Here is a 68,379-nt window from a genome sequence, read left to right as displayed (position 1 = left end):
TTCACAATGATCCATATGTGATTTATTATGTAGGATGGGGGGGGGGGGGGTCTCAGGAATTCACAGTACTCTGTTTAAAACATATTCAAGATGACTGACAAAGCATCATCAGTACAATGACAGTTTTTGCTTTTATATGAATGCTATGTGTAATTGAATGGGACATATTAACAGTATCAACAGATGAGTGGTGATGAACATGGTGAGAAGCAGAAAAGAGTTTGAAGAAGCTTCTTTACGTGCATCAAGAACCCCCTGCTTTCACACCTGTTGCATGATTATAATGTCATCATCTCTATCCAGTTCATTTTCCTGAATATTTCCTGCTGCGTTCACGCCTTGGCTTAGTCTGACTTCTTTTTGAAATGTTACTAAGATGCTTGTAGAGAAAAAGTACAGATAAGGTCAGGGTGAAAAAATATCCGCTGTTTGCTTTCAGACGTGCAGCTCACACTCACAATTTGTCTACAGTTTTAGAAGTGCGTGGAAGAAGTGTGTTATGCTAAAAATGCAAGTGCTTCCAACAAGAGGCCACAAGTTATCACCAGTATGTTGTCCCAATTAATGATAAAAACTGGCTACACAGACAGTTATTTAAAAACAAGTAAAAAGTAAAAAAAAGTTTTGAAAATTGTAAATTCTTACTGAAGCTCAAATAATATTCAGCAACACAACACTTCTAAATAAAACTATGTTTAATTCATGTTGATGAAGCAGATTAATCATACACCACAAACATCATTTTAATTTTTCACTCCAAATTTAGACAGTCACCGGCTCTTTACTTGGAGAAAAAAGCTGTTGCTATGTGACAGCACTGAGTGGAAATGTCATGCTATCTCCAGATAGTTATTAAAGGAGGGAGCAGATTACTCGCTGTGGCCCTACTGAGCATCATAACTTTGTGCGTGCCATTGTTGTTTGACATCATCTCAGAAATGATGCCCGTTAAGGCAGTCTCTATGACACACTTTGGCATGAGGCGGGTAACAGGAGAGCAACATATCTGGTGATGTGAGGAGTCAGTTAACACAGTTGGAACTCTGATGAGTTGGAATAAACCCAGTTTAAGGTGGAATTGGCTCGAAAGGGAGTCACTGTGTCAAAGGTACAAGATGACAGGATGCCAGCTGTCAGGTTCAACACAATTAGTGTGTGTGTGTGTGTGTGTTTGTGTGTGTGTGTGTGTGCTGTAGGTTACTCTGCTGTGTGTTTTGTATGTTGTTTTAGAAGCCTCTGTTGCCTCATCATGTTGCCCTCCAGTGGAACTGACAGCTGGCAAAAGTACTAATATGTGTACATATATAGCACTATTTCAGTAAACTATAAGCATTTTAAAGTTCTACATTAAAGATCTATGGTCAGTCATTTGCAGAGACTTGAAAACACAAGAATGTTAATTGCAGTTTCAGTATGAATAACAAGGGGTGCAGTTAATGAGGATTTCTCATTTCATTAGTTTAATGATTATTCATATGCTAATAAACGAGAACATTGTGGGGGAAACACATCACATTAAGATGATGCATTTAAAATGCTTTTTGGATCCGACAAAAAATTAAAAATAAAAACGTTCATTGATAGATAAGTGGGTCTGGAACTGGTCAGACATTTCTCCTTAATGAATAACTGAATGAAGAAGCGGTTCTTGTTGAAGTAACGCAGGATGTAATCTTAAGTAAAAATTAGCTCACAGAGCAAAATAATGTTATAGCAGAGCTTAAAGAACCAGTGGGAAAAAAAAGTTAAGTCAATGCTGAACTGCAGTTCCTCGAGTGTCCACTTGGGGCTGCCTCTAAATATCAAGTAATCCACATTAGGTTCCATGTTAAAATACTTGTTTTTACTGCAGAAATGAACGCGTACAGCCTGGTTAACATGTTAGTGTCTAAAACGTTAAGATCACATTTGTTCTGATTATATTCAAGATAAGGGTTATGCATACATTTACATAAAATGGTTTGTCAGGTTGCTTATGGCCCGCCTCAGCTCCACCTCTTTGCCAGTTATTAAATTGATCGAAAGTTAGGTGGAGACAGGGTCAGAGGCAAATTCGACTTGAAACTTTCCACTCCAGAAACTGCTTTTTCTAGCGTTATTTTGCCCTTTGTGGTTAATTATTGTTACAGTGCAGCACCAATGAACATACAAGTCTGCTGACTTAAAAGTGAATAATAAGGACAATCCGTTTATTCAAAGTCCTTTTGTAAGATTATTCTGCGCGCTCTTGTAAGAAATATGTAGGATCATTATTTCTTCTTTTTGTAGCAACAGAAAAAAAGATAACCTTGGCTCTTCCTACATCAACATAAAATTATTTGAAAAACATACAAAAACTCTGATTTCATTTATTCATTGAACAGTTCGTTTGTATAGATTAAGGAGACATTTGACCTCTACTTTGCAGATATATTATTAAACATTAATAGGCCTGGTTAAATAAAATAGGGAGGAAAATAGTCCAACAAGCCCCTTTTTTTAAGGCTTTGGTTTACAGAACTCTCACACTATGCCGTCTGACTTTCTGTCATTTATTAACTTTAAAAAGTGATTACAATTAAATTAAAGGATAAATCTAGAATAAAGGTAAAAATCAGCCTCAAAGAAATACTGAATGTTGCAGCGAGATTGTGAACATGTTTTATGCTTCAGCATCACTGGTCTCGTTTCTTTTCTGTCGTTCCCTCTGCCGTCACCTTGTCAATAACAAAACAGCAGAAACCTGAATAAACGCTGGCTGGAGACACTCTGCAGAAAATGAACATCAGAGCGCTCTGGGAGAGATAAGGACACAACTGTCATTCAGTACAAGTGCCTCCTCCTTTCCTTCATCACAACAGTTTTATGGGATCTAAATGTCACTCAGAAACAAACAAACAAACATGAAAACACACTGACAGTAAGCACAGCAGGGACCCCGTCCGCCCCTGAATGACACACACCTCTCCATAACATGCACACCTCCACTCTTACCCCACTTTCTTAAAAATGTTAGGACCTCTATTTTTCTTAAGTATCTTAAGGCTTCTTGGCAAAAACCACAAGTCAGCTTGATATCGGAGGTAAAAAAAAAAAATGGCATGAAAAAGTCTTACTCTGTCTCCAAAGGAAAACTACAAGGTGCAGAAAGCGTTTGAAAACTCCAGCAAGTGTGCCTTGAGAGAAGGTAGACAGTCACAGGTGAATTTCCATGCTAAACAATGAAACCAGCAATAAGTCATTTTCTCATATGCACTCCTGAAAGTCTAGAAATCAAACAGGTAACCCCTGAACTCTTCCTGAGTTGGATACTTTTCCCTTCTGGTTGGGGGGGGGGGACATATACAACACATATACAAACATTACAGATGTTAGCTCGAGGTGCAAGTTCACAGTCTGATAAAAGTGAAATAAATGTTGTCTAAAAAGAAGACGGCTGCAGAGAATGAAGGCAGGTTTGTTATAGCGTATCTTTTAGAGTACAATCTGTCAAAGTGAGGGGACATAAAAAGAATGACGCGTGAATGGCAAATGAAGCAACAGAATCTGAAACTATGATGACAATTTTTGCCTTTCTATGCTCCGTGTAGTTCGACCTCTTCACGGTGTCGACGAGAGAGCAGATAAGAACACACTGACGAGAGAAAACATACTGAAGCAGTTTCACTACATGCATGGAGATCGCACCGTCGCAGGATATAAACCTCGTTATCCCCTCCTACTTGCTCACACTGAATTTTCCTGAATAATTTCTGCTGTGTTCTCACACAGGCCCAACTTGACCTCAGTCTGGGTGAATAATTCAGCAGTTTGCGTTCCCACATGCAACTCAACTTATTATTTGTGCACGTGTAAAAACACTGCTTGTGACAAGATTACAGAAAAGAAATCTCCAAATCTTTTTTTTATCATTCAGAATGTCCATTTGCAAGAACAACTATAGCTGCAGGACATTTTGAACACGAGCTAGTGATATTTTTTGTTCCCCCTCATTTCTTATTGTTATTATGTTAAAGCAAAGTAAAGTAGCTCTGACGCTGTGCAGTGTAGCGACAGACGTTTACAACCAGGCTAGCTGCTCTGTGAAGCTGTTAACATTTACAGAGGTGCTTTGGGCCAAATGCTTATGTCAACATGCTAACATCATCACATTGACGATGCTTACATACTAATGTTTAGGTAGTCTAATTTTTTTTAGTTTAGTGTGTTAGAATGCTAAATAAATACTTACTAGAAGGCCATCAGAAGAGAGTGGACCTATGTACTGTATAGTGATATACTGTATGTCTGGATATATAGTGGTAGTTCAACTATCAATAGCTTATTTAAGCTGAAAATGGATCCGATTCTAAAAGGGTCCTTCTTGGTCCATGTTAAACCCTTTCACAAAGTTTCATGAAAATCAGGTCACAAGTTCTGCAAAAAAAAACCAACAACAAAACAAAAAGTAAAACACGAGAGTCATGTCAGCATAACAAAGTTGACATGAATGATGCTTGATACACTTGAGTCTTTTAGTCAATAAGTATACCCTAAGGTCACTAAAAAGAGGAGTGTCAATATTATTACAGCCTCATAACAGTGAGTAACAATGTGGACAGTGCTTTTGTAAGTTTAGTTTTTTTCTAGGTTGCTTTCAAATATTTCACTGACTTCTTCAGAGATGTAGTTATCATGGTCCTCTTCCTCTAAAGAGAGCATGAGATTAAGTTTATATACACTCAAAAAGCAAGTGACCTTCCCTTTAACATTTGTTCTATCTATCGTTCTGTCTTTTTATATGCTGTAGTGTTTTAAATGGACCTTGAGTCTGTATAAATAATCAAAAAATACTTCTTGGACATCCAACAGAAATGTTCTGACTTTAGCTTCCATTCTTTTAAAATGTGAATAACTACTTATTGTCCATTCACTCCAATGAGTTGTACTTAAAATACAATGCATAAACCACACAGTAAAGCCCAGTGGAAGGTTTAGATAATTAGCTGCAGAATGATGCTATAGCACAACACACACTGAGGTGCACACAGGTCAGGACAAAATGAATCAGAGCCACTGTATAAGAGCAGCTCCCACACTGTGAATGAGCCCACTGCGCGGCACCTCCACAAAGGGACCTACAGTATAGCAACGCAAAAACAAAACCACACACACAAACACACATACGCAAACAGGCACGCACAGACAAGGAGAAATCCGACAAAGCAAAGGATGATGGTGATTATGACACATAGCTATGCCACCCACAGAGGTGCCTGTGCGAGGGCAGAGCACATCAAACTGAGCAAGTGTAACACATGCTCTGTGTCAGTCCTCCTCCCCTGCACTGGCATGTAATGTATGACACATAGCTGAACCACCTACAGGCCTGCTGTCTCCATGCCCAGCTGATGATGAGGATGAGGATGCTGATGATGATGGGGGGATTCGGGGTGCAGGCCAAGGAGAAGGAATCTACTGGGTTTTGTCAGATTGTCTTCTGGGAGAAAGAAAGGGCACTGTGTGTATGTTTGGGAACTGCACAGGAGGGTGTGAGGATCCCTTGTTTTTAATAAAGATTAGAGATGTTAGAAAACCTTTTCTTACTAAATACCTAGAATTTAGTGGTACCAACATAATCTATATAGCACAAGAGTCTTCAGAGTGCTTTCAAAAACGAGCACATCACAAAACTCAGTGGGCAAAAAAAAAAAAAACGAACGACACAGCCATTCACAAAAGATGTAAAAACATTCAAATGCAGCAAAGAGGAAACAGTAAAACAATGCAAAGCAATACAAAACTATACAAGAAAAAAACAACACAACATAGGAAGAAATAAAGCAATAAAAGCAATAAAAATTAGATAAAGGCAATGATAAAAATGATAAATAAATAAAAATATATATATCAATCAGAATCAAGAGGGCCCCATCTGAGGATCCAAGCCCTGCTCATCAAGTATCTGATACTGAGGACCCCTTCAGTTATGGTGCATGTTAAAAAAAAAACACACAATATTAAGAAAAACTGACAACTGGCATTTGTGGGCCAAATTGGTAATGGTATTGGAATGATACAATGATGACTGGCATGTTGCTGATAACTGATATCACATTTAAGTAGCAGATACTGATACTGATACATGATATCTAAAAGAAGTGTTGCTTTTCAAAAGTACTCTCAAATGTTACTGAATAGAGCGCATGAATGCACAAAATCGCTGTTACGTTTCACCTCGAGCTAAATATGATGCACCAACCCCAGTCCCTCAAAACAAAGCTGGAGAAGTTTCCTATAAGGAACAAGTCAGGTACCAGGTACTAGATGCCTGTTTGAAGTGGACTGAGAAATCTGTATGAAAATGTAAATGTGCATGTTTTATCTGTGTGTTTCTTTAATTCCTTATGAGAGGAAATGCTGTAAGTTTGTGTGATTTTGTGCTTTTAAGCTGCTCGGGAGTGTGTAAGGATTACTCATTTAAGTTAAAGTCTTAATACCTGTAAATGTCACCTGGAGAAAAATGAATGAAGTCATCAATGTGGCTGTGTTTCAAACACTTTTTTTTCATTCATTTTTCAGTCATTTTTTCAACAACTCTCAGGTGTTGTGTAGATGCAGGGGCATCTCTGCAGGGCTCAGGGCTATTCTCCGTATGTGATGAGCGTGTGGTATTGAGTATGGTGGGGGTATGTCGGTGGCGGGTGGCCAGGCACCGCTGGGTGATCCAATCTGAAGAGGGGGAGAGTTACCCAGACTTAGCCCGGTGTGAGGATGACTAATTAGGGGGGGGGGGGTATCTGTTACTGGATCTGACCTCTTCCGCACATACAGTACATGCCTCACACACACACACACACACACACACACACACACACACACACACACACACACACACACACACACACACACACACACACACACAAACACACACATGCGACGGGGAGTAATCTAGTAACCTGATCTATTTCTGGACTTGCTGTGACATGAATGACAGCAGGAAACAGAGTAAAGCCAATTAGTTCTATTTGTTTTGAACACTTTCCTTCTGCGTTCTCATCCTTTGCTGGTGGTTATTGCCACAATTAATCATAACATTTTCTCCACGAAGCACTCAAGGTTGCGATCACCTCTCTCCATCTGTTTCTGACTGACATAGCTTACCTTGAAACTGACAGAGAAACTTGCATGACATTTGCCACAGAGGAAACTATTTATTTATGACTCTCGGACCTTCAGTCTGCAAATTCTCAAATGGATACAAAAAATGAGAGATCAACTGGTTTTGGTGGAACTATCGCCTTCATTTAGGCCAAAATTAGGCCACATTTAGGCCAAATCATGGACAATAACTCCAATCCTTGATAAGAGGAAACACAGATCTTCAGTTCTGATCCTGGGCTTAACGCCTGAAACTGTTAGGCTATAAATAGCCATCACTCTTACTTTTAAAATGTTATGTTAAGTATTGCATTACTTCATGGGGATTGCAAACTGCCTCTCATTAGTTTACTTGACACAGAAGAGGAGGATAAGAGAAATGTTAAGTGAGTAAGTAATTCAAAGGCAAAAAACAGGAGTATCACAAAAAATGTCAATATTTACAAATCAAGGATATGAAAGAAAAAAAAAAAGGAGATGGGATGGGAGGAAGAGAACGAGCACTCGGGTCACTGAGCGGTACAGAGCAGTACAGAGGGGAAGAGGAAGCTCTGTTCTGTGCCAAAAGGAAGAGTTTGTTCCTCAGTGAGATACAGGAGACAGTGTCAACACACACGCTGGGCTCAATATAGCTATTGTCACAAGGCCAGGCATACCTCTCTCTCTCCTCTACAGCCTGACACTTGCACCTTCCTGAACAGCCCCCCTGCTTCACTCACGTTCTTCTATCTCCCCCCGACTCATCTGAACAGGTTACATTCTTCCTTCTCCGTTCTCCCCCAGTCCATCAATGTCACGTCCCCAGAGCTAAATTAACTGATCTCCCTTCCTTTGCTCTTCCCCCCCCACCTTGCTCTCTGTATATATTACAAGCTTGACACCCTGCCAGACATTGGTTTAATATAACACACATTCTCTGTGCCTTCCACCCTGCTCTCACATTACCCTCTCTTTCCAGCTCCCACCACTGCGCTTTCATATGGGCACTGGCCTCTTGCTTCTTTCCATACTTTACCCACCGCAAAAGGAGCTTTTTGTTCTTGAATAGCTGCCTCATTGCCATGGTAATCCAACAGAAAGCGAGTGTGTTTTTTCTGTCTAGGGGCCTTGTGGATGAAAATAGTAAGTCATGATGGGTTTCTTTCAGTGGCCCTGAATTGGAGAAATCAGTCTTTGAGAGTTTCAGTTTTGAGAGGTTGAAAGTTTATCACCATTGATCCTTTTTCCCCACGTATATCCTCTTCTACATTTCCAGGTAGATCTTCTTCTTTTTTTACCATCTCTGACTTCTCATTGATCCCCCTCTTCCTCCGTCTCACTTGTCCTCCAACGTCACCCTCCGCACTCCCCCTTCCTTCCCTCCTCTACCACCTCGCCACTCGCTGTGGTAATCCCATTACTCATGTGTGAATACCAGCTGGGAAAGAGAGGGAGGGGAGGGGAAGGAGGATCTGGACAGAGGATAACTGTGTAGAGGCCACGGGTCTCAACTGGACGGTTGGACACTCAACACTTTTGTTTCAAACTCTGGAGAAGAGAGAAAAATATTTACTGATGTCCAAACAAATGCAATTTGAAACATTTCAAATTGACACCCCTAATGATCCTATTGGGCATAAAAGGGAAGAAAAAGAGAGATGGATTATTGAATGGATGTCAAAACAAGACATTGCTTATTTTTATATTTAGACCCCATTAAGACCCAATTTTGGGTACGTAAGGAGAAAAACAAAGCTGCAGGAACAGAGACAGGAATATCTGGCTGTGTATCCTGACGGTTGGACTGGCAAGCTTGAAAATAAACAAGTTCTTTGGTGACAAAGAACCCATTGACTCTCGTCCTCTCTTTCTCTCTCTCTCTCTTTCTTTCTCTCTCTCTCTTCCTCTCTGTCTCTCTCTCTCTCTCTCTCTCTCTCTATTCCACTCCTTATTCTCTGCAGCTTTGGTCTCTTTTCCACTCTCTCACTCTGTCCTTTTTTGCTCTTGCCATTTCGTAGGGGTGAGGTACGAGGGTGAGGATAGTGTGTGTGTGCGTGTGTGTGTGTGTGAGTGTGAGTGTGTGTGTGCGTGCGTGTGTGTGTGTGTGCGCGCATGTGTGTGTGGGTGAGGGTTTGCAGGGGGAAGGCATTAACCGCCACCCTGCTGCACTTGTTGTACCCTCAGCTGCCGGCTCTTCCTTTCATCCGGGGCCGCTCTCACCCTGCATGCTTTTAACGACTAGCGACCCATCTTCCCGTCTCCTTTCACCGTCACAGAAGAAGTTAAACCTTTTTTCTTCTCAGTCAAGGTTCTCCATGTGAAGAATCAAAGCTGAATCAGAAACCGTCTGAAGTTGATTGTGTAAAATCACTTGCTGGAAATCAAGTAAAAGATTGCAGCACTTAAAAAGAAGGTGAAAAGAAAGCCAACAAGAAGGAAAAGAGTGTGTGCACATGCATATTTGCATGTGTGTGTGTGTGTGTGTGTGTGTGTGTGTGTGTGTGTGTGAACGTGCGTTAGTGCTTTTGTGCATGTCAGTGGTATGAATCATCACATACCCTATGTACATATTACACCTCTGTTGGTTGTTTAACGCCCCGTCCAGGAATTATTATCCTGCCTGGCTTCCACTCTTTGCAGAAATCAGGTTCTGCATGAACATGTGTTTTTTTTGTGCGTGCGTGCGTGTGTGCCTGTGTGTGTATATTTCCTGCCTGTGGTGGCACAGGTAAGTGGGCTACCACACCCATTAACCACAGTAATGACCTGAGCCATCTGTAGTTTAGAGGCACAGGGCAGCAGAAACCAGTGTGTGTTTCAGTGCTGATTATGATGCAGGATATGTAGTTGCAACCATTAAAATCCATTTAAAACTTTTTTTTTAATCCACTGCACACTAACCTGCTTCAGGATTTTCAGTCTCAACTCTCACTCATGTCGTCCACTCTCACTTGGGTTGGCACAATCCCATAAGCACGCATGGGATAAATAGAAGTAAAGATGGGGGATGGGTAAGGGTCTCAATCTAAATGAAAGATATCTGGGGATGTTCACACCCTCACCCACCCAACTCTGAGCATTCACATAAACACTCCAGTGACAAACTCTCCGCTCTCCCTTTCATTCTCTCTGTCTTTCTCTGCTGAGCGTCTGTCTGTCACTCTGATTAGAGACGGGCAGAGTCGCATAAAGCGCTGAGGGGATGAAAAAGGGCGGGATAGGAGATAGAGGGAGTTACAGATGATGTGGAACCAATAGGACAAGGCTCGTCTGTGAAACACCCTGTTTGTCAAACCCATCAACAAGATCACTTGCCAAAGTTCCAGCCAGGTCTGATTTAATGGCCAACATGTGATAATTTAACATAATAGATGTGAGGATATGAACAGATGGGTAATTATCATTCTCTACCCTGATTTCCAAATACATCTGAAATATCAATTTTTTAAAAATATAATTAATAGTGAGTGCGCTTACTCGTGCTCCAATTTTTAGGACAAATGTGTCGTTTTCTACTTAAAGTGTCCTTATTATGGGGTTGAGAATTTAGGATTTAATAAAAAATTTGAAACTTTTATTTATGTGTGGTATTTAACAGACCACTTGTTGGAGTGAGGTCGAATACACAGTGTTTTAGCTTTTAAGCCTCAAACCAATCTGTTAGGTCTGAAGCTAAAAAAAAAACCTCTATCTAAATTCAATCCTGTTAGTAAAATAACTTATTAGAATGACTGAGATGTTTCTACATTCCTGTAATCTTAAACCACTTGATTAATTAGGCCAGTGGCCCCCCCCCCCCCCCCCCCCCCCCCCCCCCACTGAAAAACTGATGCCCCTCAGGACCCACACTAAAAAAAGGGCTACATTGCAGTCAAAAATGAACATAAATTGTAGTTGTTTTTTTTGCTAAACTCCCAATAGAATAGGACTACACACACTTTCTCTTTCCAAAAGACCTTTGTATGAACTATCCATTAAGTGTTTTATCATGATGTTTGTGAATATCTGCAAATCTAATTTTGGCACCCCAAGAGCTGACCTTGAGATCTTTGTTGCCCCCAAGGGGTCCAGAATCTCAGGTTGGAAATGAATGAATTAGGCTGAACAAGCACTCAAAAACAGATGAAAATAACTCTTATGTTGCTGTCCAGCACTTAAAAAAAATTAGATTTCAAGTTGGAATGATGTGAAAAAACAACAAACAAACTCCTGCTTGGTATGAATTCACCCATGACTTGGCTCCAACACCACTAGTAGCCACTACAAAAGGAGAACCAATACTAATTTATCATGAGGGGACCGATAAGAGGAGATTGCATTATTTTGTGCAGAAAAGATTAGCCTTAGCCTTCAGTCCGAGCTTCAAAGACAAGTATATTTTAAATCACATACGAAAACTAAACATAAGACATTTTCAGGCATACTTTTTTAACACATGTAATTGTTCATTGCACATTTCATTTTTTTTTTAAAAGAAAGCCAAACAATGTTGGAAAATGGGAAATCTGATTCTTTTACTTTGATTCTGAGTGAAAGAATATGAATATACAAAGCAGCCGATCGGAATAAATTGAAGAAAATCTTTAACATATTCTATTCATGCATCCATCAACCCTGAGCTTACGATGAACTGAAGAGGCAAAGTGTGTGGTGACTGTGAGGGCAGGAAAGAGACGGAGGTGTGGAGAGGTGGCAGAGGATGGACCAGGAGGAGAAAGAGAGGAGGTGTGAGCATACAGGGAAGAGGGTGGACAGACATATGGATGAATGGCTGTTGACAGATGATGGGATTGCAATGAATAGAGTAAAGAAAAAAGTATAGAGGAAAAAGGGGGAGTAAAAACAGTAGAGGTGGATGAACAGCCAGAATGAGAGAGGAAGACAAGGAGGAGGAGGAGGACGACATGGGTAGGAGAGACTGAGGGTATCGAGTGAGGCACTGTGTTTATCAGTGTTCAGAATGTACTGTGCCGTTCATTTGTCTGTAAATGTCATCTCCTGTGCTAAGAGAGTGCTCTTGCAAGTCAAACACACACACACACACACACACACACACACACACACACACACACACACACACACACACTCGCACACACACGCGCACACAAATGCGTTTCAAAAGAGGAGAAACCATTTGTCCAACCTGCACTTGATCGCTTAATCACTCTCTAGTCCTCTCTTTGATTTCCTCTCTCTCGTCTTTTCATGTGTGTGAAGAGGACAGGGCTCTGTACAGCCCTACATATGAAAATGGGAAAAATGGTAATACATGTTATGTAATGGACACATGTCAGGAAAGATGGCAACACATGAGAGACCGAAACAAAGAGAGAAATATAGTGAAATATAAGTGAAACTCTCTTGTTCTCAGCTTGTTGACTTATTGTCAATGTTCACCATTTTCCTGTGACTTCCCTCTCATACTTGGAACCTCATCAAAGTGTTGCGACTGCTGTGTTCTGCATTGTTAGTATTTAAAATGTATCGATATTATCATTGTAGATTGATCAGTAAAAAAAAAAAAAGGACATTAGGTCATATTTCAAGTTCAATTTTTTTGTGACACATAACTGCAATCAGAAATAAGTTAATGTTAGCATTCAGTGAGTTGTTATCTTATAATCCATTACGCTAAGCTAGAGTGGCTAAATGCTAACATCAGCATTTTATAGGAACACGTGGTGTAAAGTTCTAGCTAATAGTCATGTTAGGATGTAGATGAATGATATTAGCTGTTGTCTTTTGGTAGCTAATGGGTTATCAAACATGTTTATCTTTAAAATATGGCTCTGTGTCTCTCAGGATTTTCACTATTTACTATTCTGTTGGGATTTAAGCAAAAGGAAAATGGCCGCCAAGTTAATATGTTGAATTGTTGGCCTCTGTGTGAGAAAATGCAAGGCGGCTCTAAAGAAGAAGTCAGTACAGGATTACTGTTTCCTGAACGTGAAGGTTCATCGTGCACTATGGATGCTCCTTTTGGTCTAGCTTCTTATCAGTCAGAGCAGAATGGGTTTCCTGATTCTCTCAGAGAATGGCCAGCGAAGAGAGGAGAAATCCTGTTTGTAAATCAAACTGAGAGGACACTATGGCTGTCAGGGGACTTTGTTTACTTTGTTTTACTACCCCTGTCTTATCCTGTTGACAAGGCAGGTCAGTGGTGTGTATTTCTGATGTAACAACATGTTCAAGAAATGGACAAAAACACACAGAGTCTACATCCCCTGTGCCAGGTGCCAGTGTGCAAGAAGGCAAAAGAGGAGATGCACATCATCTCCCATGTATGACGCCTCACCCACTCATATGCACTTATTGATAACATCTGACAACCTCATACAAATGGCACGTGAGGAAGCGGAAGGTCAGTGTTTGAGGTGACAGGAAACAAGCCTGTGCATGACACCGCTACTCACAATCAAACAAGTCAGGCTGAACATAAAGTGAGAGAGTTACAGTATGACCGGATGTGTCTTTATGCTTTGACACACTCAAAATGCACCTTTACATGCATCATATGCACTCTGAGTGTTCGTAAATATGTGTATGATACTAGGGTAAAGGGCAGATATAGTTGGCTGCACCTGTCATTTCTAGGCTACATGAGAGACATAACAGAACAGGATGCAGCTTCATGTTTCCTATTAACATTTTGTTTTGTTTTGTTCAAATGTGAGAAAGTTTTTGGGCTCTTTCAAGGCTCACTTATTTTGCATTGCAAAATGTGGTTGCTGTTGGGTGCAGTTTAGTATTGTTGTATTCTATAACTTCAAAACGACTTTTCTAGCTTGGACCTTCATACAATTACAATCAAAGGTAATTTCCTCCACTGTTTTATACATTTTTGATAGCATTCCAATACTCGGCATTTTGGTAACAATTGTTAAGCAGAGAAGTATATACAGTCAACAAGAGATAACATTTGTTCAGTTGATTTAATTAGGCTATAAATTAATTGTATGTTTGTATTTTCTTGTAGAATCTGCAAGATGGAAGAGAAGTTTCAAATCACATTTATTTGAAACTGGTTGCAAAACGCATAGGCCTACGTTTGTTATTCATCAAAACAGATCAATGTAGCCCAGCGTGTCATAAAAGGTTGCTGGATTGATCAAATACGCAGTGACACTGACATAGAATTAGCTGTTTTTACTGTTAGTTAGGCCCCACATACTGACGCTTTTAATAAGTGTAATTATCTTGATATGAAAGCGGCTAATTAGAACTAATAACCCCGATTGACGTACATGGACACGGAGAGCCGAGCTGATCTCGCGCCTCTCGAATCGTAGGATGTGATGTCACCACGGCAGCGCGCTGTGACGGTCTCCCAGGCAACGCCGCGTGCTGCAGTGACGCCAGCCCAGTCTCCGGCTCGTGGTGAGTGGGCGTGACTCGCCACGTTAGCCCCCCCCCCCCTCCCTTCTCCTCCGTCAGTGTGGGCGGGCCCCGCTCAGAAGAGAGCGAGCGAAACACGACACCCCGAGGACGGCGAGAGGCACGGGGGGAGGAGAGACTCGCGCTGAATGGTGTGAGAGTGAGTGGAGGACTTAAAAAGTCTGTAAAGAAAGAGAGCTTCCTCTCCGACGTTTTATTTCTGTCAAAGAAGTAACAAAGCTTTGCGGTAGAGAGATGTCAAACAGCGACGAGGATGCGGTTGCGACGGAGTAAACAACCCCTGAACAGTTAGCAAAATAAGTTGTTAAAACAGAGTGAAAGGCTGTTTGGCTGCATCGAGACGGGACGGTTGGCAGTTTTCCGCCGCGACTTGAGCGGAATTCAGCGCCGCTTGTTACAGAGAAGTGAGGACCGACAGCGAAGTCTTGACCGCTCGTATCGCCCGGGAAGGGAACCTCTCGGTCGGTTGCTCGGTTGGCAGAGAGCCGGGGGGGGAAGCGGAGCGCGGCGGCGGCGGCGGCAGCGGCGGCAGCAGCGCGAAGAAGGAGAGCCGCTGAAGTTGTAGCTCCAAAAGTTTGCCGTGTATCTTTCACCTAGTGTTCCAGATTAGGAACCACAGGGGGAGAGGAAGAGGCCGAGGGACTGACTTTCCTTTTTCCACGAGCAACTTTGTGGGAGAACATCCTGCTCTGTAAAACTTCAGCAGCCTGCTAAGAAGCTGAAAGAACAAAGAATGAAAACACCTGGAGAAAGTGGTAAGTTTTCGCGTGGCTCCTGCTCTGATTTTTATTTTAAATCCACCATTGTCTTCTTGTTTACTTACAGTCTACAAAAGCTCAGAGTAACTACATTGCTGATTAAAGACCGAGCCAGATAGTAATCAACATCCGCTTCCATACCAGAAAACCTGTTGATTTTAGCGATTCAGGGTCAATGCATGAGTGCGTGTATTGTTGCTTCAGTAGATATGAGCCTAAAAATCTGGTGCAGGTAAAGTACTGTACTCCTTCAAGAGGAAGTGGTTAAACTACTGTACAGTTGTTACGGCGACATCCTCTGTCACCCTGACAACCTGATTTCACCATCCAGCACCTTTAGGAGAACACGCTGAAATCATGGAAACACTGTATGGGTCATTTTTAATTGCTGAGTGAGAGAAAAAGGGAGATATGGGGGACGTGTTAATAAGTTAGCTGATGATTTCCCCTCTTGGTGGGGGTGTTGAGGTGATCGGATCTGGCTAGGTGTACATGAAGCAAGCTGATATTAACACTGAGCATACAATTGTCAGGTACTTGACTTGTCAGCATAATGAAGTGGGAGCAGGGGTGGAGTGAGGGGGGGGGGGGGGATTTCCAGTAGTCAGCTGATATCTCTGTGTGTCATTTTGTCTAATTCCTGAAATGCTTGCATAAGTTTGTTCTTGCTCCCTTCACTGGAAGTCATTTTTTTTATCTTCAAAGGAGGAAGTGGAAGTGCGATCATTGGTTCTGGCTAAACACACACTAATAGTTGGTGATCTGCCTGACTTGACCCTTTCTTTAATGAGACACCACAGGAGATCAGTTTGATATCATTTGTTCATATGGTCGTGCAGAATTTGTGCAGCATGAAGATAACACATGAAAGTGAAGATTCCTACTGAATATTTTCTTCTGTACAAATTTAAGTATACATATTTGAAACATTTTAACTTCCAACAACTACCTAAGTAGTTACTGGTAGGCATTTGGCATAAATACGTGCATGTGTGTGTAACTAACAAATTGTGTCGGACCCTTTTCCACTTGGGACATTCCCCTCCCCCACACTGTCCCCTCCTGACTCCCGCTGCACCCAGCCTCAGCCCCTCAGCCCTTCACATTCCTGCACACACACACCCTCTCCCTGCAGCAGCCCTGAGGAGGCTACCATGACATCACACCACATCACACCACAAATAGCCTTTTATTATAAGGAACTCAGTGTTTGTGTGGCAGCAAATAGCTTAAGTCCTTCTGGGAAGGTACTTAAAAATTAATTGTACTCAGGTTATTGGATTGGTGTATGCAGTGCGTGTTGAAGTCGGTTGTGATCAAGGCAAAGCACATTGTTTGTTCCGTGTATAGTTGTGTGCTGCCATCCATGTGGTCTTTTTAATTTGGTACTATGGCAGCTTTGTAATATCTTTTTCAGTTTAGATTTTTTTTTACAATTGATTTTGACTGTGTAGAATAATGAAGCCCAAAAGTGAGACTTGGCAATGTTCACTTACTTTGGCTCACAGTCTCAATACCCAAAGTTCTCTATCTTTAAAGATAGGGGGCAACAAACACTTCCTTTTTTAAAAGGAATTAGTTTTTGACCCATTTTAAACTGCTCAGTTATTAGTGCTGGCAGCATATTGTGATATTTTGTGTGGCCACAACATAAAATAACTAGTATCAATGTTATGTTATATATTAATTATGCTCTTATTATGACTACAAATGATATTTTTTTTGGTACTAGAATGATAAATAAAATGTTTTTATAATTTGTTAATGAAGGCAGAAGTTGTTTGAACAAAGAAAGTGATATCATTATTTAATTTCTGTTTAGCTGTGTTTTACTTTCAGTTGCTTAAAGGGAGCATTGAATTGTTCAAACTAAACCACAATATTAGTTTTTGGAAAATTCTTAAACTTGTGGTAATAGATTATCAATACAAAATCTTATCAGCTGGCCTCTCTAATACTTTAGCCATTATTTACTCACCATTTCAGTATTATCTATTTGAAATGTTCAAAGAGAACTGATCACATAAAGCTACAATTCATCAAGTTACATGTCATTTATCAAAATGAAATGTGATCACTTCTCACTTGATCATCTAATTGATTAATCCTTTCAGCTTTAGTGGGTAAACATAGCATCTCTGTCTCAAGAGCATTATCTTACATCACATCTGATCTCATAACATCACTTTTAAATAGTTGAGTTATTGAAGTGGTTTATCATCGCTGCAGTCCTGATCTCTCAATCTCCTGCTGTTGCTGCCTCTGCAATCAGGACACAAGTTTTAACCCTTAACCTGTGTATATCCCATCATTTAGAGCAAACACTTTTCTTGAATGTGGAAGGATATAACAGTGCCAGGATAAGTGTAGGATAAAAAAATGCAATCATCCCTTCCCAGGATGTTTGCTGATGTAGGATTATGTCCCATACGGTAAGCTGCTGCCTCTGTTGAGCTTACCTCCTCTCCCTCCATCAGCGGATGCTTCCCCTTGCACTCCTGTTTTCCACAGTCACTTCATTAGCCTGAATAGATAGATGATAGGATTTCTGCTGAGATAGAGCATTGATGTGATGAGACAGGAAATGGCAGGGCTATGCATCTGTTGTTAATATCAGTGTTGGTTTTGCAGAGTTTTAAATGATCCAGATTTATTTATGTGTATGTCTAATCGCTGCTGTTTAACTAGTCTTTGTTTTGGAAAAGGGTTAGATGCAAATTATTCTACAGGTTGCATTAGTCAGCAGCAGACAGGCAGTTGGGGGCTTGTCTGATCTTACACAGTCTCTGATATCTACCTTTTTGTTTACCTAAAAGGCTGTGCTAATGATCGATTAAACTAAGATAAGGGCACACACACCCTCCATAATAACATGCAGGCTGTGTCTCTACACCACCGCCACACACGCTTTGTAGTTTGCGTTTCACCCATTTTCCTTCATCCTTCCCCAATTTTTCATCCTTTTCTTCCAATCTTTCTCTGTCACTCTTTTCTCTCTCTGACGGGATAAGGACTGGTGTGTGTCTTTGTGTGGTGGAATTGCATAGTGGGACCCCTGGCTCTAGAGTGGCCTTTGTGTGTGTGTGTGTGTGTGGAGTGCGGGACAATGGTGGGAGTGGGGCAGGCCCTGGGGCTGATTGTGTGCAGACTTGTGGGGCCAGGGACCTCTCATTGTACTCATAATGGTGCGGAGTAGCTCATAGTTTGGTGGTGCTTTTGACAAGTGAAGAGACCGCACTTCTGCCTCCGTGTGAAATGTGTGTGTGTTTGTGTGAGAGAGAGAAGGAGAGAGAAAGAATGAGGTAAATTTGGCTTCCTAGTTTATTTTTCATCAGTCATTCAACTACCTGGCTTAATGATTATTGTTTTGTGCCGCTGCTCTAGAGTGATTGATGTGCATTAATTCCATACATAGTACAGTCCTGCCTCATGTTGGGACAAAAGGATAACTTTTGAGCAAGGAGGGCACATGTTACCTTTTCCTTGTGTGTGTGCAGCATATGCTTTTCAATCTTAGCACACAACCACTGTGATGATAAGCACAGTGATTAGCCTTATCTGTGAAAACTCCCTTGCACTGCTGACCACAGCAAAACCACTACCTCCCATTATCCCAATTCTTTTTTACAGGCTGCTTTATGGGACAATCCCTGCTGTGATCAGGCTCAGCCGACATGCTTTAAGCTTGAAACAGATGAAGTTTCATAACACACTTATTATCTTCCATCAAAGAAGGCAGTCAAATTATTTTATGTGCCAAGAATCTAATAGTTTGGGGTATTCTCAGGAAAGCTTTTTATTTTGCATACCTTAGTTTTGTCAACTCCTTGTCTCAAGGGTTCTTCATGAACATTTTGACATGGCTGTCTGTGACACTAAGTTGAAAAATTACTTCTGTGTAGAGGAGGCCTTCAGTTGTGGAAATGTCTGTATTTAGGCAGGAATGTGACCACAGAGAACAATGCGCTCAGCCAGTTGACACTAATGGACCTCCCCACCATTAGTCCTGTGTCGCCCTTGACCGAGGAGACCACAGAGACCACAGCCAACAACGCAGCACTCCCCTTGAAGGCCAGGTTCTTTCTGACCGCTGTTCCTCACCCCACCATGCTTGCCCCTGCCCCAGAGACCCTCACATTAACTTCAGATCCGTTCATCGACTCCTATAGATTGTCATCCTCTCTGACCTGTTTGATCAGCTTTGTGATTGTGATGTTCTGCACTAAAAGGCTCCATTTAAAATGCACTTTTTACGCTGACAACACAACAGCACAACTAAATGTGTCCTCAGGCCATGTGTGTTTGTCTGTGATGAGAGTTGAGCCTACTTTTACCGTGATGCCATTGGTTGCAGCCTACAGCATGACCGCATCGACCGTATTAGTTGTTGGTCAGGGATGGTAATGAGTCTGGATGGGATGGACCGTTGACAGATAACTGTAACACTTTAAGAACACATGTGTGAGTACCCATACACCGAAACACGCACACAAACACACACACACACACACACACACACATACACTTTTGCACACACTGCTGCCTTTTATTGGAATTCTTGGACCTCCCACATTCCTGCTTAGAAGGTTAATAGTTGCCGGCTGTGTTGCATTACACATGAGGGGAAAACACAACAGTTACTATCTCTGCAAGCGTTTTCTGCACACGCTCAGTGTGCAGAAAAAACTCTGTGTGCTCAGTTTGTCAGTTTGTGACTTACTAAGTCATGTGTGGACATTCTATACAGACATTTTCCTAATCACTTTGAAGGAAAATATTAATTAAACAGGATTAAAATGATGCCCTTTTTAAGTAACCATCAGCCTCAAAATGCATAGGTTGATCCCACACATTTACACACACACACACACATGCGCGCGCGCGCACACACACACACTCTCTGAGGGTCTCATTTCAAATGGGTATCAAAATTCATGTTGAGAATGCAGAAGGGTGTGTTGTTCTGTATGGATTGACTTGCTCTGTTCAGCAGCTGTTTGTGTTTGCGCGTGCATGTGCATTGTAATGTAATATGGGGAATTTACAGAGCTGCATTGTTGTAGATGTGACTCAGAGTGAAGGTGCAGAAAGGCATGTTATTGTTAAAGAAATTCAAGTGTGTATATGAAGGAGACAGGGGTTTCTGGGTGGGCAGCTGTGTGAAGGTATTACTTGTGGGTGAATGTATAACAGATTTGGTGACGCCGGTGCCATTGATACTAATCTGAGTCTGACGACACATTACACATACATACATAGATCAGGTAACTCTATTCCTCTGATCCTTTCAGATGAGAGGTTTTATTTTAGATCCTCACAACACAATGACCTGTCCTTTAGGTGAGTGCCTGGAGTGTCATCTCTCTGCTGGTTGAAGTGCATGCAGGGTGTAAACTGTCAAGACCAGTCAGTCATGAAGCTAACTCTCTATTCCAACCTATGTTATAAACGCAGCACAACTTGGCATGGCCTGTTGCGAAAAGACACACACACACACACACACACACACACACACACACACACGGACATGCAGAATAGCATTGTACTCATCTATTGGTGGCTCTGAACTGCGGCTGTGTTTCCCAATAGTAGCCATGGCTCTGTGTCCTGTGTTGTAATGTATACTCTTAATCTTCTTAGATTAACCCCAATAATACTGGTCATGCTGAGGGCATCTTTACAATAGGGGCCAGCACACAGTGTGGCTGCTAATATACATTCCAGGGTCAGAGCAAAACTGGGAAGTAAAGTTAACTGAAAATTTGTCTCAACTTTCAAATGGCCTGTGTGTCTTTTAAAGGCACATTTAAACTTGGAGACAGGTGATCGTTGTTTCATTATTGATGTAAAAACAGGACTTGCAACTTGTACACACTAATTTGAAATTTATGTGTGCCTGTAAGTGTGTTTGAGTTTGGGCTCTCCCGCTGTCCGAGGCTCTATAACACAGGGAGGTGCTGAGAGGAGCTCCTAACCCCTCTCTAACCCCTTAAGTCCAGTGCAGTCAGCAGACACTCCCTGCAGAAAGGCAGCAATGTTTGAATAGTTCCTCTGGCTATTTTTATCTGGGAATCTGCCTCTGTGCTGGACCCAGGGAGCGGGGGGTTGAGGGCAAATATCTAATCTAATTTTGGATGATGGGAAATCACCAAAAGGACTTCTGTGCCACTTGCATATTTTGTGCGAGTGTCTGTGCTGGGTATTGAAATGCTGTCTGGCGCCAAGTTAAACTTTTCTAGCTTGTCACCCTCCCAGCTTCTCCTCTCTCTCCCTTCCTCCATTGCTCCTTTTTCCCCCTTGCCAATCCCTTTCTCTCTCTCTCTCTCTCTCTCTCTCTCTCTCTCTCTCTCTCTCTCTTTCCCAGCACTCCGGGTAAGGAATGCACAATCACGTTTTGGAGTTTTCTTTTCAACCAGTCTTTCCTCTTCCTCTCTGCTGGCTGTTTCTGTCTGGCAGCCTTAATCTTGTTTCTCTCCTTCCCTCCATGTTCAGACCTGTTCTGTATACGTCAAGGCTCATTTGAACTTTGAGCCAACTCATTACAGCCTGATGTCAGAGAGTGAGAAAGTTATGTGCCTTGGAAAGGCAAAGCTTAAGGTGGAAACGCCATGTCAGTGTTAGAAAGCGCACAAACTGTTGCACTGATTGATTTTATGTACTTAAATAACATAAACTTCTGATCACAAGCATATGGCGCTAAATAAAAGATGGATTATTTGAAGGACAACATGCATTCTGTTGGGCAACACAACTGGTAATAAGCTGTGTATGTTAGTGAGGACAAATGACAAGTGGGAAGAGAACATCCTCTGCCTTTATCAGCTGCAATTGCTCAGATGTCTTTCCTTCTTTGGATAATCCCACACATCAGAAATGATCTTACAATACTTGAGATGTAGAAACAATAAACTCAATGTCCCTGATTGTACTGTAAGTATCACTGGCCTGTTTGGACTGGGTGATACGGACCAAAATTCACATCTCAATATTTTTCAGCTGCTGAATGGCAAAACATGATGTTTATCTGTATAATCATATATATATATATATATATGTATATATGTATATATATATATAATATTATTTTTTTTTTTTTCCTCTAAAGAAATAACAAAAACAAAGTCAGTTCTAAGTCAAATCCTCATGGGCCCAATGCCAAATGTCGGTCTTTCATTAACAGCTATAGCTGCACAATGTCAACATGTGTTTTACACAAAAAAAACCTCTTTGTGAAATAAATAATATCACACTGCTGTATATTTTGTAATGCAGGCGGTTTTTGAGTTTGAGAGAGAGAATGAGGTGGAGCAGGGTGAAGAGGGACAGACAATAAGAGGGGAAGTGGACGACTGCTGGCTGTATAGAAGAATCGAATAACCTTATTTTAACGCAACATAAACTCTATTGATATTTAACGATATTGTATTACCCTATATCTTGTTTGAATATATCGATATATCTTAAAAACTCGATATATTTCCCAGCCCTAACATGCACATGTCCCTGCAGGGGAGTGAAACCATTTTAAGCATCGATTGACCCTCCCGTCCCACCGTCCTCTCCTCCCTCTCACTATCATTTCTGTGTCACCAATCCATGTGCTAATACCCTAGTGGCAGCTCCTCTTCCATTAGCCTACTCCTCCTCATCTTTCCTGCTCTCTCCCCTTTCTTTCCTGCTTCATGTCACCCTACCCCTGTCTCTTTTTTCACTGGACACCCTGATTTATCAGCCAGCGTGACTGGATGAGCAGTTACATTAAGGTTGTCTGTTAGCATGGCTCAAAGGGTATAGAAGCATGTCAGTCACTGTCAGAATCAGAAGTAAGTCATGTTGCTGAAAATATGAGGTAAAAGTAAGACTTGATCACAAGCTGGTATCAAGTGTAATCTGGCCTCAGTTCATGAAGAGGTTTCAATTTATGTATCTTATGTATCACACACACACACACACACACTAACACACACTCAGCCAAGGGCTCCTTTCAAGTTGTGTGGTCCCCTGCAGGATAAAGTGTGGTGGATTGGACAAACATCCCTCTCTATTTTTGCCCACTGGCCAACGTCCTCTTAAATGTTCTTAAGACTTCCTTCCTCCAGGCTTTCTCCTAGCTCTCCAGGTGTGTGTATTTGTGTGTGTGCATATGTGTGTGATTTTGTGTGGATGGGCTGGCCTGAGAGAAACTGAATAATGCATTGAATCATTGGAAAGGTATTTATAGGAAAGCATAGCGATTAAACTTTAATGACAATGCCGACCATCAGTGCAGAACATTGTATAGCATATCCTCCTCCACTAACACACAGACACACAAACACACACATACAGGAACAGCTAGAAACACGCTTATCTCATCATATATTTCTTATGGAGTTTGTTCATAAGTGAGATCCCAAACCAGACGTATGTGCTGTACCACTCTCCAGTCTTTAAGTGCCTTGACCTGAACATATCCACATACATTTTGATTTATTTATCATTATTGTCGTTGTTCCAGTTATGGATTTGACCTGGGTTGTTTTGACTCATAGATGGGATCGTTTTTGAAGTCAGGTTTACTTATTTAATAGTTGTGGTGTGGGTTGTTTGCTGAAGTTAGTTTGTTCTAGGTAAATATAAGACAGGGATTTTTAGATAAAAACCAGTCTGCACTTTATCATCCAATAACATGAGGGAAAAGTCTGACTTGAACATGGCTGGCCACTAAAAATACTATAGCATCTGTACATGGGGTGCGACCTAACTGGTAGCTAGGCCATGTGCACCGTTCTTAATGCAAAATGAGTAAGGGTTTGTTTCAAGTGCCCCTCAATTTTAGTCTTATAACTTTTATTCAACATTTGTCATTATGTTAAATCTATGAATGTTTTTGTTTTGCAATTTGTGGATTAAATAAGGAGGTGGAATTTTAATCACAGTTTTTTATTTATTTTTAGAATTTCACTATATTAACTAAGTGTGTTAAATATTGCATTTAGAAATTTCTAATATAAAGAAAAACTTAGCTTTGTGTGTCTGTTTTGTTTGCCTCTGCTGGCTATCTATGATTTAACAGTAACAGGACTGACAATCAATGTCAGAAAACGCATCAAATCTGCATGTCATAGTTCATGACATCAGAGTTAAGCAGCTTGCCCTGCCCCTTCTGTCTGTGTTTATGTTAGCTGTGTTTGTGTGTGCACCAGTGCCTGCATACAGTAGCCCTGCCCTCAGTCACATTAGTTTTATCCATGTCCATTTTTAGCATCAGATGTGGCCCAGTGAAATTATGTAACAACCAAGCAGTTGCTTGTGGGTGGGCGCACTCTCATATAGGCCTACTGTACATTTAGACACACAGCACAGACACAGTGCTTGTTGTTTTAGTGGATTAAAGCTGTTGATGAGTAGAACTGTGATTTTCATCCCCTGACCAGTCACAGTGTGCGACGGAAAAGGAAAGTAGTGGAGAATGGGTCAAGAGCAGCAGGGATTCACAAATAGAGGGAGAGAAGGATGATATATTAACCTTATGATGTAGCAAGAAAACGTGGGCAAAGGGCAGTTAGGGAAGGACTTGATTGTTTTAAAACCCAGTATAGTTCAAATTCACTGATTAAAAGGTTCCTTTTATTAGGGTATGGTAAAAGGCACTTCGCATAAAATATACTACTCAGTAGCATCTACAATCGCCTATTTAACATGTCATCGATCTTAAAGATGGGTGAATTGTTGATGTGGTCCAACAGATTGTATTTGCATATTTTCTGTAACGTGGCATATCTGTTTTTTTAGAACCAGAATGTGGTAACTAATTATACTTTGTATACATGTTACCTTGGAAACAAGTCCCCAGCAGAGCCTACTTTAACTGCAAAGAGATGTCAATCAAAAAAGTATTAACTGCAGGCTACGGAAAGAGGGTATAAAATTAATTATAAAGTGATGTAACTGTAATTTTAAGGAATTGTTTTTGACCACTAATATTGGGTCTTTGTAGTCTCACACACGTTCATCAAACATAACACATTTCATACGCAGCTTTCCTTCTAGCTTGCCCCCAGCTAACATCCTCACTGTTTGTGTGTGGGTGTTGTGTTAGTCGGGTTATTGTGTTCGTCTGGCCCAAGTATTAGCCGTGTTCTGTGCAGAGGTACTCTCTCTCTCCCTTAGGTTACCAAAGAGAAGAGGCAGAGTGCAGAGGTGTGTGTGTGGGAACGTGGGATCTGTGTGTGTGACTCATTGATGTCCGTGATGTGAATGTGTAAACTGGTTTTTCTGCGTAATAAACGGTTCTGCAAAAAGTCATACTTCTTTTTTTCATCTTACATTTAATCTGCATGTGGCTCTGTTTGGTCATATTTGCACAGTGAAAGTTATTTCATCATCACAGCAGCAATTATGACACAAAAAATATGTGAGCCTCCTGTTAACATGAATGATGACTTTTCATTTTCCACAGTTTTCCATGACTGTATATAAATATGCGTTATTTTACTGTTACTTTCCCCAAACTCACTCTTGTGTGTACACAAGATTCAAATTCAAACAAATCAGGTAAATGCTACAGGTGGTTGAAAAAATTAAAATGTTTCTCACTCCAGCGTGTCTGTCCTAATTTAACTACAGTTTGCTACACACTAGAAGATGTGAACGTGGGAGACCACAGACCTAAGGACAGTTTCATCTGATTTTCAGCATCATAATCCTCTGTATGCACACACACTAGAGGACTTGGCAAGACTGTGACAACTCACACATGCCGTTTAAAGTAGTGTGCGAGATCATATATCATATCATATAGAAATGCGAGTGACTTCAGAAGAAAATCAAATATGGAGGACGATCGACCTGCAGTGAGTTCTGTTTTGGAGTGAAAAACAGAGAATGAGAAAAAAAATACAGGGGAAATCTTGGCTGAGAATACGCACAATATTATACGATTAGCAGCGCGAGCTGGAGGTGATTACGCATTATCCGGTTGATTACGCTTCCCCGTCTGCTCTCTCATTGGTTATTGTGGAATCTCAACGATTCAAGATAATGGAGGCTCCGACTCGATTGGAAACAGGAAAATTAATATGATGTAATAATATTTACACCACACACACACACACATGAGGATTATCTGTACAAATAATCGCAAATCAGGGGGTCGGGCCCAAAATCAGGCCTAAGATCTTCTAGTTTGTAGCCATCTTTAGATTACACAAGCTTTTACAAAGTGAGTCTGATCCATTGTTTGTAGATGTGTGCGTCATCACACTGAAATTGTAGAGGTGTAACTGTAAGCTATTGGGGCTGTCACTTCTTGGGGAACTCCGGTGCTACCTTACACTCTGACGGATGATCTGAGCTCTTTCAATCTGGGCTCGGGACAATAGTTTGCATGCATGCTGTCTGTATAAGTGTTTGTGTCTTTGTGAGTGTTGTGTAACTGAGAGGCACTCCCATTGTATGTTCACATACATGAACCCACATACAAACCCACACACTTTCACACTCAGACATACAAACAGTGAGGTCGCGCCTCATGTCCTGAGTTTAGCCAAGCGGAGGTTATCAGTGTGTGTACACTCAGCTCTTACATAACGCCATCCAAGCAGTATACTGACGGAGTGGAGAAAGTTGTGTCCTCTTTCTCTATGCCATTCAGCCTTTATCTCTCCGTGAACTTCCTTTCTTCCCCATTCCTCATCCATTTCTCTCTTTGTTTTTACTTCCTTCCCTCTTCTGTCGTTTTAACCTCTGATGTAACCTGTTTTTTAGCCAGATATGGAAATTAGCCACCTTAAAATTCAAAATTCCAGAAAATGTACACAAAAAAAACAGCTTGTACAATTTGAATTGAAATGATGTATATTGTTGCAGCAGAACAGTGTTTCTGAAATGGGGATCATTTAGTGAGATACACAATGTAAATGAGATTCTTTTAAAAAAGTAATTGGGCAAATTACTATTTACAAGTAGTCCTAAAAAAAGCTATGAAATGTTTAATAAAAAATGTAAATGTAATTTTTAGAATGCGCATTTAATATAAAATAGTCCTATTTTTATCCAATCATTAACTTACTGTAAACTGTCAAAACAGTTTTCTTTTGTTTACTGATTGTCATGTTTTTTTTAGGTTTGTGTAAGTCTTTTCCAAATTGTATCATGGACAAATCAAGTAAATGTACATTGAAATGTACTAGCAATACAGCAGAAAAATATAGCTTACAAAAAATTAACAGAAAGTTAGCGTGCGCTTTAAAACTCAAGATGGCACATGACATGTAGTCTTTTGTGGTTCCACGGTGATTTTATTGTAAACCAGAAACTGATATCGCAGTGCTGTAAACATCTTTTTTTTTATATGTCATTTTACATTTAAAAGTGGTGAGTAATGGCAGCCTGTTCATTCAAATTTTGAATTTGATTAGGTTTTAATTGACTCGATAATTAATATTTTCCCATTTGTTCAAATGTGTTTTTAAAAACCACGTCAGTAACAAGATCTATTACGGTATCTGTATGCAGCTCTTAAGTAAATGTAAAGCAAACTTTACCATTTAACCATTGAGAATCAGCTACATTCATGGCTACAATTCTCTTCCTTCCTTTCTGGATCTGACCTTAAATCCTGCAGTTTGGTTCTGCGTCTGGCTGGGACAGGGTTGTGAGAGCGTGAAGGGGACTGGTCTGTGCCAGCGCAGGGCAGCTGTGTGTTTACTACTGTTGAGCTCATTGCCTAGTAAAGCAGATTGTCCAGCATTGTTCAGATGGGTAGCTGGCACCATAAAGCACAGTTAGGTACATATAGTGGAGCTTGATTATTGTGTAAGGTCAACTGCCTCAAGACCTTCTGTCACACACCTCTCTCCTTCGTTCTCCCTCGCCCTTCATTTCTGTTTTGCTCATCTCTCAAGTTACATCATCATCAGCCTTTCTCTCCCTCTCTCTCGCTCTCTCTCTTTCTCTTCCTCCCTCTCCTGGGCTCTTGCATAACGTCCAGCTTTATTTGCTCCAGCTGAGGATTCTAATCTTTCCCATGAGGCAGAGCGCAGGAGCAAACCAGGAGAGGAAAAAAAGAGGAGCCGTGGCCGACCTTTCTAACCCGTCTGTGTGCACCGCCTCGTTAACTCAATCACTCCACCAATTAATGAGATCTGGAGCAGGGCTTTGTTTACAGGCACCACCAACACAGTGTTGAAGCGTACAAGAGGTGTGCTCATTCTTGTAAAGATGTTTTTCATTGTTTATGCCTTTAGTCTGTCATTTCAAATGTGTGTGTGTGCTTGAGGGGACATGTGTCTCACCCCCTGCTGCAGTGTTGTAGCTGGGTTTTCCCCCTTGGCCTTCGACGAAGGGATAAGCAGCGATTATATGCACTCCCTGCAGTAGTTGCACACTAACACACACACCCACACACATACACACCTGAGGAGGCTGTGATGATGTACACATTCCTCCATCATGGCCAAATGTGCTCATGTCAGTGAGACCATGTGCTTACTTGGCTCCAATCCAAGAAGTGTTACCGTAATACATGCACACAGGCGTATGTGTGTGCATGCGTGTGTGCAACTGCAAATTCGCCATGCAGAGTAATGTTCATTGAAGCAAATTTTGCCTCTGTGATTTCTCTCAATCTCAGACACACACGCGCACAAAGACAATATGCTGGCTGGCTGGCAGCGACGTCTGCGAGGTGAATGTTACGTAAGGCCGATCAACACTACTTAATCAGCTTTAGGAGACATGCTTAACAAGCTGACCAAGTGGGGTGAGATAGAGAGGAGGAGGAGGGAGGAGGGAGGGAGGGAGGTGAGGGGGGCACAAGGCGAAGGCAAGGGCAAAGAATCAGGACCTGAAGGGAAGGAGGAGAAACTGAGGGAAGGGTGAGAACAGACGGGAAAGAAGAGAAAGTGGTGACAGGCGGTGACACGGCATGTGTCCCTTGTCCCTGTTTACGACGGGATAAACACACACACATAAACACGCTGTGCTCTGCCCTCTGTGTCCCCCTCGCAGCCCACTGTGACGCACAGCGCTGACTGCCAGGAACCCTGTGTGTGTGTATGTGTGTGCGCGCATGTGTATGTTTTTGTGAGGTTGCAGGGCCGTGTATGTGTCCACTCAAAGCTAGCTCTCATGGCAAGCTGATGACAGTGCTAATGCAGTATTATCAAAAATACCCTAATTTTTAAGGTTTGTTTTGGGGCTTTTTGTACCTTTTTTTATTTTAGAGACTGGACTGTGGATAGAGTCAGAAATCAGGGAGAGAGAGAGTAGGGAATGTCATGCTGGAAAGAAGCCATAGGTTGGATTCAAACCTGGGCCGCTCGCTTGGAAGACTTTAGTCTCCGTTGATGAGGTGCACACACTGACCACTAAGCTACCGGCGCCCCCAAGTAGGCCTAGAATGAATCCAATAAACTCTATGAAGTTGTGACTTCCATCAGTTATAGATGGCGTGTGGTGTATATTATACCTAATCTTAAAGAGAAAAAACGGTAAAGAAATGTGTTTTCACCACAACCCTACTGCAAAAAATGGTTATTTGTGTGCATTAACCTGAGTTTTGACTTCTCCTGTGGCCAGAACGTCAAAACCATGGGTAGTGCATTCTCCCTCTGTCTTTTGTTTCGGACTACAAATTACTTCCATTTGGATGATTTATGTTCATTAAAGAGAGCACTGTTTCCAAGCTATCTGCCTCAACATTTGGCCGTGCTTTTCGAGGCAAATTGAGCTAAATTATAATGTTTCGGTTTTTTTTGCATTTCTCTTGACTTTTCATGGCAGTTTGTTGCTCTTGCGGTTTACCGCTGTCAAGTAAATGCAGAGAAAACACTCCAAATCGAAATGATTGTGTTTTAGTCATGATTAACTTTTCTGAAGCGAACTCTGTCTCTACCCTGGTTTTCTTTTTTTCTTTCTGTTTTTGTCTTACTTTAATTTACTTTTTACACACAAACACACACACACACACACACACACACACAGACACAGACACACACACAAGCACACACACACACAATGCTCTTAAAGAATGACTAGCAGATGTGGACGGAGCTTTTTCCTTCATCTAAAATTAGCTGATAGAAGAATGGCAGGAAAGCGCACAGGGTTGGACACAGTTGGGAAGGGTGAGGGTTGGGATGGAGGATTGATGGAGGAATAGACTAGAAATGGAGGAAGGAATAGGTTGAGAGGACATAGCGAAGTAGTGTGTATTTTTGGTGCTATTCACACACACATTTCTGACGTACAAGAAGCACTGAGTCTGACGCCTGAGACTGATTGTTTTGCTTCGTATCACGCTCTGTGAATTGTTGCATGTTTGCAGGAAAGTGTGTATAAATTGTTGTATAAGGTAAGAAAAGGTGACATTCTTTTCACTATTTATTTTTAAAATAGTTTGTTTAGACTATTACCATAAGAGGGCAATAATTGGCAAAAGTTCAATACTTTGTCAACTTTCATGATGCCAAATAAAAAAAATCCATTAAAGCTTCCACAATGTTGATCTTTTCAGTCAGACCCCTGCTTCAGCTGTAAACACAGAGAGGGTGCCCTATTGTCTGTTTATCTTACCATACTCCTGATGCAATGCTGACGTGAACCTCGTTTCTTTTCTAATTAGTCATCTATTAGCACTTTCCAAGCTGGATGTTGTAGACACCTCCAAAGCTGCTCTCCCTCCAGCAGCAGAAAGGTGTTAAGGACAACAGTGCTGGTTGGCAAGCTGGTAATGTCCCCTGTTCACTCATCACCCCAGGGCCCGTTCAGAATACCAGGCCACCAGCCCTCTTGCTTCACCCTTAAGTAAGGTCTATATCTCCCTGGATGATAGTCTTCAAGGTAGGGTGCGTGTATGTATTGGATGGGTGTATGTTGATTTGGTCAACAAATGACACTTTGATGTTGTTTTTCTTCCACACACACTTGCTGCCAATGTTTTCTTTTTTTTTAATTTGGAAGACCTGTGTAGCATTTGTTTTTGATGAAACACTTTATGTAACTGTGTGTGACATGTGTATGCCTGTATCATGCAACACACCGTGAATACCTATTGAATGCAAGCCATCATCATCAGCACAGTTAGCAGCACCAGAGAAAAACATGACTCCCCAGGGCCAGCCACCCATTCCACTCTCACCTCTTGTCTGAACAACAGCATGCAGCTCACAACAAGAGGCACACACATACAGTACATCCACAGGCTTCCAATTTTAGCTTTGAGATTTTAAATCTGACTTTTTTTTTCAGTGGATGCTGTCTTCTGAATTGTAAAAGTAATGCCAGCCATATAAATAACATGCATGCATAGTGAGAAGAATTTAACAAAAAGGGGTTCAGATTACAATCACACGTGCCACCTTCTTAAGGTTATAGTAAGACTGTTATATAGAGTTTACATTTTAAAAGGAGATCTAAAACACAAATATTCCCAATGTACCATAAGAAAGCTATAAGTCTGTGTTATATTTCACAAGTATATATATATTTATCATGTAATACAGGCAGGAAAAGGTTGATAAACAACAAGTTGTGTGTCTATGAACCTGTCTTTAGCCTTTTCTGACTGGCTTCCTGTTCATAAAGTACATTAGTATACCAACATCAGTTAATGTGTTTCAGTAAAATACTTTGCTACTTGCTAACAGGGAACAAAATGCAGATGAGTACCATACATTTCAGACTTAATAGAGACATCACTTTGCATCTTACTCATGGCCACATTCTGCTCTATTGCAGTTAATGTACTATTTTTTCAGTCAAATTATAAAAATCAAGAGTCTCTGCTGCTCGCTGAACTGCTTAAAGAGGGATTTTGAATCCTGAAAGCCTGCTAGTGATCTGCAGTTTGTATGTTTTGTTCTCCTACAATAATTGTTAGAAAATGCTTCTCAAAAAAACGACATGTTAGTATCCCCAGGAAAGCTTTATGATTGTGCTCTCCTGCTTGCCATAATACAAACTCTCCTCACATTTATCTCCTTATTATTTCTTAATTTAATCAAACCAGCACTGCACTGAAAAATGGCATCATCACCTTATGAACAAATATTCCCAGCAGAACGCTCTTTGTTTCAGATTCTGTAAGGAAATATAAGCGACTCCTTTAGCTTAAACACACTCAGGAAACCCAACTAATCCCAGAATGCTTTGGACCAATTGTTGGTCACCACTTTATATGATCAGCAAGTTTCCTACCACGTGCAGATTTATCTAACCAAGCAACACTTTAAAGTTACAAAATGGAAGCTCAACTGCCACTAAAGCTCGGGTCATAGGTCAGCAATTGTACATTGACTCAAGACGACTGTCTTCAGAATGAACAAGATAAATCACAATTGAAATGAGAGGAGTGTGCATGCATAGCTCTTGAAGTTCTTAAAGTTGTATAATCTACTTGACATCTCGTGTTACCTGAAAAGGTAGAGAATAAGGCACTGTACCCACACTTTGAATCAAAGTTGGAGCTTTTTTGTCAAAGATATTTGATAAGTTGGCTTTAAAACTTTAAAACACAGTGAGCCTTCAGAAAGGAGTGCGTCAATAAAGACCACGCTCACCATTTTCCTTAAAGTTATGGTGTCCTTCAGAGCTCAAAAAAGTTCCACTTACTTAAGAGTTGGTACATGAAACATGTCCTAGAAAAACCTTAGTATAAATGAAATCCATTTCATTGTGATATTACATTATTCACAGCCACATATTGTTTATAATCCACCAACCTAATAAGAGTCAATGGTTTACTGTCTTTTGAATGAAGTTGTTAATTTGGGACTTGCGAGTTGTACGCTAATATTTGGGCTGCATCTGACTCTCAACTTTGTCAGTCCTACTGCTTAAACCTCAAACCTTGTTAGAAACTTACAGTACAATATATTATTAATGAATGAATCCCCAACTGAATACAAGCCCAGCACAACAAACAAGAGAGCAGCAGCTCAGAAATTCCCAAATTTATACAAACCTGTTTTATTCATACTGATATTTTTTGGTCTGTGTAAATGATGCATCAAAAAAACAAAAACAACGGGGAGCAGCAAATTGAGGGACAATATGTGACCAGACACCAGGTCTCTAAAGGAGCAGGGATAATGAATATAATGGGCAGGGACAGAGGTAGGAAAGTAATGTGCTTTGCCAGAGGACTGCACAAGTTTACAGTAGAGTTCAAACGATTGGTCAACTGATCAAGTTCTTCAAAAATTAGGACCTTGACAGTTGATTTAAAAAAAAAAAATAAATAAATAAGATTGTTTATTTGGCAATATCCTTCATTATATAGGAAAGCTGAAGAGGGACAGCACATGCTTGGAAGAGAGCGCGTGGATGACAAGCCCCACATGGTGTGTCAAGGGCCTTTTCTTGGGGCACCTGCTCAAGCTAAACCAGTGCTATGATTGATTAATTATTAATGGCTAATGAAAAGTTATGCGCAACAAAAATGAAACGGCGTGTCAAATGTAACAATCAATGTTTTCTACATTTTAAATCAATTGTCATTTTAATCTCTTCGTGTTTTTGGATTTTATTTAAACAATAAGGAGTTTGAACACACTACCTCTTCTCTAGAAACTTGCACAAAGCAACTATAACATTTGAATGTCTAAAAAAATTAATCATAATGCAATAAAACATAGTCTCTAATTGCATCTCCATTATAGACTTATCCCTCACTTACTCTTAAGTTTTTTTGCTAACTTCCACACAGCTCATTGATTTGAATTTCACAGCCCGAAATTGTGTGTTTCCTTACAGGCAGGGCTTACAGCAAGAAGCCCTGAGATTAGACACAATTAAAGACATTTTGCAGCATGGTATTAATGCGTTATGACTCTATAAGAACAACTCCTCCTGAACTGTGAGACGTCTGGTGTAAAGATCAGGTGTCTGGCGGCTTCGTCTCTTGCTTGCCATCACACATCCAGAATGTTAATCCTCTGAGGAATGTGTCGGCTTCAGACGCTAGACATCCAGCCTCTGTGCCCGCTCATGACTCAGTTGTCTTTTACTTTGTTTCATAACATTGTTTTTTTTTTCATAAAGTTGTAGAAAGAGGAGGGAAAGGAAAAAACAAAACAAAAAAATAAAGGTGCCTGCCGTCAAAGATAGGGAGGTTTTGGCGGGTCTTTTGATGTGTTGTTCTCTTCAAACTCAGGTCTTGTTGCCAGGTTGTTGCGGGACAGCCGACTTCGTTTACACTGGAGGCTTGTTTGTCTTGATCGGCCCTGGATTTTGGTGAGGGTGGAAAAGTTATTTCTTGTTCCCAGCCAAAGCTGGTGGGCACACAAGTGTTCTCACACACACGCACACACACTCACACTGTCATTTAGCTTAGACCTTTGTCTCCTGACGACTACCTGTTGCTGGCAGATTCAGCCCTCCCACTCTTTTCTCTCAGCATCTCTCGCCCGCTTGCTCCTGCCCTGCTCTTTTCCTTTCTAATACCTGCTCTATTTGAGTCCGTGTTCCAGGCTTGAAAGGATTAATTGCCGTTTATGCTTTATTTTTTTGTTCTGTTCGTTTCTGGGGGTTATTTTTAGGAGTTAAGTGTCTGGTTGCTAGGAGACACTGTTGAGAGAAAGAGAGAGAGAATGGAGGAGAGTTTGCGTTGTGAAGGCTGAATTACAAACACATTCACGCACTGAGTCAGCACTGACACACACTCACACACACTCACAAACATAAATATATACACACGCAGGGTGTTTTAGTCTGTAGCTGTTATTGTGGACTTGTTTTTCTGGTTCTCTGTATGTTTTCAGCAGGTTGGAGCCCTGTTGTTGTCATTTGTGTATGAAATATCAGGCTTTTCTATGGTCCCTGCTGTCACATGCACACTTAAGTCTGTAAAAAATACAAGTTGAAGCATGTATACATTGTTGAAGTTGCACATGAGTGTGTGCTCATTTGTTAGAAAGACAGTGTAGTGCAACAAGTGCGCATCATTTTTTTAAATTCTGTTTTTCAACTTCCCACTTGTTTGTTTTACATAAAACACAAATTTCTGAGTAATATAGTTCATTATTTCCTAGTATAATCAGCTGGTTTTGATTTTTATCAGATTTGAGTGTAAATCAGAAGAAGTGACATGCATGGACACACACAAACAAACACACATACAGGAAACAGACCCGTGGTTGTGGTGCACAACGGTTGCTAACATCCTGTCCCGCTTCAGTGGCACATTCCAGGAAACCTCCTCCCAAAAGTGCCATCTATCTCTTAGAAACACACGCAGACAAACACTTCAACACAAACAGCTGACATATCTTTATTTACTGCTGTGTGGCAAAATCATACGTTGACCTTTTGACCTTACAGCCGACATTAACATTGATCACTGCCACATGCATAGAGCTCCACGGTTTGGACAAAACATTCAGCATTTTCGTTCACAATTCATACGTTTAAATGAATAAAATAAGATTACATTTACTTTCATCCCATGTCCTATAATTGAGCTTTTCATTTTTCAATCTATTAAGTGTTGCCTGTAAATAATGTCTGAAAAGAGTGAAATGTGCCCTTTATTATGTCTTAGATTTTCAACCCTTAACGTCTAATAAACTTGAAATATCCTGCAGTCCAAAACACAGTTACACATGACACTTAATAGTCAAGTACAACTTTAGATGGTCACAATTAAGATGCTGGACTTTCAAAAATGTTGCAATTTTGGTTGGAAGAATACTAGAAAACATTTATGAAATTATTAAAAAGTTTGACATATTTGTCAAGTTAAATTTGAGTGTGTGGTCAAATTAAGACAATGTGTTTTAGAATAATTAAGAAAGAAGAAGAAAATACACATCATTTATATCACTATAAGGTCAATATCTATGTCCCTATGCAATTCTACAGTACACACAGAGGTGTCCACACAGTCACACACATATATACACACACTCTTGCAGGCAGTAGTGAGTGTAGGCAGTATGTTGTTGAACCAGAGGTGAAGTGTCATCTGGCAGCTCTCTGCAAAGCTGTTGGCTGCAGGAGTACATTAACAGCAGCCTGTGAGGTGGAGTGACAGAGTGAAGGAGAAGAGAGGCGCCTGTGGCCTCTAACACACTCTTGTTAGCCTTAACAGCTTTTCCCTAAAAAGTCACTTTGAAGGACATTATTCGGCCATCATGGGAAAATTACACACCACTGACACTAACCAAACTATAAAAGCCATAATTTGACCGTAGAGGTGAAAATGAACAGGACCACTTTGATGGTGTTGCATTGCCAGATTAAATCTTTCTTATACATCTCACACAGAGATTTTTAACATCGTAGTTTTATGCATTTTGTATTTTACGCACTGAAATGATATAATGTCACTGTTATATTTAATACAGATTTGGATCTGCCATTGTAGTTTGAATGCTAGTATATACACTGAAAAATACACAATACCAATTTAAGACCCATAGGTGGGAGTTTTTACTTTGGTCCTTTGCAATGTTGAGTTGTACAACTGCAGCATGTAGAAATGGTTTGCGTGTGTGTTTGTGTGTCCAAGGAGAGCGGTTAATGTCCTGGGAGAAGAGGTTCACTTTGGTGAGAGCAAAAATACCAAACAGCATCCAGAGACAAACAGGACTCTTCTCCCACTGACACAATGTTATTCTGCTCTTCTGAACACCCTCTGGGGAACAAATTCATCAAACACACACTCAAAAACACGCACTCTCCCACCAAGCTTGTTTATGAGTGTGATTACACAGAGGGAAGTCCAGTTGACCACCTGAGAGTGCATCAGGTGCAGGGCCCTAGGGCTTTACCTGTGGACATTACTATCTGTTTTTGTTCACATGGTGCTTTTGTCCTGCATATGTTTGTGGATGCTACGGATGTGTCTTTTAGCCAACATGTTCCCGTGTGAAAAAGCTGGACAGGTGCGTGTGTATTTGTGTCTTTTCCTGGAGGTCCCAGGTGAAGAAGCGTCTGTTGTGTGTTCATGTTGCTAGTTAGCTGGTCTATGTTGTGTGTTTAGTTGTCGCAGGAAGAGATGCTAAAACACTTCTCTCATATCAAGCTCTTATCAAAGGGTTTAGCTTTTTCGTAATCTGACGACCCGCTTAAGTAATACTCTTTGTCAGTCCTACCCGATTGATAGTTGGTTAAACTTGTTTTATGTCAGTGCTATAGACTCTACCAGAATCTGTTTACTTGTAGACTGTACCCACTTGAGTGATATTTGTCATTTTAATGGCTTAGTTCAATGTGTGTTAAACTTTTCGTTAGCAGAAGCTGCGTGACATCATTACCACAGCTCTTCCAGCAGATCCCTACTTCGTTTATTGTGGTTGCAAATTTAACCAGGGTGTATTCTGGCTTCATCCTGTTCAACGGGAGGAGGCTGAGGCACTCTGTCCATTTGTATATAAAGTCTGAGTCCCAAACAGGTCCTGTACATGCAACTACTCCTTCTTCACTCTAGTCCCCTAAAAAATAAACCTTGGGGGAAAACTGAAATGGCTATGTAGTTTACATTAAAATATATTTTAAGTTATTATATTATAAGTTTTGTTTTTAGCAGGTATGTTAAAATATTTGTAAATTATCGGTTAAATACCCAAGAGCACTATATAGCTGTAAAAGGAAGAGATGGGAGATAACTCACTCTTCCACACACTTCAAAGCCTTTCCTCACTTAATGGGTATTTGAACCATGCTGTGACTTAACAGGCCGTGTACACTCTCTCAGTCGAGCATGTGAATTAGATGAGGACGGCTGCTGGAGAGGAGCTCGTTCTGGAAGAGAAGATCCCTATGGGTGTTTTTTTTCTCCATTTCTTGCTCCTCCCCTACAATTTCCTGGAAAAGACGTCCGTCTGTTCGCTGTTAGACTAGCTCTACAGCCGCGAGCAGAGAGACTAAATCGTTCATCTTACGTCATGTCCTTCTCATTCTCTGTCCCACTTGTTCCCTCATTGCTGCCTCCTCTTCCTCCTTGAGCACTTGTGTACTTTCCCTCTTTTCTCCATCTATGTTGTTGGTTCCTCTCTCTCACCCTCTCCCTCTTGCTCTCCCACTGTTGAACAATAACCCCAGTGTGTGTAAGTGTGTGTGGTGCTATTTTTGGCCCCTCCAAGGCCACAAAGCACTCTCCTCTCTCTTGCTCTCTCTCCTCTGCTGCTATATGGCTGTGAGTAAGAGCCTATAGAAAATGTAAACTGTTGTGACCTTTAGGAATAGTTGAGCAGCCTTCGAGGCTAACATGTTTTTGTGTGTTAAGTGTGTTTAACTCCCCAGACTGACACTCAGGTGAGGCAGCGGGGGCATCATTGTTGTCAGACGTCCAACAAGAACAATATCCTTGAAGGCAAATTCATCTGGATTATTCACAACAACACACATGTATGTGGAAGATTGGGTCCAAAGTAATAAAATCAATGCAGCATTTAACGATTAAATTGCAACGTTGCCAATCCCACGTAATTCATCAAAGCAGCCTACTTCTTCGTCGTTGTTGACTAATAAAGTTCTGCAATGTGCCAGAGTGAAATTAACATGAATAGTTCACTTAACAGTTTTACGTCTGATCTGCATGTCTACTAAACATTTCCACTGACGGAAATTCTAAATGTCTTTCTAGCTGCTTGCAGACATGTGTGTGTCTGTTGTCTTTGTTTCACTTTTTGTAATCAAAAAAGGCCAAAAAAAATCCCCTTTTCCATATCAGTCAATATCTGCTGGTTATCTGACCTTGCTCTGATAGTAATCAATCAATCTTTATTTGTATTGTGTCAACTCATAACAAGTGTTTTTCTCAAGACACTTTACAAAAAGCAGGTAAAACACCTTACTCTTTGTTATTTAATAGTAAGTTGATTCTTTTTCAGCTTCGGGCTGTTTGTCAGACAAAACAAGCAACTCTATGATGCTATGTTCTGGGGATATTTAGATTTTAATTTTACAAACCAGACAATGACTCTGGTATTTTATAAAATAATCAGAAGGTTATTCCATATTGGAGAGCATCGTTATGTGTGCTTATTGTACAAAAACTTTGATACATTAATTTGATTGCGCTATTTTAACATTTCAGCTTTAAATTATGTGAAACTATCATTTTTTTTTCTACAGTAGCTCATATTTAATTAATACATTTTATTTAGCTATTATAAATTTTTCTCATCAACATGTTTCTTGTATCTACTACTTTCTGCTCTCTCTCTCTCTCTCTCTCTCTCTCCTGTGTCCCTGTCTCACTCTCCAGCCTTCTTTGAGTATAGCCTAATGAATTTTTAATGCACTTGGTGGGAATAGTCCAGACACTTTGGGATTCAGGCGTATGGGCTCTGATTACCCTCCTCCTCCTCCTCCTCCTTCTCCTGCTGATCCGACCCTCCTCCTTCTCTGCCTCCTTTCACTCTTACTTTCGCTGTCTCACCCTCCAAAGTCTTTAATATCCCTCCATCCCTCCCCTCCACCTCCTGGTCTTGTGTGTCTGTTCTCTCTGTTCCCCGGGTTTGGCGCTTCAAGCAATTTCACTTATCCATGCGGCTGTGTCAAAGACAATGCTGTGTCTCCTTGTGAATGAGAGCGCTATAGGCAAATACCGTCTGGCAATTTTTTTTTTGAGTTTTGACAGACTTTCAGGATCGGCAGTGACCTCACCCCCCTCACCCACTCAAACTCTTGCACCGAATGTTTCCCACATCCACGCTAAAGCTGAGCTGGTTAAAAGTAGCGCAGTACTAGCCAACTGCCACTAATGGCTGTTTAGAGGCCCCAGCCCTGTGTAAAAAGCCTGAGTCTGCAGCTCCACTGTTAGTTTGGCACAGGCCTGTCAGTTGATTTGCTGCTGAGTAGGACTCACAGCTCTGGGAATCTCTCCTCCTCATCTCTTTTCTCACTCGTCTACTTTGTCTGACTGCCCGTCTGTCTCTGCCTGCTTCCCATCAGCGCTCGCCCTCCTTGGCATTGCATTTCCAGGTCACGTCTTGGAGACTGTGAAGTTGTTAAATGTTAGAGCCTGAACTATTTTCATCATTGACTTGTTCTGATAATCTTTCAGAACTTGTTTCAATAGCTAGAAATGTTCATTTCAAATTCCTGGTTTAACCCAGCTAACACTTACTCACCTACCCAAAGCTTTAGAGTTGTCTGGATTTTTTATTTTATCGTGTTTATGCTTGGGTGCTAAATATTTTAAGAACTTAGTTCATATCCATGTTGACGTTCTAGCAGTCTTTCTCTTCTTTGGCTTGTGGCTCACAGAAACATCACGTTAAAAATGTTGTTTGTCCTCTACAATCATAAAAAATAGTTAACTGACTTGTTATTTCTAAGGAGCCCCTAAGGAGACAGAAACAATCTCACGAGAAACTAAATAAAACTCCAAGAAGTAGGACAAGAACTCATGTGTAACTGCTAAACGGAGCAGGCATAAAAAGGCAGTCCGAGGGCAATCGTAAGTTGACCATAAGTTGTCCTTTACTGCGCCTTAACACTCTGCTCAATTCTTCACAGCTCAGGACTGGTCTCTTTTTCTTTCAGGATTTCTTTCTTTTCTTTCAATCTTTTTTCCTGTAGCTGCTTTCATCTCCTCTGCCCCCCTCTCTGCTCTCGCAGTGTGTTAAAGAGTCTAGGTCATTGTTTGACTGCTGCACATAACTGGAATAGCAGCAGTGTTAGAAGTCTTCTAGGGGCCTGCCACTAAGATCACACAGAGGAAAAGAGGCATCCGCACTCCTGGAGAGGAGGAGGAGAAGGAGGAGGAGGAGAATGAGAGGGGATGGAGGGAAGAAGGAGGAGGAGGAAAGGGGGGGATAAGCAATCTGATCTGGATGACAACAGACTACCAGACGAGCTATGATCTCATCCCTCCCTTAACCTCCCCCCTCCTCCTTCCTTGCCTTGCCATTCAACCCCTCTCTCCTCTCCTACTCTTACCATTGTCTCTCTTTCTCTCCCTTCCCACTTTTGTTTGCCCGCTCTCCCTCCCCCGTCTTTTTCTCTCCTACTTTCTTTTCTCTGTTCTCTCTTGCTCTCTCTCCCATCTTGTCATGCCTTCTTCTCTTTCATTCCAACCCCCCTCTCTCCCTCCCTCCCATCATCCTCCTTCTCTAAGTCCTTTTTGCATCACTTTCTACCACCTGCCCCTCAACTCCCAACACACACACACACACACACACACACACACACACACACACACACACACACACACACACACTCTCACTCACCTCCTGACGCACTTGCTCTCTCTAGTGTCCCAGGGCAGAGATTAGGCGCACCCCTGCCGTCAACCCTCCACACCAGTCTCTACATTATTGATGCTGAGTCTGTCTATGTGTGGGTGAGAGTGAGTGGGGCTTGTGAATGCATGCTGTAATGGCTATCTGGTGTCTCCCCTGGGAGGTAGTAAGGGAGGGAAAGGGGGTGAGGGTGGGAATGGAGCCAAAGAGAGGGAGAGTAGAGGTCAGAGAGGTTAAGTGTGGTGGAGGGGGGTTAGGTCGTGCTCTTCCAAGCCATCACACTCTCCGTCATCCTGAAACAAATCTTCACAAAGATCATACCACCTCAAACACTCTCACACACAGATATTCCAAAAATTCCCTGCTGAAATTCTCCTATTTGTTGTACAAGGTTGATGAAACAGATCGGTGTGTGTGTGTGTGTGTGTGTGTGTGTGTGTGTCTGTATGAGATAGCTGATCCATAGAAGTCAGGGCATCTCAGCCTGGGTTGGGCTCTGGGTGGAGAGAAGGACAAAGACACCTGTTCTTGCTCTCTGCATTCCTCTAAACTTAATCCTTACCATCTAACACACACACACACACACACACACACACACACACACACACACACACACACACACACACACACACACACACACACACACACACTTACACCTGTCACGTGGGCTCTTTGATGTAAAGGTTTTGACAGGTAAACTAATTATACAATGTACCAGACACCCTGCCATGTATTTGTACAGCACACATACACACCTTTGCACTTGCAGTCATACATATATCCACATGGTTGCCTTGAAATATGCTTTTGCTGATGACACTTAATCGTTTGCGTTTGAGGTTGAGATTGTCTCACACACAGCCTGCCTGCTGCTCGCCCTCCTAGTATTTACATGGGATCCATTTCACCTGGGGACCTGAATGACATACAATGTGTGTGTCTGTATGTGTGTGAAGTGACCTCTGTGGTCTACGCCAAAGTCAAAAAGATCATTAGATGCATTTGGACAGACAAACACTTCCCCACTTAGCCACATTCAACATCCACGAACTATAAAAGAGAAGCTTTAATGCTGTGATTCCTTCTTTTTAATTTTTGTGACTGTTTGATGAGCTTGGCTTGCTCATTTTTTAGCAACTTCTGCTTTACATGCAGGCAGTTACACACAAGCTAAAAACTCCCAGACACACAGCCTTGAAATGTTGCCCCCTGAACAGCTTTAGTGTTGCAGCTGCCGACTCTACAGCAGCAGCACAAGGTTAGTAGTTAAGATTTGGTCAGTTTCATTTTCTCATCCCTCCCAACTCAGCTCCCCACAAATACTTTACCTTGACATAGTCTCTGTCTCTTTCCTATATCTGGAAATGTATTATACTCTGCAGTAGGAATATGTGTGTGTGTGTGTAATTGTTATTGTTGGACATGCATGTTCAGCCTGGCCTCCATGTACTCCTCTGTGATTGTACTGCCCTCAGACTGTTTAAGAAGTGAAAACTGAGGAGGGTGGAAAGACAAAATGTGTGTTTTTTGTATTTGTCCGCTAGCTGCTACCTACATTGAACAAGTCTGGAAAGTCTGAGCAACTTCAGACACAGACGGTACAGTTTATGCTGTTTTTTACACCCATGGTCCTTTCACACATTGTGATGTTTGTTATAGAGAACAATAATCCATAGTTTGAATAAAGAGGGTAAGCTGTCTGCACAGCCTGTTTGTTGATTCCCTCATTAGCCACCTACTATCTGCATAACTTCGACGCTTATAAAATCCTGTCTGGAATTTGGAGATGGAAATTGTGTAGGCATGGTTTTCCTTTTCTTTTGACTGGTATTCAAAATCTTTATTTTAGATTGCAAAGTGACTCGTGAGTAGGTGGGGCAGCTGAGTGATTCATTGACCATGCCTCGCATATACACAACTGTGATTGGAGGAAAACAACCAAGAAATGGTGGATAGGAACAGCTAGTTGCCTACGCTTGATGAGTAAGAAGACATAGGAAGATAACTTTCCTTTCAGCCTATTTTTAACAAGCTGAAATACTCAATGTGTGCTTGTTTCTGTGCCTTCGTTTACATATAATTCAAGCAAAACACAGTGAAGAAATGCGCTCATCTTGATAAAATAGCTTAATAATAACACTTACAGATTCATAGATGTGGCAGATGTGCTACCAACATTATTTAATGTTATGCAACAGTGACTAAATGGTCAGAACGCGCTAGTGCAGCAGAGATTATCAGGGCTATCTATCTACGCACCAGGCTCTCAGCCAGCAAATCCATAGACAGGCCTGCACATCCATAATCTGATGATTTTGGTCTGTTTGTTTCCCAATCTCCAGCCCAGCCTGCCTCATTTCCTCTGTTGCCATTTGCATGCACTGCAGTTAAACACATTGCAAACACTGGCTTCATGCTAGTCTTATATAAGCTAAGATAAGCCTTTATTTATCCTCAGAGGGGAAACTCAGCAGCACACGGGTCGAAATAAGGTTGATAAAGAAAGAATGACATGTTTTTATTATGTCAAGATTGGAAATAAAAGGAATTCATCTCTTTAAAAGATTTTACTTCTCTTAAACTGTATCAGGGTACTGATCACATGAATGGATATGGATTGAAAATGCTTTTTATATCAAGGTCTTTCTAATTATCCTCCTCTATACATGTAAATCAGGTTGCCAAAATAGGGACAAATACATTTAATAAAGAATCCAGTCAACATTTATTCATTCAAAAAAGCAGGCACAACAAAGTGTAGCATTTATCCAAGTCCTGTTGTATTGCATTAGACAGGTAACTCCACTTTTCTGGTTATTCAGTGTAATGTGATAGCAGGTACTAACCCTGCACCAAACATAATATAACAACTTAAACACGCTCACTTCAGCAGGTTGGATGCTTTTTCTTTTTCAAAGTCTGCCTGCTCACTTGTGTGTTTATCAGCGCTGTGAGGAGGATTGTTGATAAAATAAAATCATGTCCAGGCTAATTCTGGATGAATATTACACTGTGATAGTCTTATTTTGCACGGCCGTGTCAGATTTTCTTGACCGCCCAGGCAACAGAATGTTAGTGGGAGACTTGCACAAACATTTTCAAATATGCACACTGGCACATAAACTCTTTTCAAACTTGTACATGTGGGCACACACATGCTCATACAAACAGTCCTATCTATACCCACACCCACGGTCTCGTTCTGTGTCACCTACTCTGCGGGTGGCGAGCCGATGGAGGGATAGACAAGAGAGATGACTGGCCATGTTGTTTTCCTCTGGTCGTAGGAAAGAGTGACTGCATGAGAGGAAAGAGGTGGAGGAGAGGTGGAAAGGTTTTTCATGCATGGGCCCAACAGTTCCATGAAGCCCACTAACTTTACAACTTTCACAATTGTAGTTTCAGTATGCATGTGCGTTTCCTGTGAAGAGCTACTGTGGTGAGGATGTGACCGAATGACAGCAGAGAGATGTGGTTTATTCAAAAGCCTTAGTCTACAATGAACACTCCTTATTTTAAATCCCTTATTTGCCACCATACTTGCATGTCTACATTGTTTTACTGGGAGCCACTTATCTCCATGACAGAACACCCAAACAATTATTTTTATCTTCTTCATGGTCTCTTTGTTCTGCAAAACCAAGCTGAAAAACTCATTATATCCTAATAGTGATGTAATTTGAAATAATTACATTAATGCCAACTCTATGCTTCAAAGTTGCTGTGTTTAGATTCATATTTCCACAGAAAACTTCACAGTACTGCCACAGTTTCCGTCTGAATGACGGGCAAAGAGACAGACATTAATGTATCTTACAAGGTTTTTAACATTATTGTGAAAATGTTCTTGTACATGCTTTTTTAAATCAAGAATATGAAACTTATATGGGAGGAGATCCTATACTAGAGCAGGTTAAGCCCGCTGCATAGCTTCTAGCTCAACTGAGATCTGTCACCTTAATCTCTCTCTCTTACTCTCTTTACCTTCTCCTGACCTCCTCTTGCTTTCACTGTGTCAAACTTTTCAATAAAAGAGAAATGGGAATAACCCTCAAACATTATTTAAAGATTGACTCGAGTGACTGAAAAAAAGCAGAGAAAAATAGGAGCAGAGAAGACAGCCATGAGCAGTGGGAAATATGAATGAGGACACTCTGTGCTTGACTAAGCTGCTCTGTTGTGTGTGATCTATACTTGGCTAGACACCTATAATCCTCTTTTCCCTCATAGAATAGACTCCACTCACCTGAACCTTCCACAACTGCTGACTCCTAATAGTCTTTTCACTTCACTTATTTTGACACCGTCTGAATTTCTCTTTAGAGAAACACAAGGTTTTCAAGGTTGATTTGATTAATAAATAAATACCAATCTTCTGTTTAAGATTTGATGCAATCTCTTGAGTTTATTTACAGCATGTGCTCTCCATCTTCCTTCACACTGATATTGATGCTCCAGGGACAGACACTTACCCTCCTCCCTCTTTATTCCTCTATCACAGGGTTCGCCTTCCCAGACTGGGCGTACAAGCCTGAGTCGAGCCCCGGGTCCAGACAGATCCAGCTGTGGCACTTCATCCTGGAGCTGCTCAGAAAAGAAGAGTATCATGATGTCATCGCCTGGCAGGGGGACTACGGCGAGTTTGTCATCAAGGACCCGGATGAAGTGGCCCGGCTGTGGGGGGCCCGGAAATGTAAACCCCAGATGAACTACGATAAGCTTAGCAGGGCTCTAAGGTATGATGATATGGACACGTAGTTCATTATGTATCTGTATGTTGGAATGTTTAGGACTTTCATGGTGCTATAATCACACAAAGATTTACTGGATACTTTAATTTGGCCCTCACATTGCTCCAGTTGGAAGTCTCAGTGATGAAGACCTCGCAATAACAATACACAAAATAACACACAAGACTGTTTAAGCTCTAAAATAACTCTACTCTGGACTTCGTTGTAGAATGGTAGGTGGAAGAATATTTAATGATTACTTAATGACATGAGAAATATATTACATTATTTAAAACCTCTGACTCAGACCGGTGCAAAGACCTTGATGAATCATCTTGTTTAGAACACTTACGAAGGTTAAGAGACCTGCCCACGACTGAAACCAGGCCTTGCAATGATAACAATTAAACATAATGTGCAAACATCGTGAGGTTGTTCTGCATTTCCAGTCTGGCAGTAGGAAAAAGTAGGGGCCTCGATGGACTGACCGAAGGGCTGGCTACTGGCTCTTGGGATCACCTGTTATTGAGGAGAATGAGGCTGAGACAGTGGGTTGGTGCAGGGATACTAAATACATGTTGTTGGGTGAAATGCTATCAGGCTGCTGAGAGGGAGGAAGAATGAGCAGATCTTTTTCTCTATCCGTGTTAGATGGTTGACGGTGTTGATTGACAAAGTCGCAAGGCTGTGCAGATTGCACAGGGAAAGGTTGAATTTGTGACTGGAAAATCTCAACATCCTGGAGGGACTGGATGAAGAGAGGCTCAACTTTAGTTGGCACTCCAATACCATGGCCACCATGTTGCCTCTCTATTTAGTGGTGGTAACTGAAGCAGCAAAATTGCTTTAAAGTGGTAACACAACATGATGAATGGAATTTTACTGCATTTCTACAGAGGCAGCATCCCCTTAACTCGATTGAAATGCTGAAGGTGAAATGTAAGAATGATTTACTTGTCCCCCTGTAGAGTATTTGAGAATGGATTAACTTTTTCATAGTTATAATCGTGAGGATGCTGCTCAGAGGCATCTGTCTTCTGCCTTCCAGGACAGACTTATCCGTCACAAGGGACAAATGGAAAAAAAAGGGGTAATAGCTCTTTAAGAGTATGTTTCTTGGTTTCTATCTGGAGTAGGAATGCAAACAGGGGGAAAAAAGGCACATATAAGTGTGTTGATCCTGTGGGAGCTCCTCAGTTGGCAGTTTCTCCCAGGGAGTCCCCAGAACTGTTCAGTCTGAAAACACTTTAGGTTCAAACCCTCCTTTGTAGCACTGAACTCCCCAAGTTCCACTATTTAATGAACTTTATCATGAAGCTATGTTCTTTAGTACTGCTGCAAGAGTGAGCTTGGCCCCATGCCGTTCCACTGGGTTGACCTGGACAAGTATAGTAACAACACCGACCCGTTTGGCCGCTCACACCTTTAAGGTTCATTATGCCAATGAATGCAGCATGCTCAGCAAAGCCTATTAAGTTTGTTACGACAGTTATTTGGCACAGTAATTGTTTTGACCCTAGTTTTAAGTTCAGGTAAAAATATCACATGAAAATATGACTAGTGTGTTATCTTGGTATTGCTTCCTGCTCATTTTTATGCTTGATGAGGGGATAGAGAAGCTTTTTGTTTTCATGTGTGCTTTAGGAATTCATAAAGAAGCAATCATTTACAATCAGTTTTTTCAGTATTTTTCTTTGTGATACTGTTTTGAATACCTTGACATGATCGTCTGCCAATACTGTGTATCCTCCCAGTACTAGGGGGAAAGAAAATGTTTTACTTTTAGAAGCTGTATACTAAAAAACACCTGTGTTTGTGTTTTCACTATCTTCAAATATCTATAAATAAACAACAAGGCAGATTTAAAAGTGTGAAAGACTGAATTCTGATAGTCTTGGTTAACTTTACACTTTTTGCTGGCAGCTTACTATCTTTCTTTGCCGCTCTCACACAGTTGTTACTAGTTGCGACCATTAAATACAACATGTTATTGCTGTTAAGGGGGCAGTTTTAAGCATAAAAAAACTATTGAATGTTTGGGCATTAAGAAATTAAGGTATCGGATTCCTACAGTGACCGACACACTTGGTAATACTGCATTTTTTTTAATGTGTATTATTACATCACATATCAAGATGCTGAACTTGGAAGTACCACAGCTCATTCACTGTGTCATGTGTCCCCCGGCTTGTTGTTCATGCCAACTAAGATTAGAGTAAGCGATTTAAAGATAGCCACAAAGGCCATTAAAGTAGGGATATCTATTGACTTGCTTAATTTAGGATCAGAGGGCTTCTGGATGCTCATTTACACTTGCAAGATCAAGATAAGTTGTAATGGATCAGATCCTATGGGGACAGAAACAATTAACAGGTGACACAAATGCCAAACACACACACACACACATGTACATACATAAATACATTCAGCCTTGAATGTACGGATTTAGAGTCTTTGAATTAGAGAGAAAAGAATATGGATGCTCAGGCTGTGTATTTATAGCTCGTCCATCCTGTAGAGCAGTAACAGATTTGGAGCTTAGGCTGCAGAAAGTGCTTATATATAGCCAGTCTTAGTGCCCTGTAAAGGCCTCAGAGGCTGATTACCAGCAAGTTTTCTACACAGGAGTTTCCCCTCAGGCTCTCTTTGTGTCCTCGTCCACCCTCCTACAGCCAGGTTGTCTCCCTCTGTGTCTATAAATTTAGCAAAGCCAACTCAGGCTTACAGTTAAAAGGACAGGTCAGGAAAACAACACACACATGCACACACACTTGCGTCCATCTAGTCACCTGAATTGACACCAGAGCTGTCGTCAGTCTTGCACCGCAAGAGGCCCTGGAAATGAAGCCTTTCGAGACGCACATCAATAGTAATGTGGCAGGAGGATTAATGGCACTAAAGATTAATGAAGTTATAAAGGAGGCGCACAAATGCACATGTTAACGGTCCCCATATGTTGCAAACAGTTGGAGAACAGGCTACCTTGTGCTCTTCATATGGCGAAAACCTGGAGTCTGCTAATAAATGAGACCACAGTCAGCATGTGGCAATTAGCATACACTCATATGCTTACATACCAGCACTTTAAAAGGAGTGCTTGAAGTGTTCTTTTTATCACTTTGCCTTTGTAATTCTATTTTTTTTTTTTTACCTCTGATCTTTCCTGTCTGCAGTGCACATGATGGAAATTCCCTTCATCGGGAATTAGGGCTGCTGTATTGTGTGTGCTGACGTGTGTGAGTGGTGTGTGTGTGTGTTTGTGTCTGTTTGCTTTCCGTTGAGGGGACACTGCCTCAGTCCATGCGTCATCTTTGGTCTCCCGCTCCCACGGCTGCTGTGAAATTCCCACTCCTGTTGAGAGGATTACACTTACACTGACCGTGAATGTGTGTGTGTTTGTGTGTGAATGTGTGCATGAGGACACGCTTAAAGTTGAGAAGTTACCCCGCCATCTCTCATTATCTTGTTGTGTTCATTTATTTATGAATTCGTTTTTCTTGTTACAATGAGTCAGATGTATAAAAATGAATAAAAGCTTGTGGTTGCTTTTTAGTTTTTTGGTTAAATTTATAAATGAAAGTAAAGGCAATGTGATTAACTTAAGTTGCATTTATGTCATGAGGGATCATGTCTTAGGATGAGGAAGTAAAACATTTGACAAATTAGATCCAAGCCTTCACAAGTTCTTCTGACTCACACATTTGTCTATCCGTAATGAGACCTGCACTGATCCACACAACAGAGTCTAGAAAATGAAGCCTTATGCCAGTCAGTCATTTTTTAGGGTCGCCTCGCTTAATGAGCGTAATCATGCTAAGAGGTCCCAGATAGAGACCTTCGGGGCCCCCTGTCCTGCAGCCAGCATTTGCTCCTACATGGTGGTCAGAGGTCAGGGGGACTGCCATGCACAGCTGGCAAAGATTAACAACACAGCACATGTGCACATTCGCGTACACAAATGCACCATTGTGCACAGGCCTCCTGCCCGTGTATGCTTGTATGCACATGTTTGTAGTGTTTGCTTTATTTCCAACATTCATTTAGCTGTGATGGGGCCGCTGCGGATGAAATACTGCCAACAGAGTGGCACATAAATAGAATATGGCTTCCACGAAATTCCTAGGAATGCTGAGGTCTTAAAATATGAAGATTTTGTTACCCATATTTTTTATTGTATTATTTATTGTATGCTAAAACTGCACTGTGCATCTGCAATTAAGTCCCATCAAAATTGTAGAGAAAACAAACCACCACTCCCCATTGACTGTGTAAAGGTGCCTCTCCTTCACTATCCCAAGTTCCCAAACGGTTAGAAACTTTGAACTTAGATTTAAAAAGCTGCTGAACACAAAGAAACTGAGTCAAAAGTAAGGACGAAAGTAAAAAAACATGCAAGAAGACGAGACACAAAACGGAAAATTGGGAAAATGTGGGATCGAAACACCAAGGCGATTGTCCTTATACAGTCCTGCTATAAACCCGATGTCCATTTGGTGTGAGATGACATCTTGAAATCCTGATGCAGGAAATACTGCTACATATGCACACAGTGTTACTGAACTCTCTGGCTGGGCCTGTTTGTAGGGTGGCAGGCCTCTCACCACAGAGAGCTTTGTGTGTAAACACCCAGGCAAAAAGTGCAGAGGGAGCACCCAGGGACAGTACCACTGTATGGACGTACATACATCAGTGTGCATTGTCTTTTCATTGTCTCTATCAGCAGCATGTATGTGTCGAGGGTACATGTTGTTGTTTGTACGTCATTGTCCCCCAATGAATGAGGCCTTTATTTTGTACGAGGGCGGCATGCACACACACCAGAGTATACTCGAGTACATATTCACACCCACGTAGCATGTGACCAGCCTAATCGTACCCTGACCAGATCCTCCTCTTTACACACAAACACACATACACAGTGTGTGGGTGAGGGACATATACTAACACTAAGCATGTGACGCCTTTCCTTATCATACCCCAATCCCTGCCCACATCCCTGCACAAACACATTTTATGTCCTTTTTCGAGACAGTAAACACTCATCAAAACCAGCCCCAGAACAAAGCACTCACGCGTGCAACTCTAACACACACCTGAGTGTGAGCAGCTGGTGTGTGTGTGCATGTATGCAGAGAAGGATCTGGCTGTGATGTGTGTGGAATAGCCAATGCTGACGAAAGAGGCAGAAAATAAACATGGGGCTCATGGGGAGTATTGTAATCCCAACTTCCTGTCACAGTCAGCGCCTATTTACAGACCAACAATGGGAAAGGCACAGCCAGTCTGCACACACACGCACACACACTGTTTGGTTCACTTTGTTTTCAGTGTGTGTGAATGAAGTGATACTGAAATAGATTGGTGAGCTAATACACATATCATATTATAGGGTAATACAAAGTGCTGTCAATAGGAGGCAGGTCTTTTTTACCAACTTCACTATCTGAACTGGAACACAGATAGAACACATTAAGTCCAGAAACAATACATTTTCAGAAACCTTCTCACCCTTTTTTATTGACGTGCGAAGGGGCTGCAGGCGTAAATTAGCTCTATGCGTAGTTTGCGTACTCTGATACAATGCATCAAATGGAAACATTTATTTTTAATTTTGTTCATGGTCCCTTTGCAAAAATAGTTTAACATGAGTACTCGTATAGTTGTAAAGGTTGTAAACAAACCCGAAGGTTCCCAAAGTTATTGAAAAGCTAAATGACAATCTGAACTCTGAATCTTTTTTGCTCTTTTTTTTTTTTTTTAAGCAACGTTGCCATGTTTTAAGTCTTGGAGCAATTATCCAGTGAGTACAATGTAATCCAATAGAACCAAGGGACAAGGAACTTTTTAAAGTTTATATTAACAGGAGTCTTTCCTTTCCTAAATTGATAATATTTAATTTTGTATTATTGCAAACAAACATGTCATATTAATGTTCTTAAATTTACAGCAACTTGTTGAATATTGACTTTTATAAGTCGTTTAAAAGCACCTTTAATGCCTTATTCTGTATGACATAAACTACGAGGAGGCATATACGAGTTTAAAAAATGAAACAACCTCAGAATGATTGTTATGGATAATAAAACAGAAGGCTGCTGCTGCACATATAGTAATATCTTTATATGCATTGCTTAGTGTTGTAGTTCTTACACAGTTTCTGTTTATAAAAATTCACAATAACTAATAATAACACTGTGCTGTCTCGCTATAAATACAACCCTGGCTAAAATACTGCTTTGGAAGGTCTTAGTTAATTTGTTGCATCTGAGTTCCTGCAGTCCAGTGTGTGTCTTCTTTGATCATAATGTTTTGGACCACAGTAGGTCTGTGTAATCACAGCCTTAATCCCTGGCCTAGAATCACACACAGAAACATCGGAGTTGATAGAAAGCCTTAGCTCTGTTTCCCTGAAGGCTTTGCCTAAATCCATACTCGCATTGATTGTTCAATCTACTCTTTTGGTTAAACAGGGAGTGGGATAAAGCCGCAGCTCCTGGATAACACGCTTTGGGGGTGTATGGGGGCACACATGCGCCCATGTGTTTGATTACATCTAAATGAGATGGCAGTAACAGAGTAAGGGTATCGGATAGATGTGTGTATGTGCGTACTTGTGTGTAAGGCGAGTGCGGTGGGCAGCTAAACACAGGCACTCAAAGAATCTCTTTCTTCTCTTTTGAAGTGAGTTCAAATGCTCTTCAAAGACTGTCTGCCTGTATGACGGTGCAGGAGGAGGGGGCATAGAGAGTGAGTGGGTGACCATGTGCTCTGCTCTAAACGCAGCTTCAGTTGCTGCTGCTAAGATTAAGTTAAGTTGTCGTCTGCTTCCAAAATTACATTTCAGGATTCTTGTATTAGCTGCATGTGTGAGTGCAGCCAAGCGCACACAACTTTAGTTGGCCACACTCCCCTAACAGACTGCCATGAGCCAGTCACACAGATGTGTGAGCACGTTGGTATTATTAGCCTTTGGGATGTGTCCATCATTATTACAAGTATTCACTCAGTTCCCACTATTTTAGGTTCACATAATCAAATGATGTGTAGTACAATAAACAAAGCATGAAGGTCATGATTTTCAGGTTGAAAAACTGCTTTACAGAGGAGTCCAGCTTATTTATTAAGAATTAATTTTAACACTGCTATTTATTACTGTCCAATGCTTAGTTTGGCACACTTATGTGAGATATGTTTCTGACTAACAAATGACCCAAAGAAAACACTAAAGCTTAAAAAGCTTGGAGACCCTCCAGTGACCTGTAGAAAGACTAACATCAATGTGGTGATTGAAGGAACAGGACTTTGGATAACTGCTTTTCAATAAGTTATATCAATTGTTGAAGGTGTTACTGGTTGCTTATTTACACTTTTGGATAACTAGCATGGTAGTCAGTAATGACAGGAAAGAAAGTGGTAGAGATGCAAGATGTATTTCTTCCTTCACTATACAGTGTGCTGGGTTCTTATGTTTACCTAAGAAATCACAAGCATGTATTATTGTATTTAAGTTAGTGTGGTGTTTATTATACCATTAATTGTTGCCCAATTTAGGGATTGATATTCTGATTTTTAGCTTTGGTTTTCTACCAATTGTTTTTGTTACTGTATGCTGAACCAAAGCACACAGCATGTTGCCTTTTTTTAAATCATCAGCTAATTCAATCACAGTCCTGTTTTGATTTTAATTCTGGATGACTTCCTGCCCGTCTCTGTCTGTCCTCTTGCTCCTGACTGCCTCTCTCCCCTCCTTCCCAGCGCTTGCGAGTGTCTCCCCTAGAGCAGAAATTACATGCTGCTTTGTGCCTGGTGTAAACAATGTTTTCAACAGTGCAGGCCTGTCCTGTCTCTCCCTCTCTCTCTCTCTCTCACCCTCTCTCATCGCCTCAGGGGATGAGTGGAGAGCGCAGGGAGAGGGCTGGCATAAAGAGGGGGAGGAGGATTGATGAGAGCGAGGGAGGTATCAGTAGGATAAAGGGAGAAGAGGAGGAGGGTTGAAGAGAACAAGAGGAAAAGAGCAACAGTCTGTTCCTGGAGCAAAAAAAATGGCCCAACCAGTCTGCGTAATAAGCATAATAAGAGAGGGTGAAGGGTGACGGGTGACACCTCCCTACCACCAAACAGACAGACACATACACACACTCTGGATAACTACCATTCAGTGTAATGATAGTCAATGGGCTCTGATTATCTCAGCATTACCTAGTGTACATACCCTGAAGCCCCTGTCTTTGTCAGCACACTTAACTTGTGCCAGCAGACTCATGTTGAAGGAAAGGAAATCAGAGTCTTGTGCTATAAAAGCAGGTAGGCATGCAGACATGATGTGCAAATGTGCAGTCTGGTTTATTCTGTTGTTAAAAAGCCAGAGGTAGTGTTCAACTTTTAGGTGGTAGTTTCTGTGAGCTTGTTATCTCCCTGACAGACAAAACACAACATCTTTATTCCTTTCTAGCTCTTTATCTCTTTCTATTTCCTCCGCTCTGTCTCCCTCCGTGTGTGAGGCCTGGCAGCCAGGGATCTAGAGGTTACATAAAGTGGATGTGGATCTGGGGAAGAAAGCAAAGAGATGTTACATAAAGAGCTGTAGCTGGACAAAGGTTAATAAAAATGGAGCCTTGTACTGTAGGCAGGAGGCATGGGAGAGAGTAAGCTTGAAAAAAAAACATAGAGAATGGCCATTACATAAACAGATAAAGATGGGGTGAATTATTGGTGGCTTTGCTTTAGAGTTACATAAAGAGATGGGTCCATCTAGCAAAATGAATTACAGCATGTGTGTGATGCTTGTCGGCCAAATCTGAACTCATAATACCTTAAAAGACATATTTTTTTTCTGATTTCTGTCTGTGTTTTACACACATGGATTAGTGAAGGTACCATGCAATCGAAGTCCACACAAAGTACCAAGAGTCACTCACACACACACACACACACAAAAATATTCAAATGTGCATGCTACTGCTCACACACTTGTGGGACTTCATAATCAGTTTGCAGTCTACATCTGGCCACTCTGCTGCGTTAGATGCCGTTATACCCCCTTTCAGTTGGTTACTATTGGGCCTTCTTCCGATTTACCTTACTAACAAGTTAGCAAGCGGCAAACTGGTTGTATGTCGAACATACATACATGGACAACAATCTCTCTGTCTTTCCAACAGACACTTTAGGAACTTTCTTAAGGGATATGATGCTTTGTGAATAACTTGTATCTTCACCATGATCTGGTCTTTACTCCAACGGAAATTCTTATAAAACATGATTCTAAGAATTTTCCTACGATTCTCTCAGAATATGTTACTAGGGAGCTTTATGAATCCTTTAATTGTTTGTTTATCCCTCCACGCCACGCCATGTCACTGCTCAGTCCATCCACAGCTTCCCATCATCTATCTGCTTTCTCTCTTTTCATCCCCTTTTCCCCCGCTCTTCCTCCTGCAACCCCCCCCTCTCCCTTTACCGTCTGCTTTTTGCAAAATGTCATACAACACTCTGTAATATCTATCATTAGAAGGGGGAGGCAACATGAAAGGCTCATGCTTATTAAAGTGTGTGCTTGAGTGTGCAGGCGCATCTGTCTGACTCAATAACTTAAGGAAAAATAATATTCTAAAACGAGGTGTACTTTTGTGACAAATGGAGAAAATGTATTTCTGGTGGTATCAAAACTGTTGCATAAGATATTATGCAGTCAGTTATTTAACACTGAGATATGTCTTTATATTTACCTTTACATGCAATGGGCATGTGGAAGCACAAAATATTTTCTTAATTCATGTCTCTATTTTCTTAACCAGATACTACTACAACAAGAGGATACTCCATAAGACCAAAGGCAAGAGGTTCACATACAAGTTCAACTTCAATAAACTGGTTTTGGTCAACTACCCCTTCATTGACATGGGCTCCACTGGTAAGTCTGGACAGTCTGACACTGTGTGTGCATGTTCAGATATATCTTAATCCCTCAATAGGATAGCATGATTACATAGGATTACACAGGAGAACATAATATATCATTTCTCAGTATTCTTTTCCTCTTTTTTTTTTTCCTTCCACGCTCCCTCCCCTGTTGTCTCCACTCTCCAGGAAGCAGCGTCCCACAGAGCGCTCCTCCCGTCCCCACTGGTGCAGGGACTCACTTCCGTTTCCCTCCCTCCACACCATCTGAAGTCCTCTCCCCGAATGAAGACCTACGCAGCCCTGGTGGCATGTTCAGCTCTGTGGCCCGACGTATGGCCCGTGGCTCCGTTAGCGACTGTAGCGATGGCACCTCTGTCAATTCTGAGATTGAGGATGGCAACACGGGAGCGGGAGAAGAGAGGGGAGAGAGGGGTGTGAGTGGAGGAGGACATGGTGGTGGAGGTTACAGAAGCATCATTCATCCACGTCTTTCTCATGAAGCCCTGTTTCGCATGTACGGAGGACCAGGCAACCCCGCTGGACACCCAGGCTCCCGTGGCCCTGCTGGGCACCGGATCCACCAAGAGCCCCTGTCCCCCTTCCCTGTGTCTCCTTTACCAGGACCAGGAGGAGCCGGTCTGCTAGCACCTCCTCTGTCTCCTGCGCTCTCCATGACCCCAACATCTCACCTCCCCTACACCCCCTCACCCACACTGTCACCAATGTTAGGCTCTCACTTCTCCTTCAACGCTGAGGACATGAAACGCTACCTGCAGGCTCACACCCAGTCCGTGTACAACTACGGCCTGAGCCCCAGAGCCTTCCTCCAGTACCCCAACATCGTCATCCCTCAGCCCCACCGGCCATCTGCAGACAAAACCCTGACCGGAGAGAGAGGAGAGAGAGCAGAACGAGTAGCTGCCGGGGTAGGAGAGCGGCACCATCATCCATCCCTGGCTCACTCCGCCCACCACCATCCGCATCCACCTCATTCCGCCCATCCTCACCCCCATTCTCACTCCATGCACCACTCGCTCCACCTGGGTGAGGAACCTCCACACATGTCTCCCTTCAAGTTCAAGCTGCAGCCACCACCGCTGGGCAGGAAGCAGAGAGATAGTCAGAGTAAACCCAGGCAGAGCTCCATGTCCTCAGGCTCAGGATCTGGGTCCATGTCATCTACATCTGGCCTCGGCTCCTCGCTGTCGTTTGGCAGCGACCTAAGCTCAGCCAGTGGCTCAGGCCTGATTTCTGCCTCCTCCTCGACACAGTCCCTAAACAGTGCAGGACTTCCCAAGATAAAGGTGAGTTACATGGACACAAACTTCTCCCTCTATGATCCATGCATCAATCTCAAAATAACATATGTGACCACAAAGGACACATGTATTTCTTCCTAAGTATCAATAACATGCTGTTGTCAGACGTTATCCAAAAGATAACATTTTGTTTTAATTAATGCTTCAGGTGAATACTTTTAAAATAAAACCTTACTGGACTGAAATGTTGTATTAGAAATAATCAGCGGCTTCTACAACTTCCCCCTTTCATGTTGTGTTCATCTTCGCCTCTGTTTCCTATTTATCTTATTTACCAGGTGGAGCCCATCTCTGATATCGAGTCAGAGGAAGAGGTGGAGGTGACCGACATCAGTGATGAGGACCCAGATGAGAGAGATGAGGATTTTGAGCTCTTTTCCCCTCGCCATCCCAGACCCCTCAACCACCACCACCACCACCACCACCACCATCACCATACCAACGGCACAGCAATGCCCAAACACCATCCCCATCCTGATGAGGACCTTGATGAGGACGTGTTCAAAGCCCCTGCTCCGCCTCCGCCAAGCCTGATGCCCTTCTTCACCTCACATCACACACACTCCACTTTGTATCGTGGGTTGCCCACCCTCAAGAGTGAACCCATTGAACCAGGGGATGGTCACACACCTCCCCCTCAGACAGGGTCGGCTGGAGCTTCCCAGACAAAATGCATCCCCCTAAAGTTGCGATTCAAGAGGCGCTGGAGTGAAGACCAGCGCATGGAGGCCTCACAGGAGGAGTCGGACGACAAGAAAGTACGACCCCAGGAGGAGAGGGAAAAGGAGAGGCAAAGTAATGGACGGATGGAGATGGATGAAGATGGGACAGGCAGCGGGGATGGAGACAGTCCTCCACCATTGACGTACGAGGGCTCTTTAACCACACCGTTGTCTTCACAGCGGAGAGTGAGTGCTGAGCTGCATCGTGCCACTGCACAGCTGTCTCTGGAAAACAAAGACTGCTGATGTGAGACACAAACACTACTGCTCCAGTAGTACTGGAGGTGGAACAGGGGTGTGTAAATGGTCTCTCTGTAATCCCTCTTCCACACTTGCAAACTAGATTCCTGAAACCTCCAGTGAACTGAGAGCTCAGTCCAACATACACACATACTAAACCTTCACCTCAAAGAAAGCCTGACTCTTGTTTTGTCAAATCTTTCACCAGACCTCTGTCTGGATCAGGGTTCTTCTGGGACACATCTTTTTTGGGAGGTGGGACTCACTCAGACTAAGCCATGCCAGCCAACAGTGACTGTGATGGGGGTGAAATCAGAGGGAGGCTCCCCTTATGAAACTTGACCCCAAGTTCACCTCCCACCTGGCCAGTGAAGCTCCCCATGCCCCGCACCGGTAGCACAGCTCCCTCATTCAGACCCCATCCGTCAAATCAGCAGCACTTTCCTGAGGAGACACACACTCCCTTAAAACCCAGAAACCAACCTAGGATGATGTTGCTTACACTCTCTCCTATGTTTTTTTTCCTAAAAGCTGGTGGGACTTTGATAAGTGCCTGTATCTAAAACCCACAACCCTGGATGTACAGGAAAGATAACAAAGGATAAAGACGAGTGCAATGATAAATCATTCTTTAAGTCATGAAATGCTTGTAAAGTTCAAAAAGATACTGACAAAAACAAGTGTGTCTCAAAGACTGAAGAGTGGGGCTGTTTTAAACCTGGCCCACTCCACTCAGGGAAGTCTATTGCTGTATGTTTATTGGAATCATGCACACAAACACACAGGCAAAAACACAGCCAACAGTGAAGAAGACCCACAATGGAAATCACAAAAGTACACACACACATTCACAAATACACTGACTTTGACTCTCGCACACTGTTCTCTTAGAGCTTTTGACTTTTGTATAACCTTTTCCTGTCTCTCTCCTGTCCTGTTACTTTTTCTCTTGCGAACCACCTGTGGAAACATGACTCAATTTAAGAAATAATTGTAACCCCAGGAAGATACTAGTTGAAGCATGAAGAGGAGACCATTGTAGAAAAAAAAGGACAGCATATGGGACCAACAGTGGGGGAAGGCAGCAGGAGGGATTCTGAGGCGTTCATGTAACTGTTAACCAGCCTAATCACCTCATCTAACATGGCTTGTATATTTAAAAAAAAAAAAATCTGCAGGCCAAGCAGCACAGAATACCAGATCACCAGCTAAAGCTCCTCTAACAATCGTAATGTTAAACTAAACCAGCAAACACACATACAGACACAACACTGCCTTTTGCTCCCAAATACACACACACTGTCCGGACCTCCAGCTCTCCCTGAAGTGGCATCATCCTCAGACTCTGTCAGTGTTTAACACTGCCAGGCCTGTGAGAGTCTGAGAGAGCAGGGAACACCTTAGACCTCACACACACTCACACTCACACTCACACACAGCCTATCTATGCCTTGTTTTTATAGCATGTATAAAAGTGCAAACTGAGCTCTAATAACACACAAACAGACTATATCTTTATATATTCTAAATATTATAATTAAATGAGTTACATTTTAAAGACAGCCATAGCATTTTAATGGTAAGAATGATTTTGTAAGTGGATTGTTTTTTTTGAAGTGGTAAGAAACTCGTTTAGTGATATACGGTTACATGGAGGGTGGGTGGACAAGATAAAGAGGGGTGGAGGTCCAGGCTTGTCTTGTAAATTTGTTTCATAGAAGAAACAAGCCACAAGACCAGCATAGGAGTTCAAGAGACTGACAATGACTCACTCTGCTGTTCACTGTATTTTCAGCACGCAGCGCTCTTCTTCTTCCTGTCTACACAGTCTAGCTTATAGGGTTCTCCCAGGCTTGTGCTCTCCTGGCCCTAGGCCATCTCTCCAGGCTCTCTGTGTGTGTGCTTAGTGTTAGCCAATGGGTTATTAGTTAAGTAGTAATCCTGTCTTTTCTTTTATTCCACTTAGCATAATGCTCCAAAGTTCACTGCAGCAGGGGGGAGGGGGTAAAGGGGTTAATCATTACTGTATGATAGCCTGGAACATGTGAGACCCTGTCCTTAAAGGCCCCTCTCCTACAACTATGCACATTTACACATACACAAATGATTATGTCTAACATGCTGGAGGCCAGGTCGTCGAGGGGTCTGATTGGACACCAAGGCGAGCTGTGTTAAACAGCAGCCTGTCCCCGCCTGGCCAGCGACAAGTCAGATCTATTGCAGCGACCTGTGAGATCGACAGCCTCCAGGCAGTCTGTGTGGCTGAGCTGATTGAATTTCCTCATCAGACCCCTGTGGGCTGGACTGGAGCATGTCACAACACACACACACACACACACACACACACACACACACACACACACACACACACACACCCGAGTCCTGAGTCTGTACCTGAACTGATAGCTGCCTTATTACTACTTGTCATATCTCAGTAACAGATGAGGAATCTGTCTTACCTGCTCTGCACTCTTTCTCTCTCCTCTTTCCATTTCCTTTTTTCCTCACTCTGTTTCAGGCATTTGTCTGACGTCCCGCTAACTGAGGGGCAGTCTGACTCAGTCATGATATTGCAGGGTAAAAAGATTGACTGGACTCTTGATTGTAACACAGGCTATCTCTCGTCCTGTTCCTGGCCTCTACAGTCACAGAGCGGTAGATAAACAGCACAGTTACATTTCTCTATCAGAAGAAGAAAGGTTTCTCAGTTTATTTTTCTGATGTTGATATTGATTATTGTTGGTGTTATTATTGTTCCCATTGGGTTATGTACCTTTCCATCTGGCATTATTATTATTCCATGGCTCTGTTAGCTGTTGCTTTTTATGTTGTGTACATCCTTTCTCTGTTTCAAACCTTGAAGCCCCATAAACCAGAGATGTTTTACTTATATTTAGTTTTTACAAATGTAAAATAACTCAAATGTGTAATATTAATTTTGATGCTGACAGAAAAAAACACCCAGGGCAGAGAGGAGAAGGGCAGTGGCAAAGGATTTTATTTAGAGGGAGAGGGAGGAGTGATTTTATCTTTTGTCATGTATTGTAATTTTTGTTTTATAATGTTACTATTATCTCTCTCTTGCTCTTGTACATTTTTTCTTGTTTTTTTTTCTGGGGGGGAGGGTTATATTTCAAAAGAAGAAAAAAGATGTGTATTGTTCGACTCTGTAAAGGTCTATCTTCCCCCTCTTTCAGTCTCTTCTTTTGCCTTGTCTCCCCCGAGCAGTTACATAACACTCAGATGGAGAGATGAGAGTTAATACCATGATGTAACATTGAATTTCTCCACTTCTTTAGTGTTTTTTTCCAAACTTGTAATTAAGCTGTAATCAGGGTTAATTAAAACTGGTTAAAACCCAATATGAATATCAATGTGTTGTTTATGTCTGCTATTCTCTCAATCATCCATATTTATTAGTGACGCATAATAAGACAGTTCAGTTTTTTTGTAAACAGAGATTAGCTCCTTTCTTTTTGTCTCATCAACACGCCAACACAAATATAAGAGCTTTAGGTATTTCTGAGGCCACTTCAAAATGACAATAAATATCTGTCATTTGGCTTTTTTCAAGCAATTTGTCCGAAAGACTAGGTCTTATTTTCTTAAAGAATAAAAAGCTGTAAGCTTTTTGGCAGTGACTTTTACACAGATATTACACTTTATATTTTTAAAATGTCAATTCAGTTTTATGGTGATTTCTTTTCTGTCAAATTATATAGTTAGCTAGCTGCAAGTTTTTATATTTTATCTTTTTTCCAGCATTTTTAATTAAAGGAGTAATATGTAACTATGTCACCTAGCGTTTAAAATGGGTACTGCAGTCCAAATTCAAAATATTGGAGAGCACTGTCTCCTCCCGCCCGGCCTCCCTAAAGTCAATGTGCACACAGGTTCCATGTCGCACTGAAGCTTCAGTGTTTAACCAGCTATGCATCTGTCTTGAAACTTTTCTGCATTCTAACCCCTCTCCATTTTTCAAAAGCATCTCCAATATTTATCCAAGTTTGATCACTTACTGCATGGTTTGTTGAACTTATTAGAAAATGGCAGAGGCTTATTAGGTCGGGTAGATTTAGTTATATATGGACCAATTTGATTGCCTGCTTCCATCGCTGCAACACCTGTTTGTTTTGCCGTTTGCTTGGCAAACCGAAGGGCGACCAAAACAGCTGTGTGGGGGTGCCTTACAACCATCGCCTCCCTCCTTTGGTCGAAACAAAAACAGACCATTCCGCACCAGAATTCAAACTCAAGAGGAGGACATACTGACTGCTGCATTGTTGTCAGGGAAGCCAGCACTTCAACAAAGCATGTTTTCTTTATATCTGGTGATAAGGTAAGGTCATTTTATGATTTAAGTCAATAGATATCTTACAGATTGGTCCTTTATTAAACAGGCATTTTAACAGATGAACATAAACAAAATGAGCAAAGCTATTAAGACATCAAAATAAACTATAACAGCAAAAAACAATACAAACCTATTTAATAACTTAATAAATGAATATAAATTAAAATAAAGAATTCAGGTTTTAATCCATGTAAATATCAAGTAAATAAGACAAGTCTTAGGGCACTTCCAACTTTTTAAAAGACTGATAAAGATTTTCAAATCATTTTTTAAAGTTTATAGAGCCCATGAAGTCCCCAAAAGTAGCATCACAAAATCTTGTGTGCACAAGATTATTTTAATTGTTTTCCTTTTTTTTTTTTTTTTTAACTTTTACTTTTTAGGACTTCAGGGGTTCCGTAAATGATACAAAATTGGGAGTTACTTAAAAAATAGAAAACCTTTCAGCATAAATAATTAACATAGCCTATAATCAAAATATTATTAGGCCTACACAAAAATTCAATCTAGCAGCAAGTTTAGTGTATCCAACGAGACAGACGGTCAAAACCATCTACCTGCAACACACGGTGACTTTACCCGTACAGTATGAGTAACAAACAAACTAGTTATAGAGTATATAGTAAGTCAATTCGTTTCTGGGGGGATTAAGATTGTTTAAAATGAACACACGTCTAGTCTCCCTCTCATCAACAACTAGCCTGACCAGCTGCTAGCTTTAGCCTCATTTAACGAGCAGGTAAGATATCTTCTCTTCTAATATAACTTTTTAAGAAAGTGAGTATTTGGAAAAAGTCGCAGTTTTCCTTATTATAGTGAGTTGTTTTGCTTTGTTTTTGCAAATTGAAAATGTTTGAGAACCCAAAATGTGTAAAAAAAAATTCAACCATGTTTAGGTTTAGATTCAAACAAAAGAGATCACTCAGCGCGTTAAATGCACAGTTAATTTGAGACACTTTACATGAAATAATGTCCTTGTCTCATTGTTCATGCTCCGAGGGAGAGTGGATTTATTGATTTATTTACAGAAAGGTGGGTAGGTGTCGATGTGCCCTCCTTTCAGCTGGGACTCTTGTTTGAAGATGCTGCAGCTCTGTACATTTCATACCTGCTCTACAGTTTACTTTAAAATCAACCTTATGAGGAAAATGTACTCATTTCAACCACTGACGTTTTTTAGTCGTTTAAAATGATACAAAGAGAAGATAATTACTTCAACTTGGCCTTCGTAAAAGTTGCATGGTTAAAATGAACACTCAAACATAACAGGGGCCTTTGAGGTTTTATATACAGCAGTGTTAAAGAAAAGCACTTTGTTGTGCTGCCCACTCACCTACATAATGCTCACATAAGGCTCCCCGTATACCTTTTAACCTGACAGTACTTACTCTTCTTTCTTAAGCGCACACATTCTGTAGGCAGATAAGAGAAGGAGCTCCTGCAGCAAATAGTTTATGTCCTTGAACTTCTGGATCAATAATATATTTTTCAACGAGAAGAAAAAAAGGTCAATCAAACACATCAAACACTCCAGAGAAAAGTCCTATGTCACAGTATGTCTTGTTTTGTAAAAATGAAGAAAAAAAAAACCCACCAAACACCACAAGTCCTATCTTCAACCTGTATCTGTGAGAAACGGATGAGCAGCAGAAAAAGATCTTCTGAGCAACTTTGCTAAGTGGGATTACACCAAGCATGCTTTTTTTCCTCAAGTTAAATTGGTTCTGGCTTTAAAAAAAAAAAAAATCTAAAAGGAGGGGATGTAATTTAAACGTTTTGTAATCCCATATTGATGTGAGTAAATTACACAATCCATTCTTTGAATGTGTCAGTTTGAGACAGGAGAAAGCAATCCTTACAGGAAACCACATCTTACTCCACTAGACTAGATGTGCTGGTGTAAAGGTGTCCTCTTTTAAATATTTGACAGTGGTCGGTTAAATGAGTAGACCAAGTTTGATAGGTACAATTATGTCTCAAATATCTATGAGAAGTAAAACTGAAACACGTTTTGTTGTATGAAATTTTGATTTTATTTATATGTAAATCTAGGTTAGCCGATAATTATTTACGAGCTGATTTATGAGGCTTCAAGATATATTTCACTGAATATCAGAAGAAGGAAAAAACATTTTTTCTGGAGTAATGACAGCAGATTTTGTTCTCCAGGTCTTACAGAGTAATCACAGCAGTGGCCTGAATAGAGAGGAGGAATGAGAATGAGTCAAGCCTCCAGGAACTTCATCAACATTAATATGGGGATGTGAGGACTGCATACTTGACTAGATCCTCCTTATCCCTCGAAACAAGCACCGTCAGCCTTGTGGTCATAACATATTTCAAAGGGTCGGGTCAGTATTATGGGGACAGGTGACTTACCATAAACTAATGTTTAGTTTTTTTACCTCTTCAGACCCCTTTACATAATTCATTATTCATTTCGAGTGTTTAGAAATAGGAGAACATCTCTCTGTAGTTAAAGACATAGTCAACCTGTCCCACAAGCATTTAACTATTTCATGTTAAGGAGTAACCAATGGAAAATATAAAGGGGATTCTTAAAAGATTACATGACAAAAAAAAAGCTTCTGTGCTCCAAATACGTCAGTATGTGACATATAGTATATGACTCAAGTAGCCTGGTTTTACCATCTTTGACCTTGGCTAGGGTCACTGTATCTACATGTGTGTGTTGACTGTTGACACAAGTCATCCAGGTGCTCCATTCACAGCAGAGAGAAAGAAAGAGCAAGACAGACACCACAGGAACCACTGTACTCTCTCACCTGTGCCACATCCCTCTACCCTTGCTTCCTCCTGAGCGCTTGCTTTCGCAGAAAACAGTGCAGAGCAGTTTTTGTGCTCCACATATAACCACAGCCTATGCATTATGCACACGCTGCACAGCGAGAAGCTTTTGTGAATGCACACACACACACACACACACACACACACATGCACACTCAAAGTTACGGTATGGCAACATACAGAGGCATGCTAGTAAGGTTACCACATCCTCCACCATACAGAGAAAAGCTGCACCACACAGGAGTGATGCAGTGTCCGCTTTCAGTCACACTGAGCACAGATGAGTGTGTGTGCACACTGATGTGGTTTGTTTGAAATTCTGCTACTTTTTTTTTCTTTTTTTTTTCGCCTTCCTTCTTGCCAGTCATTTTGTTCAACTTATTTGACCTTAAAAGAAATGTATCTGTTTTACTTTCACTTTTCAGGGCTGAAAGTCAGTGACTGATTTAGGGTGTAAGAGATGAATAAGACTTAACTGAACAAGACTGAACCTGGCACATCACTTCTATACACTGTTGTGTAAATGTGCTGCACTTTGGGCCGTCTGCTCTTCTATTTCACATTGAATGTCTCCCCCTGTTGTTGGAAGAAAGCGCTGCAGAATACGCAGCTCAAAGTTGAAGTGCTGTCATAGTGCTGCACACATTTCATCCGGTCCAGAAAGATACAAAGATCGTATTTTACGAGGATTACTTTGTTTTTGCTGCTTTATGTCGCATGAAGGCAGTGACTACCTATAGTTTCTATACCACTGACTCTGTCCTTTCCACTGACTTAAAACATGCTTCCAAAGTGGGGACATCTTCGGTAAGGGTTCATTACACAACCTACATGTTTGTGTTTCCATTTGAACATGGATAAAAAGAAAGAACGAAATGAAATGTGAATTTTAAATAACTTTATTTAAATCCATGGTAGTAAACTAGGTCTTCATGTATTTTATAGTAGAAGTATAAAGTCGACTTTCACACTGCATGTAAACAGTCTAGAAAGTGCTGTATACACTAGGCAGTCTGGAGAAAAAATAAAACAAAATGTCAAACAACAAACCAATAAAATAAAAAGGGGTGAAATGAGTTTTGCTTGATAATCACTCATCCCTCATCTTCTCTTTAACAGGCAGGAATCTGTGTGTCCATGAGAGTCCTGTCTTCAGCACCGGGACATGATGTGGACCGTGAGGAACAGCTGAGTGGTGTAAAGTTACTGTGAACAGGAATGTATTGAGTACAAGGGCCTACTGTTCTCTGTACTACAGCTTGTCTAGATGCCCTCTCTGTTAGAATGTATCATTGCTTTTGATTAAGTTTGTTTTCTAGCCATTTAGCTTTGCCATGAAGCTAATATGATCAATATAAAGTAGCTGTTCAGGCTTCAGAAGACCTTTTAAAACAGAGAGACTTTTTCAAAGGAGGTATATGGTGAGCTAAGCTAGTAGTTACTCTATGGAAAATGAAGCTTCAATACACCAAAGCTAACCCTTGTAGAAATGTAGCAAGCTAAGATACAGTCGTCGTATCGAACCCATTTTGGCCACAGTCATGTTTTATTGTTTAGTTGGACTGCTATCGGTTTAACCTGTCTGCTTTGATGTGCCGTAGTTGTCTTTTTATTTTCTGTTGCTATCTCTTAATCTTTTAATGTGAAGTCTGCTCTTGAAAGACGCTGTACAGGTAAACTTCGATTACTGATTTGCTTCGGTTTCTTGGCCAGGTACTGAAAATCAACCTCATTCCCCCGTGATAGAAGTAGTCAAACAACTGTTTTAATTTAACTAAATCAATTTGGTTTAACATGCTAGTCGTTTAAAATGCTGAAATGTTTCTACAACAGCCCTCTTGCAGATGATTACCTGCACAGAGGTTTGTTCAGTTAGTTTTTTTTTTCGGGAAACACCTGCATGTGTGTTCCCCAGTGGGTGAACTCGAACTCGCCTGCCTGCACTATCCCCAGCAGCAGGGCGTGGTTATCAAGGATTATACTGTGATGTCACAGTCATATGAAAGTACATCGTCAGCTACAAGTATATGTCCGCATGTCTCCTACTCATCCTCAACAGTTTGATTTCGGACCAAGAGCACACCGCCAGCTACAACTTTGTCGTTGGGAGAATGTAGCTCGCCTGGACGCTACAGCACTACTTGATCAATAAAACAGAAAAGCTACTAAAAAGCAAGTTGATTCAGAAAACAGCAACGCTAAAATGTAGTTAAAGTTCTTGTGTCGATGTTACTGCTCAACCCTGGGTATGTGCCTACATTCTTTTGGCAAAATCCTTTTACTGTAAGATGTTTTTTTTATCTAGTTTAATACCTGTGTTTGAGCTGGCATTATTCTCTCCTAAATCTATCACCTTTCACAGACTGTGTGCCGCATTTATCAGCATCATCAGACATCATGACTCCTTACTTCTTCCTTCTGTAAGCTGAAGCAGCAGACTTGTCCTCTGCTGACACTTGATACACAATTAGCACTTCCATTCTCTCAGTAATACACTATTTCTTAAAAGCCCAAGGTAAAAAGTGCACAAGTTCAGTGGAAAAAATTAAAAGTACTTAGCCATTCAAATACTCTGAGCCACTTATGATAAAAGGATTTGGTAGAATTTTTCCTCGGTGACCTGCAGATTTTTAATGGCTGAAAACCAAAACTATTAACTGTCAGGAAGTGCAATCAGACATCATATTTCATAGAAGCCTAAATGTCTGCAAACATAATCATTTAATCAGGATGTATTGAATATTAAAATGTCGTAGAGACACGTTAGAATCTCTGTGAAGAGGCATTTAAGTACAAGATTCTGATAAATGTCAGCATGCTAACAGGCTCACAATGACAATGCTAACATGCTGATGCTAAGCTGGTCTAATGTCCA

At 41.3% G+C, this 68,379-nt stretch overlaps 1 protein-coding gene across 1 annotated transcript; it reads left to right on the top strand.

The window, feature by feature from the left end:
* The first annotated feature begins 14,566 nt into the window (after positions 1–14,566).
* Positions 14,567–61,704, top strand: erfl3 (Ets2 repressor factor like 3). Its single transcript, XM_061049231.1, has 5 exons — positions 14,567–15,248; positions 45,930–46,164; positions 55,956–56,071; positions 56,248–57,365; positions 57,659–61,704. Exons 1-5 carry the CDS (start codon positions 15,227–15,229, stop codon positions 58,346–58,348), a joined length of 2,181 nt encoding a protein of 726 aa, XP_060905214.1. The 5' UTR covers positions 14,567–15,226; the 3' UTR covers positions 58,349–61,704.
* The last annotated feature ends 6,675 nt before the right edge of the window (positions 61,705–68,379 follow it).

The sequence above is a fragment of the Labrus mixtus genome, chromosome 11 (genome assembly GCF_963584025.1).
Source record: "Labrus mixtus chromosome 11, fLabMix1.1, whole genome shotgun sequence".
Classification (NCBI taxonomy): domain Eukaryota; kingdom Metazoa; phylum Chordata; class Actinopteri; order Labriformes; family Labridae; genus Labrus; species Labrus mixtus.
Note: the sequence above shows the minus strand (reverse complement) of the source record. Positions and strands in the feature narration are given on the sequence as shown.

What these genes read in the sequence shown, in the direction of transcription:
- erfl3 (XM_061049231.1), top strand. Translation starts at nt 15,227, where the DNA reads ATGAAAACACCTGGAGAAAGTG. An exon ending in AAGCTTAGCAGGGCTCTAAG is followed by an intron (nt 46,165 to 55,955) that starts GTATGATGATAT and finishes TTTCTTAACCAG; the next exon opens with ATACTACTACAACAAGAGGA. An exon ending in CATTGACATGGGCTCCACTG is followed by an intron (nt 56,072 to 56,247) that starts GTAAGTCTGGAC and finishes TCCACTCTCCAG; the next exon opens with GAAGCAGCGTCCCACAGAGC.